Genomic DNA, 72089 nt, shown 5'->3' on the forward strand with positions numbered 1-72089 from the left:
GAGGGAATATTTATATGTTCCTTGTTTTTTAGACTTATTGTCAGGGGAGGAGGGTGCTGTAAGCGGAGAAGAGGAAGGGGCTGGAATGAATCGATGCGACAAGCACGAATAATGAGCGCACATTTAGGGATATGATTTCTTTCAGTGGAGTGTCGACTATGCGTGCCATCTCTATCAGTCCTCCCCGTAGGAAACTGGCTGAAGGCGCGAAGCTCTGCTACACGATAAGAAGGAGACAAAAGTGGCAAGAACAGCCAAGGAAAGCAGTTAATGGGAACAAAAATAAACTTAAGTTCGGCCGCAGTCAGAAAACTTGAGAAAAGGGAAAAAGTTGAGGTAGTAGCTGCACTCACAAAAGGAAAAACATGCTGTAGAAGCATACTTTAAATTTTTAGGGGCCAGGCATGGCGAACAGCCCTACATGTACAAACTGGGGATGCGACGAGTCTGTAGGCCACATTCTTTGTGAGTGCCCGATATACAGTGAGGAAAGGCAGTGTCTGTGCCGTTCGCTGGAGCATCTAGATGGACGCCCATTGACTGAAATTAAGATTTTAGGTCCCTGGCCACGGCATCATCTGCGGTGAAGGCCTCCCAGGCACTGCTCCGCTTTATGAGAAGCACAGGCCTAGTCGAAAGACTATGAGTTTGCTATTACATGACTGTAACGTGATGTGATGTGGCGTGTCTGTTATGTGACTGTATTAACTTCAACTATCCCTCTCTCACAACTTTTATATCCACTCATCCCCTTCCCCCAGTGCAGGGTATACCAAACCGGTTGCTTTTACTGGTTAACCTCCCTGCCTTTCCTCCTCATCTTCCTCCTCCGTTTCCGCGTCAGACCAGTTCGTCTTTCAATAATTATTGAAGAGCCTTGTTCATCCTGACCTCTCACCACAGCTGCTGGTCGTTTCTTTTATGCAATGAGTCAGTGAGAAGAGAAAGAAGAAAAAAGAAAGGTCGGCGATCTGCCAACGGCTACATTCGTGGAAAGTTGACTCGGTGTGAAACTCGATGCAACGGCAACAATCCTGGCTCAGCGGAAGCAGTAACGCTCTGCAAGTAGTTGCCGGCGATGGCGCGTGCTATGCATTCTTAGCCGCTGCAGCGGAAGCAACCTATAGAACATCGGACTAAGATAGAGATGAGAAATAGAACTACTATCGAAGGCGCGGGCCCTTGAACCTGCATGGCTCTGTACACCTTGTTTCCCTCCCTCCCTCCCTCCCTCCCTCCCTCTCTCTCTCTCTCTCTCTCTCTCTCTCTCTCTCTATTTCGTGATGTTAGTGAAAGAGTGCGGCTTCGTTACCAGAGATGAATGGCCGAAGCCACCCTGTATGGTGTCAGATGCTACGTGCCTGTCGTATATATACACTCTACAATAAAGAATCCAAAGCCTAAAAGAGCCAGGAAGAAAGAGACCTTGTCCAGATAAAAGCGAAGGCTTTCAAGTTCTTCCCGTGGCGTCCTTCTCGCACGGTGAACACCGCTTAGCTCTTTATTCCGCTCATGCTTTCTTATCGCACTACGCATAAAAAGCTCCATATATCGCTCACCGCTGATGAAGTCAGGGCGTTAGGCGGAGGGTACGACACGACGACGTCTAACGGACGTGAATCATACATGACGCTGTTCTGTTGAGTGACTTCACGTTCTTCAAAGCAATGAAAAAAGAAAAACAAGAAACGTGACAGGAATTCCAAATCTGCCTTGATGCGTGGCATTTGCTATGCACACACTAAGCTAGCGTACAGCAAATATTTAGTGCCTAAAGAGAGATGAGATCGTCCAAATAAACGCGTCTCTGCTCTACTCTAAAGTATTACGACCGGAAATAAATATTACGGACGGAAAGGAACCGAAACAGACAAGTGAGTGTAGAGTTGTTGACGTCATATTACACGTGCTCCAACACATAATGCTTACGTTCACGTGTACATGCATGTGTTGGCACACAGGCAAATCAAAACGCACGAGAAATTTAGCCGCGTGGAGTGTGACTCGAAGCGCATTGTATCATAGACACCGATCACGATCACACAGCCAAATAAATAATAAAAAAACTAATATCGACTTTGTTTAGATATAAAATAAAACGTAGGAACGCGTAGGCATTATTAAGACATGCCGATCGTTAGAGGACCTCACCGACACTCGCCCATGTGAAAACCTGGTGCCTTTCCTAGCCTTCAGTCGGATGCCTTTCATGTAAAGTACGGCTCTTGATGGCAACGCGCTCGATTATTAGATTTAAACTTACAGAGGAGAATATTTGAACACGGTACATGTCCATGGTTCCTATCTTGACAGCCTATGGTATTCATATGAAAGGAGCAAGCCATGGAATATACTTCAGGCCGGGAATCAGATTCGAGTTAAGTAATCCTCCTAGGGAATGGATCCCCTCAGTAAGCAAACTGTATGCAGCGTTTTGAATGAAAAACCCTCGTCGCGCTTCAGGTTATTATCATCATGACAGCTTATCTGTCTTTTAGCGCAATTAGTCTCAGCATTAAGTAAAGTTAGCCTACCCAACTAGAAAGTTAGGTTACTGAGTTAAAACCCCATCTACAGCCCAATTCGTTCAATAGACCGACGATACACGCGGGCTCTCTGGCTCACAGCCGACAGGAAGCATCCAGTCACGGTTCGCCGCAGGATACGTCTGGCCATCGGCCGCGCAGCAAAACGGCATAATTCGAAGTCGCGGAACGCCGCGTACGTGCCGTCGGAAATCGAGCAGATTTGAACGCTTGCCAGCGCCATCATCGAGTGCGTGCAGCTCGACATCGTACAGGCTCGACAGACGAGCGACGACGCTTCGGGAGCGCTGCCAAGAAACCCCCCTGCGACGACCGTTCATGCCCGCGTGCCTCCTCCTTGCGCGTATATAATACTAGCGCAGGCCTTGTATGATGACCTTTATTTATGTATACCTCTCCGACGCCGTACCGCGTTGCTGGTCGTATCCTCCGATAAAGATACGCGAGTTCGGGGCGTCGAGACTACGAAACTTCCGAACAATTACTCCTCTGTGACCAATTATGTTTCAATCGCTAATCGAAGCAGCCGAAAAGCAACAACACGCTTTCGTCTCGCTTGATCGGAGGGACCGTGCTTATAGCTTGGAGGAAGACGTGAGAGCCGGAGGAAAGACAATTATTGGAAGAATTTTCTCCCTAGCATGTCTCAATTTTAGCGAGTTCAGCCAACTTAAATGCTCAAGGAATCTTGGCAGGCCATGAAGGTTTATCCCCTGGTAGGAACCACGGCGGCGTGCTCCCCCTGCTGCACGAAACGCGGTTGTATGCTTATAATGTTTATAATGCGATAGTATTAGAAGCAAATTAGAAGCAAATTTCGCGTCGGTCACTTAAGGGCCTTTTTTCTTTAAACTTACACCAGCTACATTAGTAGCAAAACACTATCGGAGTTTTTCTACTCTAGTTTAGCTGATGTAGGTTACAAAAATCAGCCCTATAATTTCTAGTAGTGATAGTGACGTCACCGGACCGGAAATAAGCCTGTGGTCCGCATCGGACTGCAGACATGGAGGAAGATGCTGAGTGCTATGAAAGCCAACTTGACTTTTGCGCAAACTATGTGATCGAGGAAGTGAACATAAATGAGTCAGAATGAGTAATCTACCTCAACTATACGCTTTGGCGTGTCTTTATCGCCTAAGGGAACAATCTGACCACCAGATAGATGACTCGAAAATCATCTCTCTTCTCTCTGTTCTCCTGTATTCATCGAATTGCCGCCCCGTAACAATATGTCCGGTTCTGTACAGGCAGAGGTGCGTGTAGCATTCGCAAACGTAGCCATAACAGAACGACAGCAAAGTCGATGTAAAGGTTCCGAAGTTTTCATATTAACAACACATAATGTGACTTTGTGTCTCTGTGATTTTTTTCTCTGTTTCATTTGCGCTCGCGAGAGCGAACTATAGGGTGGAAAAGCTTGCACCGGGGCTAACATACACTCACGGCAACCTTGTTGCTCTTGATCAAGGTTTTCGCGCCTGACTGTGGTTTGTGATTATCCGGTGCATACAAAATAACCTCGCAGATTATCGGGATCGGCAAGCAGCCATGAGAATATGGAGATTCTACGCTTAAATATATGCGTGTTCTTCACTACACTTCACTGTGGCGAGCTTCACGTGCACGACAGTCTTGTTATTGGTTCACTTATATATTGCCCCCTTTTAAATAAAGTAAGTTCTGTAAACCAACAGAGGAGACCAATACAATGGTTGGTGTGCTCGCTCAAAGGCCTTGGAATGACGCTTCCCACTACTAGTACTCACTTTTGTGATTCCCTGGATCTTCAACGGGTCGCTTTCTCATTCCGGCGTTATTTGTGCTGGCGCTAAATTTTCTCGCCATTATTCGAATATACTAACTTTACTGACTTGGTACGGATTTGATATATGGTTTATGGAGGTTAAAGTCACCAAGCGACTAAGGCTATGAGGGACAACGTAGTAGAGAGCTCCGGATCACGTGGAATCCTTTAACGTGCATGTTTGACTGAAGCTTCTGAGCCAACAGACGTGGACAAAAGAATAGGTAGTAGAAAGGACGCGCGCAGATGTACAAACTAACCCAGCTTGCCACCCTACAAAAGTATCTTAAAGTGGAAGCTCTACTTCTTCCGTGCCAAACCTGAAGGTCCTGTCCTTCTGAGAAATGACCTCAGCTGCGGCGCGAAGAGCCGGCGCCGCTAGCTTCTCCTTCTACTTCGCACACCTACTTCTTCTTCACACGCCTGCAAAACTTTATTCGTACCAACATATCATCATCATCATCATCATCATCATCATCATCATCATCATCAGCCTGATTATACCCACTGCAGGGCGAAGGCCTCTCCCATATTTCTCCACTTAGCCCGGTTCTGTGCTAGCTGCATCCACTTGACCCCTGCGAACTTCTTAATCTCATCCGCCCACCTAACTTTCTGCCTCCCCCTGCTACGCTTTCCTTCCCTTGGAATCCAGTTTGTTACCCTAAGCGACCATCGGTTATCCTCTCTTCGCACTACATGTCCTGCCCATGTCCATTTCTTCTTCTTAATTTCCACTAGAATGTCGGTAACTTGAGTTATTTCTCTGACCCACTCTGCACGCTTTCTACCTCTTAATGTTACCCCTACCATTTTTCGTTCCATAGCCCTCTGGGTTGTCCTCAACTTAAGTAGAACTCTCTTGGTTAGCCTCCACGTTTCAGCCCCATAGGTGAGTACAGGCAAGATGCAACTGTTGTATACTTTCCTCTTGAACGATACCGGTAAGCTGCTAGTCATAATCTGCGAGTGCTTGCCAAATGCGCTCCATCCCAATCTTATTCTTCTTGATATTTCCTTTTCATGGTCCGGATCTGCGGTTACTATCTGTCCTAAGTAGACATATTCGCCTACTATTTCCAGTATTTCGCTACCTAATGTAAACTGATGTTCCTTCCCGAGGCTGTTGAACATTACCTTAGTCTTCTGCATATTGATTTTCAAGCCTACCTTTCTACTTTTTCTGTCTAGGTCATCAATCATTATTTGCAGTTCATCCGCCGAGTTGCTTAGCAAGGCAATGTCATCAGAAAATCGCAGGTTACTGAGGTATTCTCCATCTACCCTTATCCCTAACTGCTCCCATTCCAAGTCTCTGAATACTTCCTCTAAACAAGCTGTGAATAGTACTGGGGAGATTGTGTCTCCTTGCCTAACACCTTTCTTTAGGGGAATTTTGTTACTTTCTTTATGCAGAACTATGGTTGCTGTGCAGCCACTATATATATCTTCTAGCACTTTCACGTACGGCTCGTCTACCCCCTGAGTTCGCAATGCCTGCATCACCGCCGAGGTTTCAACTGAGTCAAATGCTTTTTCGTAATCTATGAATGCTATGTATAAGGGCTGGTTGTATTCCGAGCATTTTTCTATCACCTGATTGATGGTATGGATATGATCGATAGTAGAGTACCGTTTCCGAAACCCTGCTTGATCCTTTGCTTGATTGCAGTCTAAGGTTGTCCTGATTCTATTAGCGATTACCTTAGTAAATACCTTATACGTAACAGACAGTAAGCTGATTGGTCTGTAATTTTTAAGGTCCTTAGAGTCCCCTTTCTTGTGAATGAGGATAATGTTTGCATTCTTCCATGCTTCTGGTGCCGTCGGTGACACCAGGCACTGCGTATACAGGGTGGCCAGTTTTTCTAGCACGATATCCCCCCCGTCCTTCAGCAAATCTGTAGTTATCTGATCCTCTCCAGCTGATTTCCCCCTTTTCATAGTTTCTAGTGCTTTCTTGACCTCGTCCTTCGTTACTGGTGGAACGTCTGACTGTTTTTCTCTACCGTCAATCTCATTACGGTCCTGACTACTTTGGCTACTGTGGAGATCTGTATAGAACTCCTCGGCTACTTTGACTATCTTGTCCATATTAGTGATGATGTTGCCCGCCTTGTCCCTTATCGCATACATCTGGTTTTTGCCTATGCCCAATTTCTTCTTTACCGCTTTAAGGATTCCCCCGTTATTTACAGCATGCTCAATTTTCTCCATGTTATACTTCCTTATATCGGCCACCTTGCGCTTATTGATTAGCTTTGATATCTCGGCCAATTCGATCTGGTCTGTTGGATTGGAAGCTTTCATACTCTGCCGTTTCTTAATCAAATCTTTCGTCTCCTTAGACAGCTTACCGGTATCCTCTCTAACTATCCTACCGCCTACTTCTACCGCGCACTCAGTAATGATATCTGTGAAATTATTGTTCATTGCCTCTAGGGTAATGTAGCCATCCTCAGTTAGAGCTGAATACCTATTCTGTAGCGAGATCCTGAACTCTTCTGCCCTCCCCCTCACCGCTAATTCGTTGATGGGTTTCTTTCTTATTGCGTTCCTTCTTCAGATTTAGGCTAATTCGGGACCTCACCATCCTGTGGTCACTACATCGAACTTTCCCGATTACCTTTACATCCTGCACAATGGCGGGGGTTGAACACATAATGAAGTCGATTTCATTTTTAGTCTCTCCGTTAGGACTTTTCCATGTCCATTTCCGGTTCTTCCGTTTGCTGAAGAAGGTATTCATGATTCGTAAGTTATTGCGCTCTGCAAACTCAACTAGTAACTCCCCCCTGCTATTCCTAGAGCCAATGCCATAGTCACCTACTGCCTTGTCTCCTGCCTGTTTTTTCCCTACCTTGGCATTTAAGTCGCCCATTAGTACAGTATACTGCGTCTTTGCTTTTCGCATTGCCGATTCTACATCTTCATAGAAGCTTTCAACTGCCTGGTCATCATAACTACATGTAGGTGCATAGGCCTGTACAACCTTCAGTTTATACCGCTTATTAGGCCTAATTACGATGCCTGCAACCCTCTCATTAATACTATAGAATTCATGTATATTACCCGCTATATACTTATTGACAAGGAAACCTACCCCTAGTTGTCGCCTCTCAGGTAAACCTCGATAACACAGTCATGCCCATCCTTCAGTACAGTATATGCCTCATTCGGCCTCCTAGCCTCACTAAGCCCTATGACATCCCATTTCATGCCCTCTAGTTCCTCTAACAGCACTGCTAAACTAGCTTCACTGGGTTCTAGCATTAAACGTTGCCAGGGTCAGTTTCCAATGGCGGCCTGTCCAGCGGAGCCAGGCTTTCTTAGCACCCCCTGCTGCGTCGCAGGTCTGACCGCAGCCGCTGGTGACTGAGGGCCGGGGTTTTATGGAGCTTATCATAGGAGGTTGTGGCCAATTACTGCACCAGGGTGGCCAACTCCTGTTCTGGTAAGGGAGTGCGTTGCCGGAGGTGTTTACCGGCATCAGGTCGCACCCCAAACCTGTATATGCAATTCCATCGACACGCGTATTTTTTTGTTTTTTTTTGTCATCCGGTGGAGAATTGCGCGGCACCGGGATTTGAACCCCGGTCCTCTTGCATGCGAGGCGGATGTTCTACCGCTACGCCACCGCTGCATATATAACTCCCATATATAACACCACCATATATAACTCCACAAATATACAGCACTCCCTGACACAGTGCCACACAGCTTTCCAGTCCCCTGCCTACCCTTTCTCTCCACCGCCACCGCTGCTCATCTGGCTCTCCTCAGGACCTGCCCATTCAAAATGTCCTCGAACACATTCGTGCCATTTTGACCCGGCTGTGGTGTCCACGAGGTTCGTAGATAGCCGTGGAGGAGTCGCGCGCTAGATCCAGTGCTTCGACTGCGTTTCTTTGACGTTCGCAGAAAGCCACGGATGAGTTAAACCACAGCATATCGTGTTTGACCATGCATGCTTTATCGAGCTGCCGAACCAGGTTCAATACCCAGAGTTTTCTTCTCTAATGTTCACTTGCATCTCGCACAGCGCACGGATGCTTTGCATTTCGCCTACATCGAAAAGAGGCCGCAGATGCTGGGACAGAACCCAGACCGCCTCGTCACTTGTAGAGCACTTTAAGTACTAAAGGGGCTCTAATGCGGTGCTATGTACCCCTGCCAATACCAGCTGGCCCCATCGGGGCTGCAGCTATAGTTCATACAGAGAAAAGCCAATAATTTCACTTTCTTCAATGGTGTTGTGAGTCAAAAATCACGAGCTTATCGCTGACAGGCGGTAGTTGGCAGGAGATATGGCCATGCACTTATTGGTCAGCAGCTTGTGTGACGTCACAGATCACATGACACAGAGTTGGTGGGAACCGCCAACTCAGGCAACTCGTTTCAGATGGCTGGTATAGATGGCCGGGAATCAACACACCGGGACACTTGTATGTCGATTCATACCAGACACACTACTCCATGGCCACGCAGCTGCATGCTCGTATAGGACTTGGTTGTGGCTTTAAAGACATATGTCGGGTGCTCTTGCATGTATGTACGCATACGTGGCAGCTTACCAATGTATGCAGGTATCGTTGGCTATGCTCTTCACATCGAGTCAACTTTCTACAAATGCAGCCATTGGCAGATCGCCGATCATTCTTTTTTTATTGCGTAAACAATACTACTCCAGGTCTCAGCCCCTTCGCGTAGCCGCGGCCGGTAGCCACGGTAACCTTTAGAGCAGCTGCGGATAGGCTCCCAGCTAAAGCCGTCGGGTGGCCGCGGCCGGTAGCCTCGGTGCGCCTTAGAAGAAGCTGCGTCGGCTTTGCTTACGCAACCTACCGGGTTTAACTAAAGCTAAACCCCAGCTGAGTTTTTTTTTTCTTTCTCTTTCCACTTACTCATTTCATAAAAGAAACGGCCGGCAGCTCCACGTGTGGTGAGATATCCTGGCACGGTAGGCAACCGACATACGTCAGACTGGGCAAGGCACAAAACGTGACGACTTGGTGGTTGGTTGGTTCATAGGAAGGGAAAGGCGCAGTATCTGTCACACTTGCTCTGTGGACACCTGAACCGCGCCGTGAGGGAAGGGATGAAGGTGGGAGTGAAAGTGGATAGAGAGAAAGGGGGGCCGTAGTGGAGGGCTGCGGAGTAATTTCGACCACCTGGGGATCTTTAACGTGCGCTGACATCGCACAGCACACGGACGCCACTTCGTTTCGCCTCCATCGAAACGCAGCCGCCGAGGCCGGGATTCGATCCCGGGAGCTCCGGCACAGTAGTCGGGCGTCTTACCACTGCACCACCCCGGCGGGGCAAAGACGACTTGGTGGTCATTCATATCTAGGCATCACACAAAAATCACGGATAAGGGGCAGAAACGGATACAACAAAGCGACTGTATACTGTTTCCGGCTCTGCTTCTTGTGTCTGCTTTCTTTTTTACGCTGCACCAGCACGAATGTCTGATCAACAGTCCCCCTCACCCTCTTCCTGCCTCCTTCCCTTTCTCTCCCTCTCTATCCTTCGGCAGCAACAGCCTGTTAACAGGCGGCAACCGGAAATCGTGTCGTCTCAGCGAATCGGGACCAGCGTCACATTATTGGGTCCCTGCGTAGATTACGGTAAACCTGACACGGCTGAACCTGCTATCTGCGCAGTTAGATTCCTTCCAAGTCTGGGGCGGCATTCCGATGGCAACAACGGCTCGTTCTGCACGAGCAGCTGCGTCTCGTCGTCTCGCTCCCAACGAGGGCTGCATCGCGCTGTTGTCGACGCATCCCTGACGCATAACAGCACCGGTCGGTTTCCACGGCCAGCTCACGCGGTGCTGCGCAATACATTTCCCCTTGGAGCTGAACTTGACTCAAAGAAGAAGGCGTGCGCTGTCGTTGGAGATGCTGTGCAAGCAATTAGTCACGTCAGCTGACTGAACTCGGTGGTATCGGTTACAGAGGAGCAGCAAACATAGTACACAGAGCTGCTAAGCCATTACCACTGTGCTGCTCCAGTGGCGTTCGGCTATTGGCCGCGAGTAAGAGTTATGGCCCAAGTGGCCGCATTTCGATGGAGGCGAAATGTGGAAACGCCTAAATTGCTCAGATTTTGGCGTATGCCAAAGAAAACTACAAGTACAGTCGAAACCAGCGAGGAAGAGCTCGCAACTGTGCCATTCCTCTCAAACCCCGACGTACATAAGTTTCGCCCTTATAAGGGCCCGCGTGTGAAACAATTAAGAACGCGAGGTAGTATCCATGGGAGTATTATGCTTAAACCAACTCTGTATCAGCTCATTGTACTATGAATCAGTCATCTCGCCTCATCTTAATTATCTTCTTTTCTTAATGTCATGCTGTTACAGCCAAATGGCCTTTTCGGGGCCCTTCAATTTATCCTCTAGAAAGGTTGTCGATAGCACTGGAGATGGCCATGCCGTCCTGCCTAACATTCTTCCTTATTGAGGTTTTATTTCTTTCTTGTGTATACAGTGCGGCTCGGAAACAAGGCATCTTTCAGCGCTTTTCATATACATATAAATATTAACGCAGCGCGCCGAACGATTACTTATAATTCTGAGTCGTGCTAACACAGCTAGCGTGCTAAATTCGCCTAACTCATGAAGTAATTTAAAAATAACATTTAAATCTGTTGAAGTTTTTTTCACGCGCCGTGGCAGATCGAATACATTTATTTCGAGGCGTAATTTTAATTGCTGTTTTCTCCATATATAAATGCTTTTGCGAAAGTAATTTCAAAAGGCACCATAATTAAAAAGCTCGTAAGTGGGGCGCATATTACACAGAAATTTAACCTCGCCTATTTATTCCCATTACCAGCACGATCAGATTGTTGTGTATAGTTTCTTTTTTTTTATTTGTCTTGAGCACTCAACATCTTTCTCCGCGAACGCACACGGTTCGGCCCGAGCTTTCTTTCCCCGGAATCCTCCTGCTGATTTAGGCTCCCCCTCTCCATTAACAACATATTCAGAGATATTACAGCATTTGCGCCTGAAAGGGCAGACATTCCCGAAGCCCGCTAAGGGTATTAGTAAATCAGAAGAGTGCCACCTTCGAAGGTTACAAACCATGTCAATTAATAATCCAGCAACACTTCACGCCATTAAGCCCCAGTCCTTTTCAGCTCAGTGCAAATTTTGTGGCCAGAAGGCAAACTTATACCATATGGAATGAGCTTGTCAACAAAATACTAGTATTGACATAATAAATCAGCCAACGTGGGAAGGCTGGGAGGCGGCCCTGTCCAGCTCGGACCTCGAGGAACAACGAGCCCTCGTCGAAAGAGCACGGGCAAAGGCTTTTACCAACGGTGTCCCGGACTAGGCACCCGATCAGCCTTCCCTTAATCTAAGTCAATGTGGCTTTCAATAAACGTTTTCATCATCATCATCATCATCATCATCATCATCATCATCATCATCATCATCATCATCATCCGCGAACGCTATATGCTATTTAAGCTACCCGACGTTGGCATACGCTTTGCGCTTGAAGGCTGCCGATCTTTATCCACGATGCTCCAATAAGAATTTCTCGCTTCAAACAATCGCCTCGCTCTCTAACGTTTGCGCAAAACAGCAGAGGGCGTGTACGCCGACCGGGCTTGCGTAACAAAGTAAAGATTCTGGCCACGCGCTCATTATCGAGTTGGTTTTGCCTGTTGCGCAACACCTGACAGGTAAAACAAATGAAGCGTGCCTCTGGCAACCAGGTGCCGGTGGTGAGGGGTCATTGTTCGGGCCAGCTCGCGCAACGCCCAGAGGTTAAACTTTCGACGAAGCGTGTAGCCGCGCAAACAAGGTTGTGGGGAGCAGCCTCGGACAAAACTTTTCGCGAGTCTCTTTAACTACGCTGCGAAAACACCGCGCGTCGCTTATGTGATCGCAGTTAAACAAAAATTATGAATGCTCCATCAGATACGACTGATTCAGCGCCAGTTTGCTGCCTTCACTGGCATTCTGTTTGCACGTTTTTTTTTTTTTTTTTTATGTTGTTGCTGGCAGTAACCTCCATGGGTTGCTGTGAAGAACCCACCTTCCATTCATTTTTCTTTTTCTACTGAGAAATAATTATATAACACTGAACTTCCAGAAATCTCTAGACATTTTCGTAAAGCATAGAGATAAATGCTTTAGTCACATATGTACTTAATTATAAACCTAGGTCGTATACGTAAAGGACCAAACTGCATTTATTGCAAGATGAAAACAAAAAGTATTGTTAGCAACAAAGTCTTTGTACCCTCACATTCGGCGCAGGAACGATGGCAAAGTCTTTACACCTCCGAACCCTTGGCCTGGTGAGTATACGTGGCGTGAATGCATGCACTACCAAGATCCGTTCGCGCAGGAATGAACACACGAGAAGCTTTACCACTCGTAGCGCGAAGCGTGACCCGTGAGCACGTGCACCACATAAGGCGTATTGGTCGCACACCAGTGTTTAAATCTTGGCGCAATCCCACATTTTAGCTCTCCGTACAAAATACGCCCGGCAATGGGAGCGTGAACCCAGAAAAAGGTTCAGAATGAGCTCTTACCAACTGCCGATACTAAGCAGGCATGGCCGCTAGAAAAGTACAGAAGAAAGCAGCGATAATCAGAGAACAACTACACGGCTCGCCACGCATTAGTACACCGCGCCGCCCTCATTGGGCCACTATACAGCCCTGTGGGCGCGCCGGCAAGACAATCGAGAGTCCTAGTTGTCGTCGTGCGCCCGCCTCGGCGCCCCCTGTGCCGCTTATTTTCCTTTTTACGCGCGCATGGAGCGTGGTGGGGCCTGTAAGCGTAGCGGGCCGGCTCAGCAACAATCCTATCTCCCACCGCGGGCCCGCCATCTCGCTTTCAGCCTCGGCGGTGGCGGTGACCACAATGAACAATTTCTGGTCTAGCTCGCGGCCGCCAGCTTCCCGATAAGGCGGCGGGATGACCCCGAACAACACGGATCCTCTGGAGATTAGCTCGCGGCGTCTCAGCGAGAGCGTGCTCGCATACACTCACGTTCATTGACTCGCTGCGCCATTGCACTTGCCCAGAAAAACGGCAGGTGGCTCGGCCAGCCGCTCTGGGGTGCACTGGAACCCCTGCGTTATCGGGCGCGTGGTGCGCAGTTCATTTCTGGCTAGCTGCATGCTGACCCTCCAAATACCACTCGGCCCCTCTTTCTTTTGTTCTTTTCGTCTAGTTCTGGGCACAGATTGAATCGCGCTGTTATTAGGGCAGGCTCATGCATGCTCCGCTTGAGGATCTGGCGAGAGGTGGTGACAATTGGCCTGAAAAAAATTAAAGAAAAGAAATAAGCTGGCGGCGCGTGCGGATTCGAATCTACGCAAACTGCTGCTAGACGAGAGAGAGCGTGAAACGCTCGCACGCGGAGCCGTCCAAAGGCATCCAGCCTATATTTATGCCCAGCCTCCCGCGGGAGCTATACTTGAATATAGCCAGCCTGGGAAGAAGGGAATTTCCCGCCGTTTTATTGTTACGTGGTGCGCTGAACGTGCGAGAGAGTCCACGTGGCGCTGCGAGTGATAGTGAGTGTGAAGACCCGTTATCAACTCATGCCAGACCGAATTAATTCGGCACACGCCTGATAGCCACCCGGGATACTTGAATATTACGGGTTAGGTCTCACTTCTTATACCCCACACTATAAGTATACCTATACATGACTATCTATGAGCGCGAGCAGAATGCAAGGACACGGAGGTGAATGTCAGCACTGAGTCATATAGCTGTCATATGCATGGAAGAGACATGCGCCTTCCCTTCTTACACAATATTTGGCTCCTACTCGCATCTTTTGCGCTAGATGTATAACTAAAGGAAGAGGTCATTGAGTAAATATCGCCTTGTAATCCCTGAATCATCCTAGTACTTGACCTCTAGGCTACCTTAGACAATACCAGTCATGACCTCATACTTGCGAGCCTTCCACCAAGGCCGCACAACACTGACATAAATCGGCAAACTGCACTACCAAGCATTCCTCGGGCCGCACAGCACTGACTGGAATCGACATATTTTACTATGAAGCGTTTCCCGTGCTGAAACGTGGAACGCCACAAAAGTGCGTCCTCCCATCAGCTCTATTCCATTTTGCCATGCGGAAGCTTCCCACCTGGCTCGAATCGATCCCAGATGTCAGTCGTGCGCTGTATGCAGATGACATCACCACTTGGGCACGTCAGGCTTTGACGGCGTCGCGCCAGATGCCGTACAAACTGCAACCATTACTGTTCAAGGGGCCTCATCTGCATGCTTCGTAGGCAAGTCAGAGCTCCTTTTATTCCGTCCCAAAATACGAGGCCACATCCTCCTGGTACCGGATGTCCAACTAATCCTGGATATTATTCCGACCCAAAGATACCATCTATACTACACTACATCTTCTCAATCAGGGCATATCCCATATTATCCCTATGATGACGAGAGTGTCCAGCACACATCAGGAACCAAAAAAAAAAAAAAAAGCATCATCCGGCTGGTTCAAGTACTCGGTTGTCACCAGCCGTATCACGTACCCCACTCATCAAATCCTAAAGTCTAGACAGCTAGATCAGGTTGACAATCAAATTTGCAAAAACCTATAAATGCAAGCACTGAGTCCATTGTTATCCACATCCAGAGAAAAGCTCCTCACTCAGGTCTTCATAACATGGCGAGAGAAATAATGCAATTCCTTTATGAAAAACAAAACCGCAGAAAGAGACGGTACACTGGCAGGCGACACCACAGGACACTAATGCAAGCCCACTTTGCTTGCCGAATTAAGCACCTGACTATCAGCACCACCGGACGTCACCTACTGCAGCACCTCGGGTATACCTTACCCGCAGGCTATATACCCCCCACCAACCCTCTTTCGCAGTGCCATAACCACTCATCGAGGACCACCTATAAACTGGCCTATTCCGAGAAATATGCACCCCGTCTACCATACTGAACGAAGGAAAGCGCCAGCCAATGCACTGGGTCACTTTACAGCATATTACCAAAAGTCCGTTACACTGACGCAGGACACTGACCGATCTTCAAAGCTACCACATCAGCGTAATCCACCAAACACCAGACACGGCCGCGACAGCATCCATCACAATCGTCACCAGCCTGGAGGTAGAGAAAGCAGAAATGACGCTTGCCTTCTCCAGCAGTCTGATTACTTCCCCATTCGTCATCACAGGCAGCATGTCGAAACTACCGCAAGGGCCTATAATTCTCAGACCTTAGACCACCACCACATCCAAAGTCATACTAGTAAGCAACCTCGGTCATCAGGAACTGTATATCGTAAGTACTGGAACGAGCACCGAACAAGTACGCAAATCTGCTCCAGCATCAACGCATGGGCAGGCAGAGATATCCGTTACCACACAAAATACTGAGAGAGCAGGCCGTCGTCTGGCGACAGCTATGCAAATACACACCCATTTGAGCTTCCTGCATGAACTACATGCCGCGATCTACCACTATGCTCACATTGTAGCTGAAGACAAATAAGACGAATAAATAAGCTCCGTGACAGTGTAGCTGTTACCCGAGTACATATATACGCGGATGCTCCAGTATAACGTGCTGTTTGTCATATGGGCGGTTTAGTGCAAGCCTAGCCATATGTTTCTTCGTGTCAGCGAAGAATATTAGCTGAATAATTTCGTGATGTTGTGGGTCTCGACCCAGATGCCATTCACGTAGCTTCGTTAGACAGCCAAATTCGCACGCAAATGCTGTGTTTCACTGTTTAACTAATGTACGCTGTTGTTGCTTCGGAACACAGTGACAAATATTTCTCAAACGAGGCCTTTCAGCCAGTGGCGTGTACCGATTGTCATAATGTCACGGTTAATCCAGTTTCACGGGCACACTTGCCGTTCCCCTACGATTTCACGCTAAGGTATGAAAATCCACGTTATGAGAAGTAGTCAGCGCCATTGGCTGGACGGCGTCCTCCGATTCGAGAGGCATTCGCCACTATATATATATATATATATATATATATATATATATATATATATATATAGTGGCGAATGCCTCTCGAATTATGTTAATATATATATATATATATATATATATATATATATATATATATATATATATATATATATATATATATATATATATATATATATATATATATATATATTAACATAATCGTATTTGACGACAAAAATAATGTAGTTAATAAAGTGCGTTATACTGTTTCAGCGGCGCTCTCATATGGATCGAAGCCTATAGGTAAAGCCGACTTACAGCATTATTGCTGCTCTGAAGAGGTGTTTATAGTGATATCTGCTTTGCTGCTTTTGTGATGTTTTCACTTGTGCTGTCATGTATATATTTTTCTGTGTCCTGATGTGTGCATGTCTTTGTACGAGTGATACTCCCTAGCTTTTGTTCCGTGTACTCCTTTTCTTTGTTGAGTACTTCATCGAATATTTTATCGAGTAATTATGTTTCGCATATGCAACATATTGAACCAACTTTCTTTATTCGACCCGCCAGTAGCTTTGACTATGTGAGTCCAAGAAGATGTGTCGAACCTAATTTCTTACGCGAATAAAATATTTCAAAACTTCAAAAGCAGAAACGAATGTTAGAGTTCTGTTTACCGCATACTTCTTATCAATCACGCTTTCGAGGCGTGCGCTTCGATTATAACTATACAACAAATAGGATTCACACTTCCTAAGGCCGCGAACGACTTCCACAGCAACGATTCCACAGCCGGTTAGTCTGTTGCTCTTCGTCCTGTTATCACAATAAGTATACGCTCTTCGCTACGACGCTAGAAAACAAGCATGCAATTTGTGCCTTCCAGATTTTGTCGATACGCAAGTGAGTGTGCTTCTCACACAGCTGGTGTGGCGACCCGCTCGCAGACTTGTGTGTATACGTACAGCAAGCAGTGCATGTTCCGCAGAATGCGGTTGTGAGGCTCGGGTTCCGTATAGAGCTTGTGGGACGATCCAGCTACTGTTGCAGCTACACCACGTGATCACCGCCACGAACCAATCAGCGTGAGAAATGAAACGGCCTCATCGAGATGTGCCGGAATCATCAACTGCAGATCTACACGCTATGTGATACGCACGGAAAGGAAATAGCATATCGGATCACGGTTGACCGAACGCACGAGCAAGCTGCCGGAGCAAGACCGGAAACAAGTTAGCCTTATTTACGATACAGAAACGAAAGAAAAATCGGCCCAAGGTTCACCCTGCTCTGGCGTATATGCGTATAAACGACGGTGTATGCGGAAATGGCTGTGCCCGCCTGCGCATAAGGAGAGCTCTGCTGGAGTGCACTACCTCTGCGCCGCGCCCGATTACATAATTCGAAGTTCGCGAACCCGGCAAGTGCGTGAAGGTCAATGGTGGCATCCCTCGACGAAGGCGCGTGCCAGGTCTCCTGCCGTTCACCTCTCCTTCGTGTATCGATGCCCTCGTGATGCCAGTGAGCGCGCAAGACACCACGGCGGGTGTGCGTTTACGGCTTCCTTATCAACGCCGACACACGAACCCTAAAAGCCCGCCATTTAGTAGTCCGAGCGAGGCTCCGTTAGTTCGCCACGTGGCCCCCACAAATTTTGCTTTCGCAACCTGCCCCATAAAGATTTCTCTGGGGATCGCACGAACACAAAAAGAGCAAAATACACAGAAATGAAAGAGCGACGCTCTTGTGGCGCGCTGCTTTCCAGGAACATCGCGCGTTCATCATAAAACACCGCTGTCTGGTTACGACACTGCAAGGGTAGCTCCCCTCCGCGCCATTCGCCTCCCCCCACTCTCACACAGACACATCCAAGAAGCCACACACGTTCCCCCCTTTGTATATGTATCTTTCCTGCTCCTGCTCCTGCTCTTAAAGCCATGAATCAGAGCTTGTCTCCAGAAAAAGGAACGTAGTCATACAGTTCACCCCAGCAACGCCACCTCCTTCTCGTGCGCTCATTTAAGTGCTCGAGGTTAAAAAAAAAAATTAGGAAGATTAATGTAAAGCACTCCGTAGCAGGCCGCTGATCGAGTGAGACGGCCAGAAGCAGATGCGCCGCCGCCCTCCGCTGCATTGGTGGGTTACGGTGTGTAGAGGGGGGACGCTTTTTTCTTCCTCGTGGTTATCAAGCAACGCGCACACACTTACAGACTGGCAGAAAGACAAAGACATGCGCCCTGCGTGATACGTGTATATCGAAGACACGAAGACGCCACCCAACACAGTGTATATATTGTGAACCTTTCCCTGCAGGTCGATCGTATCCCCGCTCCCACACCTGCCGTATATACAGCACCGCCCTTGGCCCCGTTTTCGAACTCGGCGCGACGGCGGCAGTTAACGCGTCGCTAAGAAAAACAACGAAATAGAAAAAAAAAGAAGGGCCAACGTAGGGGAGTTCACCGTTCTCGGCTCGACCCCCGGCGTACGGTACAGCGGCACGCGACAACGCCCACGCGTCGACCTGCATTCGGCTCCGCAACGGGACGCATCGTCGTAGAACACCGTTGCAGGCAGCCGGTATACGTGCGCGATTTTCCTCGGCCCTTTGCAGCCCACGTGCGTAAGCATCAGGAGTGCGAAATAGCGTTGCAGAGAAATAAGCAGTTCATGTTCGTCGTTCGTACTCTATACCATTTCATATACAGTGTATACGTTTGAAATTTCCGTGGAAAATGCTATCTCTAGATAGCTAGCTCACCCAGACTGAACCGACGGAACTCACCATAGACAGGCCGGGGAGACGAAGACCGACACTTACGCTGTGTCCTGTCTTCTACCGTTGTTCCATCGTTTCTGCAAACGTCCCAAAGCTACACGTGGGTAGACGCCGTAGATGGCGGATTTTGGATTAATTTCGACTACTAGGGGTTCTTCAACTTGCGAGATATCTTTTCTTTCTTTTTTTTTTAGCATATGGCTGCTTTCTGTATTTAGCCTACATCAAACTGCAGCCACCGTAGCCGGGATTCGTTTCCGTGTCCTTCTCAAACAAGCGAATGCCATAAGCCGAGCCAACGAGGTGGCTGCTCACTTCTTCGTCAGCCTCAATTTAGAGCGCCTTGCGCGAGATCGGACCGGCCGTAGAGACCGGACACAGGCCTGTTGGACACAGGACACAGAAAGTTGATGCACTTCACGATGACGACCAGGAAGATTGCAATTGCGCGCTATGTGAGTTTGACTCCTATAGGCGATAACTAAACTCTCTTCTTGCGTTGCGTGAAGAAAGGATTGTTTTGATAAATTCGTACACGGCTAAATAACTGAGCAGAAGCAATAAGAGCCTTCGCTGATTAATGCACTAAGACGGCAACCTTAGTTCAACGTTTTGCCTATACAGCATTAAATCGGCTTTGCCTTTGTACAAATGAAGACATCTATGTCATATGCATATTCACCAAGTATGCTTTTCCAAAAGTATATATGCACGAAGTTAACTACGAGCTGTTTCCATGAACGTTGCAATAATGTTTTCGATAGGTAATGTTTATTTACAGTCTTTCTCGAAAATATGCAGCCCAAGAAGTTTACGGCTAAGCCCCGTAACGTAGCTCGATATATATCTCCAGGGTTAGCAATATTACAGGTGACGAGAAATCTCGTCTTCACCCTGCTTGAGTTTATGTATTCTGGGAGTACTTCAAGAAGTCCCGTTACGCAGCGTGAAAGCAAACCTCTTGGGCTTTATGTTTTTTAAGAAAGACTGTACCTGTGTACAGTACGGTCCGCTGTTAAAGGAAACATCCCGTAGTGCTCCGCGAAGCGCCCCCTTCGATTACCGGCGACAACTGGACACACCAGGCACATGCGCAGTCAGTGTGAATGGTGGAGTCAGTCTTGCGTCGTCTGCTATACGGTGCTTTTCCGGCGCTTGCCTCTCCGAGTTGGAATATCTAAAATAAGAAAGCTGAACTATATTATATGCTGCATTTTACTCGCTGATATGTAAAAGACAAGCATTTTTCAAAATATATTTTTGTCATTATAAATTGTTCCAACGAAGTTTTTTCGCTTTGCATCTACTTCTTGTCCACTTTCTGCTCCAAAGATGTTTCGTTCTACTGTTGCTGAAGTATTGCGATTGTAATGAGAAAAACAAAGCAACAGAGCGTTCTCCCGGCTTTGTGCTTTGCGGCGTCTCGGCCACATTCGTTTAGTACTTTTAATGCAGTAGCATTTAGTTCCTCATGCTTCGTGTGACCAGAAAACGACCTTCGTACTTGTTAAACACCCGCAGATCGATTATAACGACGTCAATAACTGATAAATTATTATGATATGTAGATTAAGCAGACAGTCTGTCACAGCAATAGTAATGTTTAGTCACAGTCATAATTTACCTATGACCATGACTAACCATTACTATGACTAACCATGCGGGATTGAATCCCGGCTGCGGCGGCCGCTTTCCAATTGAGGCGAAAAGCAAGGCGTCCGTGTGCTGTGCAAATCTGTCGGGGCACGTTTAAAAACCCCGGGTGGTCGGAATTCCCGGAGCCCTCAACTATTTCGTCTTCCAGAGCCTGAGTCGCTTTGGGACGTCAAATCTCATAAACAAAACCATAACTATGACTGTGATTATCCATGACTAAGTGTGACTAACCATTACTATGACTTATGATCAACATAAGTATGATTACAAGCCATGATTATGACTCTTTATGACTGTGACCAACTATGACTAGCCATAGTTTTCGCCCTTAGGATTGAAATATCAATATCATGTGCCAGCGGTCAGTATGTATACATATAAACAACACTAACACTAACACGATATAGTATTAAAAATGATGTGCAGCACAGTCCACAGTAGACTGCAGACAACAAGGGAAGAAAACCGGAGTGCTGCTTTTCCTTGGCACACTTGCTGCCGGAAGCAAGCATTCACACCTGCCTGTGTATGCTGCTGCGCGTGAAGTTCGCGCGCCCCTTCCTCTAGCCCATCGACTATAACCCTATACCCACATCGTCGGCAAATAGAACACAAGAAAAAAGTAAGTATCCAAGAAGGCACGCTCGATCGTGTTCGTTTTGACAGCTTTCGTGGCACAACTTGACGCTCGAGGAAGTGACGAGGTGAGCCAACTTCAAGTAGCAGTCGTCTCTTCGCACCTTCGCTGACCACCGTCAGCGCGGCGTGCCGCGGCCATATGACAGGCGTATTAACCCGCTTTAAAGAAGCGCCAACCGTCCCTACATCTTACCCCCTGGCCTGCCTCCCGTCTTCAAGCACATCCATACACCTCCTTTGGTTCATACACACACAGCTCCCGCTCCAACTCATAGCCGCAGCGCACAGCTCTCATGGCGCTGGCTACACGAGAGCGCGGCCAGATCGTGACCACGCATCGTGCATCATAGCGCAACCAGCGCCGCTCGTAGCTGTTGTTATCTTCGCTCTCGCGGCCGGGGCTAAGCGTCGTCCACTGCGGCCGAAACAGTGTCGGAGAAAACGAGGCAACTCGCGCTGCCAGGCCCGCTCGGCACTCGTACCGAGCACGCGCGTTCTCCTTCCGCTGCCGTTTCCTCGCCGAACGTGCAAGTATCGAGAGACCGCAACGAGGTCCAAGACTTGCGTGAAGCCAGAGTGAAGCCACCCCTTCACGCCCTACTCCCTCTCCTCCTTCTGTACGGCCGCTCCCCGTGAGGTTTGCAGCAACAGCACCATCTAACCACCATCGCCGCGGCCCCCTTGTTCGGGTGCAACACGTTTCCATATCGTTGTTTTTAAGCCGCGCGGTGAACGCCGGGTTGAAGGAGGCAGGGAGAGGAGGGAAGAGCGCACGCAGGGCCTGGCTGTCTCGCAGTGCGGTACTATTAGCCCAGTTCTCTCACGCAACGGCAGACCGCACTACAGCGGCACCGCTGAGGCGAGCCGCGCCGTATCGCTTGCTTGCGCTGCACGTGTGAAAGAGGGCCGCTTGCGAGAGGTCCGCGGGCTCGGGGCTGGTGGGAGTAGTTCCGACCGACGACGCCATGAAATCGCTCCCACGCCGCGTATCGTTTCGGTGGTTTCGGAAGTGGAGGCAAGCGAAACGCGTTGCGACTAGCAGTTAACGCTTCTCTCACGCTGCCAGCCGGCTGTCGACTAACCGTTTCGAAACAGTTATATCTTGTTTTCACTTTCACGTATTCGCGGAAGCTAACCTGCGGTTACGCGCACTTTGCATTCTTCCGAGATCGAAGAATCTGTACCCTCGATATACTGATACACTGTTTCCTTTAGTGAAAAAGTGAACGGCAGCACCAATGTTTCGTTTTTCAAGAACGATATATTCTTTTCCGATGACAGCTTCGCTGGTCCCATATATGTGTCCCGGGCGTGCATTCTATGCGGTCACGGATAATCCGTGCCGATTAATCAGAGTTGCTATCGCATCTCCCGCTGGAATACTGGGGCAGTCAGTGAACTGAAACAAGTTTTCGTAAGCGCAACTTGCTGTACCTGTCCTCATATCTCATTTCCTCCTCCCATATTTATAGCTAGACTTAGCATATCTTTACCTTAGCAAGAGAAACTGATGCTTTTACACCCCAACTTATTAATGCGACTAACGCTGATGAGTGGGTAGGATCTTGACGTGCGTGTCGCAGAAGCTCCCAGCTGGCTAAACCCTGCTTTCTATGCATAAAGCTTAATTTTACAAATCGTACTTTAATGGAGAAAAAAATTTGGAGGACGCTTAAGCTTCGCCTTCAAGAGTGGAACGCGATAGCGTTATTGCACCTCGTCGAGAAAACTTATTAAACGCAAGGGCAGCGTTCGGCGCGGCAACGAAACGTGCGCCTGAGCAAGCGGAACGAAGCAAAGAACTCGGTGTCTCGGAGGGAGAAAGCCGGGCAGCGACGCGCCATGAAGGCGGACGCGATCATGGGGCTGACGCCTTGATGGGATCGTCCTCTATCTCTCTCGGGAGCACCATGCAAAAGCATGATTCCTCGGAAGCAGCTCGGCACACATCGCAGGGGACGCTTTCCCAGCAGAAGCGCTACGGCGCAGCGATCACGTCAGAGGCGTCCGGCATCAGACGCTGCACCTAGCAATCGCGCTGTGAGCGGAAAGAGGAGCCGCGTCGCCTAAACACACTGTTCGAGTGACGCACGCTGGATGTTGGAAGGGGAGAGAGCGAGAAAACTTATTAAACGCAAGGGTATTAATGCATCCTCGCACCGGTACCCGCGCGGCCCGAAGGGGAGAAGCGGGTGAGTGAAGATAGTGATCTAAAGAAAGGAAAGACGCTTGATTTTACAACCCGTGAGGGTGCACGGCGAAACGTCAGGGGCGAGTGGCGCGCCACCGTTTATGAAGTGCATGCCAGGATTTATCGCTCACGGCCAACGCCGCCGACGACACCGGCTTTTCTGCGACACGAGCTCCTTAACGCTACCGCGTTAATATATGTGTCTGGGTACGTCTCGTGCATTCTCTTAAAATTTTCACCCTGTCCGCGCACTTTTAGGCAGCACTTTTTTCAGGCAGGAATTGAACCCACTGACATCCTTGGATCCCGAGCCGCGCTATAGGCCATGCGGGCGCGCCGGTCAAGCTTGGCTAAAGCGGGGCCTTAATATCTTTGTCGAGAATGTCTTTCACATGACGTAGAAGATTACGACCCCATGCTAATGATAATGAGTACATGCAACCCGAAGACGAAGTCGAAACCGAAGTACACCGAATTCGGAGGGCTACGGAGTAATTTCGACCACCTGGGGATCTTTAACGTGCGCTGACATCGCACAGCACACGGAAGCCTCTTCGTTTCGCCTCCATCGAAACGCAGCCGCCTGCGTTTCGATGGAGGCGAAACGAAGAGGCTTCCGTGTGCTGTGCGATGTCAGCGCACGTTAAAGATCCCCAGGTGGTCGAAATTACTCCGTAGCCCTCCACTACGGCTCCCCTTTCTCTCTTTCCACTTTCACTCCCACCTTCATCCCTTCCTTACGGCGCGGTTCAGGTGTCCACATAGCAAGTGTGACAGATACTGCGCCTTTCCCTTCCTGTGAACCAATTATTATTATTATTATTAAGTGCGCTGAACCGACCATCATTTTTTTTTCTGCTTCGTGTTCATCCGAAAAAAAAAAAAAAACAATCACACCACTGACTTCCCTTACCCTGTCTCATGTCTTGTGTCCATACAGTACGCAGCCATCTTAGCGTATGAGAGGGTACAGGTTGGAAATAGCTAGGATACAGAGATACGAGTGACGGACTTGACAAGAAAGCGCATCGTTTTTGCCTATATTTTTTTCTCATCGCAGGTGCCCGCCCCCCTCTGTGGCCTACATACACACCCACGAGGGTGACAACATATCTAAGACCCTTACCTTAATTCTTTTTTTTTTCTTTTTTTTTTCGGGGTACAAATTATTATTCACAAAAGACTTTCATGATTGTATTTTCCAAGTCATTTTTTTTTTCAACAAAAGCCAGTTTGCAATCATGCACCGTTTCTACCAATCATGCAATCGTCATGCATGCATGCAGTAATCATAAAGTTTGGGACATCAAATTTCATATTTTCACTGATAATATTTATAAATACTAAGGAAGTGACAGGTTGCACTAAAGGCGTAAACAAATCAACCTTTTCATTTTTACCCCTCTCGTTTACCACGAATATTTTGGCACAGCTCTGGTTTGTCGATTTCGTGAAAACGAATCAATACACCATTTCTTGCTGCTTTGTCGCCGTGATGAGAAGGTTTCTGAAGAAACCATTGCAACCCTTACCCTTAGTTTGAACAGCCCGATCTCATTAACACGATAGCGTTAAAGCCCTGTTCACCGAAAATCAGGCTGCGACGCAGGCGTCAGCGTTGTGCTCGAAAAATCACGATTATGGCGCAGATAGGCGGTAGCTGGTGGTGTTCTTGTATACACGAACACTAGCTAGCTGACAGCTGATACGGCCGCTCACTGACTGGACGTATAGGTTGCCTGACGATGCATTTCGCAGTAGCTACCAACTACGAGCTCTTTATTCAAATGGGAGGGTAATATCAGAATCAGTTTGCCAGGACATTTGAATTAACGTTGCCCTATATAGGCCAAGCAGGCACGTTCATATGGCTTGGTTAAAACGGCGCCCCACTCCTGGTACTCCCCTGATGAGGCTGGGATAGGTAGGTCACCGCCGCTTGCGGCGGGGGCTAGCCTGCCACCGAATTTTTCTGTTGTAGGCTGTCATTGCACCCGCCACTGCTACGGTGGTGGTGGACGACGGCTGTTGTTGCGGCGCGCGTCTTTCTCTCCCTCTTCCTTTTCTTTCTTCTCAATTTTCTCTTCTGTCTGCACGACCAACACGTCCCAGCGACATCTGTTCCTGGCCCTACGGGGCTGGGACTGGTAGGTCAATGCCGCTTGCGGCGGGGGCAGGCGGGGGCTAGCATGCAACCGAGTGTTTATCTGCTGTAGGCCGTCATTGCACCCGCCACCGCTAAGGTGGTGGACGACAGCTGTTGCGGCGATCGTCTTTCTCTCCTTCTTTTTTTCTTTCTTGTCCATTTTCTTTTCTGTCCCCACGAGGCAGCGGAGGTGGCTCAGCTACAGAGCAGTAAGTGGTGAAGGGTGGCTGTTCCTGGTTCTACGGGGCTGGGACTGGTAGAGCAACGCCGCTTGCGGCGGGGGCTAGCCTGCCACTGAATGTTTATCTTTTGTAGGCCGTTATTGCACCCGCCATCGCTTAGGTAGTGGACGGCGGCTGTTGCGGCGCGCGTCGTTCTCTCACTCTTCTTTTTCTTTCTTCTCTACTTTCTCTCCTTTGTCCGCACGACGCAGCGGAGCCCCGCCGGGGTGGTGCAGTGGTAAGACGCCCGACTACTGTGCCGGAGTACCCGGGTTCGAACCCGACCTCGGCGGCTGCGTTTCGATGGAGGCGAAACGAAGAGGCGTCCGTTTGCTGTGCAATGTCAGCGCACGTTAAAGATCCCCAGGTGGTCGAAATTACTCCGTAGCCATCCACTACGGCTCCTCTTTCTCTCATTCCACTTTCACTCCCATCTTCCTCCCTTCCCTTACAGCGCGGTTGCGGTGTCCACAGAAAAACAAGTGAGACAGTTACCGCGCCTTTCCCTTCCTATAAATAAATCAGACGCAGTGGAGGTGCAGTGCCCCGCCGGGGTGGTGCAGTGGTAGGACGCCCGATTACTGTGCCGGAGTACCCGGGTTCGAACCCGACCTCGGCGGCTGCGTTTCGATGGAGGCGAAACGAAGAGGCGTCCGTGTGCTGTGCGATGTCAGCGCACTTTAAAGATCCCCAGGTGATCGAAATTACTCCGTAGCCCTCCACTGCGGCTCCTCTTTCTCTCTTTCCTCTTTCACTCCCATCTTCCTCCCTTCCCTTACGGCGCGGTTGCGGTGTCCACAGCAAACAAGTGAGGCAGTTACCGCGCCTTTCCCTTCCTATAAAGAAATCAGCATTAACGCAGCGGAGGTGGCTCAGCTACAGAGCCATAGCAGGCCCGTGCATTTTCTTTTCTTTCTTCCTACAGCCACAACAACGCACAGCACACGAATGCCTCTGGCGCGTCTCAAAATTTGAGTCGCCGCATATGTTAACAACCGGCTTCTTCTGATTGAATCAGGAAAGTAACCCAAACAAAGTATTTGTTAAATATACTGTCGACCAAATGCCATTTCTGTGAAATGTGAGCTGTGAGGATTCAGCGGTTTAGCGGAGAGAAGCATTGTACAACGCGCACGTATTGAGTGTTCCTTTTGAGTATTTAATGCAGGCAGATAAGTGTGGACGTGCTGCACAGCCCGGAATGCATTTGAGCTCAGAAAATTAAAGCAGCGAGGTCAAGAATCAACGAAACAAATTCCTGATGGAATGAACAAATTAATGAGTAGCACTTGCCTCGCTTGCCTTTTGAAATCACCGAAATCGAAACTGATACATTTAGTAAATTGCAGTCAACATCAGTCAAGACAATCCAAAACTTAGCCAGTTTGAGTTTGTTCACGGAAGTCGGCAGTCCATGTGCTTCAATGTTTATTTGTGAACAGCACGGTGGTTTTCAGTGTTTTGATAACTGTGTAGAGTACATAAATTCCTCAGCTTCAGTGCGCCATGTAGCATTGTTATAAGGTTTATGCGTAGCGATCTGGCGGGAACCACGCTTCCGATGATCCGGGGTTTCGTCAGACGATTTAAACCATTTGGGAAGCAGTTACCTCAACCGCTGACATTTTTCTCAGCTTCCGTCACGATGGGCGACTTGCGATCAAACAATCCATTCGAGAAGTGTCCGGACGTAGAAAGCTTGCTGTTGGGAGAGCTGCAAGCTGCGGGAGTAAGTTGATTATTGATGTTTGAAGTAGAAGTGGTCACGTGTGAAAATTGAGTAGATTTTGGATGCGATCACGTAACCAACTCACTCAACGTGCTCACTGTTTGCTTGTGAACGTTCTCGTAAATTCGGCCACTATTAAAACATCTTCAACCGAGGCTGAATTATCTGTTTCACAGTTTCAGTTGCCTTTATACTTCGCCCTTTCTCGGCATGCTGCAGCCTTTCGGTGTAGGCTTTCACAAAGTGTACTTTTGAGCGAATAGAATTTCCTCTTAGTATCATAACACGAGTCTTATCAGACCACTGATGCAGAGAGCCGGTTGTCACATCTCAAATCGTGGCTGAGCCTGCCGCCACAATACACAACAGTGCGAGTCAACACACGTGACACCAGCGTGGAAGATGCCAAGATTTTACTGCAGCGCTATCTGACCGAGGTAAATTACATATTCGCATAGTAATTTTTATATCAAATTAAAGATGCGTTCATGGCCGACTTAATGCTTGCTCGCTTTGGCGCCCCTTCAGTGTACTCTTTCAAACCTAAAGATGTGAGGATAGTTCACTGGTGACCACCTTCTAGACTTTATGCATGTGCTTGCTAGCTGTGCCCATGTCGAAACAATTAAGTGCCTAAAACCTTACAGTAATATCTTTCGGGGAATCTTTGCTTTTTCTTGCGCTTTAGAGATATTCTTAGGACAAGCTTTAGAATGTACACAAGGAAGAACAAGGATTTGTTTGCAAAATTGTTAAAGGAAACTTTATAGTCAGTAAATGTCCCATCTATCTGTTATGGTCACTCTATTTGCGCTGTTTTTAAGTGTGGGCTTTTGTGGTCATAATCCACTAGGATCTAAAATTGTGTTGTGAGAAATTCCACCAAGTGGGGATGCATTAGCACAGATTTACAGAGCAATCATTCTGCAGCATTAAATCTGAGACGAAATCCCATGTTTACATTCTTAGAAGTCCTTTTGCTTGTGTGCGAGGGGTATCCGCAAGTAAGATGACAGCTTGCATGGATAAACATTTTCCTGTAGGTCCTTTAATGGTACATATTAGTATGCCACTATTACAGTTGAATATTTAACATAGCCGACATGCTTGTCTGAACAGTTGCTCTAGTGACATACCTAGGTATCAAAATCTGCATACCAAACCCAAATGTATTTCCCTGACATAACATTAGCATTGTATGCCTGCAAAAGCTTATGCAAATTTCTTGTGTCTTGCCTTTTAGATGCAAATAACACTGTGCATTTCCACATTTAACCATATTACAAGGGCAGCCATTTTGCATCTGATATTGTGAGGGCTTGACACAACATATTTACTATCAAAGAGCTGTACGGTAAGGCTGTGATGTACTGCTGCATCCCTGTAAAGAAATTTGAACAAGAGCTTGAATATTGCGCTGACCACAGCTCTCACTACCTTACTTGCTTTCTGAATCAGCCTTCTAATTTGAACATTTGCATTGATGAGGCACTATATTGTTGAAATTCATTTCTTCCTTTTGCTGACTGCTTTGTTCCCTACTCCCACAACGCTACATTGGTGCCTATTGAGGGTGCGAGAGCTGCGCCTCCTTCCCATTATTCATAACGTGCCAATTAGCTTCCCAGTTTAGGCGGCCACATTTCTATAGAACCAAAATGCAAGGCACTTGGGCACTGTGTGATGTCAATGTGTGTTAAGAACCCAACATGGTCGAAATTATCCGGAACCTACCACTACGGCATCCCTCTTAGCCGGAGTAGTTACGGGCTGTTAAATGCTATAAAATCAAACTTTATTACACCACCTCTAGCTATTCTTGATGCTCAATGCTGAAGCTGTTAAACGTGAGATACTGAAGAGCTTAATTGGTACGGGTGAAAATGTGTGCAACAGTGTGTCAGAGTAGGAATTAAGTTTTGGATGCATCAGATATGCACATTTGAAAAAAAAAACACTACAGACTTGTATGTGGTGATTGTCTCGCATGGAGAAAATATGTTTGTTACATCATGTGTGCACTTTTTGCGAGCTGAGCAAAGAAGACTTTTGCATTCTACTACATCATCTTTGTGTGTGTTACTGATTTCCTTTTTTGTTTGTGATGTGCTGTAGCATAATACCCTATCCAACCAGGTCAGACCACTGTATCTTACATTCCAGAGTCATGGTGACCTGGCACCTGAAGTCATTTGTCACCCCTCCATTCTGGACTTGCTCGTGCTGTCAGGGCGACAAAGCAGTGCCAACTTGCAGCCATCATTGCGAGAAGTGGTGGTGCGCAGGGACTGTGCTGAGGCTGTACTCAGGGGAGCCCACGTCTACATACCTGGTGTCATGGGTGCTCCAAAAGGTGTTCAATGCTTTATCCTGTGAAAAGAACTACTGAGGAGTCACATTAGAATTGGTGCTCAGGGGCTTTTCTTTTTCTGGAATGAAAATTGCTTCCTCATTTTGTCTAAAAACCTTCTGCAATGGCTTCTTTTACACTGTAATGTGACTAAATAAGACCCAGTTTGCTAGAAAGTGAGTAGGGGATGGTATTTTTGCCATAGCAAGGGTTTCTGAAATACAGCAAATGGTAAAATAATGTTATGCTTATAACAGTGTCATTAATGCTTGCTTTTATTAGGCAGGAACTGAAGTTGCCACACTGTTCTTGCTTGTAAATGGAAGGGTAGCCTGCTTTTTGCCACTTAATTCCTTCATCATCACAAACTTACTTTTCATGAGAAAGCACAAGTTAGACAACACAGTCACTATTAGCTGGGGAACAGCCTTTTGGTTATGAAAACCATGGTCATTTGAAGGTAGTGGTGTTATTCGTACAGATTATTGGCCAAGATGTAAGGCTACTTTTTTACTACAAAGCTTTTTCTACTGTGTATTGCATCGCCACATATGTGCAAATTTAATATGCTAGAACCACTTTTTTACCAGTAACATTTAGCCTGACCATTTTGGTGTGCGAGATATTTTCATGTCTGGCATAATTTAATCATGCATTCTGCTCAGTCATCAATCCTGCTAGATTTTTTTTGAACTCTGGATGAAAAAGTACATCCGGCCAATTCTTTGAAAGTACCACACGAGTCTCAACTGCCCGGCAATGCTGCACCAGAGGACTCATTTGCAACATATGAATGCTGATTTTTTGAGGGACTGTAAAGAGTAGTGTCATCTATGTTGGCTGGAAGCTTGCTTGCTGTGGATAGATATTAATGCAGAATGTCTTTGGCTGCATTTTATCTAAGCTGGAAGCAAGTTTTATTAAGAGGCTGATAGGAACATTTTGGGCTCAGAGGCAGTGCTCAGAGATTTGAGTTTGAGACCCTCACCATTTTTATTGTCTTCAATCTTGGACCCTTCTCACTTGAGTAATGAGAAACAAAATTATTAACTTCCTAGTAAGCTATATATTTCCCAACCTAAACCGCATACTCAACTGATTCTGTGTAGTTGAAGCATGTGAAATAAGTTCTAAAGTTCTAGAAAAAGTGTTTGAAAATTTTTGCATGTTGAACTTTTGTTTACCTAAAATATCTCTTGATGGTAGTCTTTATTCATACCCACAAGGTGGTACTTTGCAAGCAGTCATGCAGTACTGGTATGCACTGTAACAAAACTAGATTAGCATGGTCCTCATGCATGGAGAGCCGTTCTGTGAGTTTACAACTCTGAGATACCTTCAGTCAGGAGAGGTGTACATTATCTACTAGTAGATTTTGCATGCTGTAGATATTGTGCTGAAATAGGTACTGTCAAGGTGTCTTTTTTCATCATTTACCTGATCACTTATCCAATCATAATGCAGGACTGCAAGCTGGGCAACAAGTGGCGGTGTACGGCGACCTGGATGGACAGTGCCTAAAGGGCCGCATCCGGCCCTATCGTGGGCGCCGTGTCTTTGTGGGAAACGGAACTGCTGTCGTCTCCAGAGCAGACATCTTCGTCAAACAAGTGTCAGAGTCTGTGCTACTTTTCATACACATCCTCAAAAGCCATTTCTTTTTTTTAGTGGAGATTTTCTCACTGCATGTGCACCTTCTTCGGGCCTGCTCAGTTTTGAATTATTGCTTTGCTGCTGTTTTGGGCACCCAGTGACGCTGTTGTGTTTGTGAACGTGAAAAATTGTGCATTCTGTTAAATGCTGCGAGGTTGGGTTGTATCCTCTGGTGGGGCATTAAAATGCTTCATTCTACAAATTTTTGGATGCTTGTTTTAACGCGAAATTATACTAGTGTCTCATTACGAGATTTGTCGGTGGCATCATGCCCAAGAGATACTAGAAAATTGCTTCATCAGGATCTGCATAGCAAGAAAAACAGACTGCATCATCTAGCGGCCATATGACACTACAGTTCATCACTTTGGCGCATCTAGACCCATCTGTGATCGAAGCTATCACCACTTCAGACAACCATATACATGTTGTTTGCCTGTATGTACTCGTCACTGGCTGACTGCCACGTGGTGTCAGTTTTCTCTACATCCGTATCAAATTTGTTATGCTATAGTTTGTCATACAGCATTTCGGGTCATCTTATACGATTCTTATTGCTCATATAGCATACATATGTCAGTCAAGTTGCAGGTTAGCTGGCAACAACGAATCGACTCAACAGCATACGTGCCTCTAATACCATGCTTTCATTACGAGATTTCGATGAATATGGCTTCCAGATGTGGCGTGGAACATGGCAGTTTACATGAAATATGCAAACATACACATCAAATAGAATAACAACAGAAGGAACTATGTCGAAAACCTCATTCGGAAACATTTCACCCTCTTTCCTCATTCATATGCATATACCTTCTAAGTGCCTGTGTTGAATTTTTTTTCTTTGCAATGGTGTACAACAGCATACATGAGTCATGACAGCAAATTCACCTGCACCAGCCAAATAATTTTTAACTGAAATTTTTTTTGGGTAGTTTTGGTTTCACTTGTAACCACCGAATGACAGCTTTGATGTCACAGATGAGTTATGGTGAATCATAAAAAAAACAACTCGAAAAGCTGCGAATAAAGTTAACAAAGCGGTGGCCATACTGCATTCACACTACCTCAAATCGCCTGTTATGTACAGATCGCTCAGATAGGGATACCTTAACCAGACTAGCATGAGAGGAAAAATTTCATTCATACATTATTTTATTAGTTCTTCGTGTAATCATATACCTGTCCACATTTTCAAACGTGCTACACATCATTCCGAAAAAAACAACAACGCATAACTCAATATTTGGTGTCTTCTCCTGTAAGAGTGGATACGGCAGTTAAAACTAATTTCATTATTTACGCTTGAAATGTAAGAAGCTTTAAAATAATTATAGTTTTGACTTTTTATGCTGAATTTAGACCTGATTTTGTCTTGAGCTAGGTGGTATAGTTGTTGAGCACTAATTATCACCAACACAAAGTCATTCCTTATGTGTTAAATAGTAACGAATAAACTGCATTAGCTTTGGATGTTTGCTTGTAACACTCTGTTAGGTGCAATAAAGCTATTAACTTTCTCTAAAGTACCCATCCATTTTTAAAATAAACTATTGGGGAACTCTTTTTGGGAAAGGATATGATGTGGCAGTGTTCATAGCACCCTTCAACAGCTGTGTACACTCAACCCTCACCAACATCCGTTTTGCTGTTTGCTTTTTTATCACTAATCGCTTAATTTGTGCCGCTGGTACCTTACACATACTCATTAGCATGCAGCTGTAGGCCGCCACATTATGTGTGAGACCACTCATCACATACTCCGACATCAGTTTGTTTTCATGGTGGGGCTGTAACGCTAATGGATTGAAAAGAAATGTATTTGTCATCGTCACTGTTTGTATTTCATACAAACTGCAGTGACGTTAGGGTATGTTTTGAGCGGGGATCCCCAAGGTTATGCTTCTCTGCTTTTGACCTCCAAATGGGGAATACAGAGTCTGTCTTGCCCTTTTTTTGCAGACATACAAAACACAAACAGCAACATACCCACGACGTGCCATAGAAAAAACTTTTACTAAGAGCAAATACTAGATCGAGTTGTCCTTAGTGTTTTTAAAATTTGCCTGAACCTTATTTCTGAATGAGCACATCAGGTATATGGGGTGATCTTGAAAGTGTTTACTGCATTTACTGGAAAGCGCCTGTGTGAACTTCTTTGGAGAAATGTGGAGGCTTGTGTTCTTCAAGAGGCATTATTGTGTTGGACAACTGCTCATTGCCAAATTGATAAATCGATAATAAGTGAGTAATTATTCATTAGCATCAGCGTCAACTACAAAGTTTCCAAGGAAGTTGTATAGGTTTGCTTTGTAGACATATGACTCTGCTTAGATGGAATGGTTATGAGCTTAACTGCTCCCTTAATACAAATTTATTCCACCTGGGGGGATTCACCTAAATAAACATTGAACCAGGACCAAGTTATGTTGGCGTGTGCATCCTAAACCAATTTTCTTGTGCTACATCTGTTTTTTTTTCCTTTTTTCTTTTTTTTTTGTGCTGAGGCTAATTCCTGCAAAAGTGAAAAGTTGGCATTGTGGCAGCTTTTTTGTTTTAATTTGGTTCTTTTTTATTCCTGTGGCATCAGTTGCAGTGGTTAGATGGTGATTGTTGCATCCTCGACCTTTGTCGTTTGGCAACTGCAGAGGCTGCGCTGTGCGCATGACGGAGCCGGTCTCGGGCTGCCCTTCTCTTGGTGGACTGGAGCCCTCGCGGCTTTTCCTGCAGAACTTGCCATCTGCTCTGTGCGGTCACATATTGGACCCTAAACCTGGAGACGCCGTCCTGGACATGTGCGCAGCCCCCGGGGGCAAGACGACACACTTGGCCACGCTCATGAACGACACCGTATGTGCCTTCACTGCCTTGTTACTGTTTGCCATTGAGTGTGATGGTCCAGTACGGGGCTGCATATTTGCATGTACTGGTCATAGGCAGTGATGCTTGTTGTGGGCTATGTTTGAAATACCTTGGCAGTTTGATGCAACTGACCACTTGAGGAACGGAACAAATTGTTGTCTTCAGCATCAATCGTGTCTCCCATCATGGATCTTGCGCTCCGCCACGTTCGTTTGTATAGTGACAAATTTCTCCATCGAGGCCAAGCAAATGCAATCAGGTCTTCAGTGCCCGTGATGCCATCTCTCGGCAGTCTAAAAAATACTTTGGGCAAGCCCCATCCCGTCGTGGTGGTGCAGTGGTTAAGATGCCCGACTACTGTGCCGGAGGGCTCGGGTTCGATCCTGACCGCCAGTGGCTGCGTTTCAATGGAGACGAAACAGAGAGGCGTCCGTGTGCTGTGCGATGTCAGTCAGTGCACGTTAAAAGATCCCCAGATGGTAGAAATTACTCTGTAGCCGAGAGCTCCTCTTTCTTTCTTTCCACTTTCACTCCCACCTTCCTCCCTTCCCTTATGGCATGGGTCGGGTGTCTACAGAACAAGTGTGACAGATATTGCTCCTTTCCTTTCCTGTGAACCAGTTTATATTTAAGCCCTACTCATTCTAAACCGTGATCTGAGTTCCAGGAAGCACACAACAAGCTGGTGGCCTTTGATGAACCTGGCTCATCCAAGTCCACTAGGCAATTAATGATCTGCTTTTTGTGACAATGTTGACAGTTCTGTAATTACATAGACACTTGTGCTGGCTTTGTTTGTCTGAGTATGTGCCATGTGAAGTGCATGCAGTTAGTGCAAGTTATTAGTGTATTTTTAAGGTGATCTTTGCAACAAATTGTCCTCAGGGTCTGGTGGTTGCCTTGGACAGGTCTGAAAACCGTGTTGCCAGGGTTCGAAACAACTGTGAGCGCTGGAAGATTTCCTGTGTTCGGTCCTTTGCTCATGATGCCAACGAGTTTGACTCGCTTCCACAACAAGGTGAGAACTTAGAATCGAGATTGTGGCATTGCATCAGGTGATGATGTTATTCGGTGCGAAGTGAACGTGAACAAAGCAGTAGGAACTTGGAACAGAGGAATGAGATCTCATTGTAAGGGTACTGAATACTGGTTCAGTTCACTTTTAATTTATGGCACAGTGGCTGCTGTTTGGAACTACTATATTAACGAATCTCATCTATACTTCCTGCCAAACAGCTAGCGATTTTGTATTTCTATGCTACGATCTGATTTCATGCTCACGGTACATGTTACAGAGGTTGAAATAAGCACACACAAGCTCAGGAATCCGAACCATATCTGTTTCACAAAACAAAAGCTGTTAATGCCAAAATTGAAGGATGTGTGGTTTGCTCCACTTATTAACATATTTTATTTGAGTTACAAATCATGAATTTGTGTTCATACTCTACAGAGTTTCTGAATCTGTGCTGTAAACTATGAAGGCTGCATGCTGGGCTTGTTATTAGATTGTTAATCTACAATTGTTTAATTTATTTAAAGGTTAGTCGCTTGGAATCATTCTAGCCATATGAGCTTATCCTGTCATGTTAAAACATTGTGTGTATTCCTCTGAAATGACTTCTGTGTTCGAGTAACTTGCCTTATATTTTTATATGACATAGTTATTCTCTTTAGTGCTTGCTGCTTGCTTGCTGAGAACTGCTGATGAACTGATGAGGTCCATAGTCCTACGATGCTAGCAAAGTAAGCTAAGACACTGAATGTTTTGTAAGTGCTCGCTTATAAGCGTTTTTTTTTTTGGGGGGGGGGGGGGGGGGGGGGGGGGGACTACCCTTTGAGGTGCGAGGATAACACGGACAACTACACATTGGACTGTAATAAACAAAGCTGCAGTAATCTGGATATATTGTTGTTGCCTTGTTTTCTGCGCAGAGAAGTGTTCTTGAAATGGTGTTTTTGTCATCAGGTTCCATATTTATATGCCCTTTTGCATGCAAGTAATGATAACCAATTACCTAGTTTAGTGGCAAAATTAACGATAGCAATGTTAGGTGTTAGTTCCATAAATGTATGTCCTTCTTGTCCCATTTCTTCTAGTAAGCATTATAGATAATGAATTCAAGTGACCAGCACGATAAATTGTCATTAAACCCCAGCCCTGTCTAGAGGACGCTGATCCTGCATGAATCCAGTGCTAACAGGCAAGGATGAAAGATAGCTCAAGCATGTACTGAACTGGCTTATTATCTGTCCTCACCTCTAAGCACCGCTATCATGACTCATTATGTTTTACAAAACATATTTGCTCGGCTGTTGGCATCATACACAAAAGCTTGCCACGATGGCTGAGCGGTTAGCAAGATTTACTACTGACTTGGCGGACCCAGGTTTGATTTCAGCTGCATGGCTACGTTTCGATGGAGGGGAAACATAAAAGGCGCTTGCGTACTCTGTGATGTCAGTGCATGTTAAAGATGTCCAGGTGGTTGAGATTATCCCAGAGCCCTCCACTATGCTGGCCTCTATAGCCTGAGTCACTTTCAGGCATTAAACCCCACATATCATAACCCTTTAGAAGGTTTGACAACCTTGGGCGCACTCACAGACACAAAATGCACTGATTCCTCTTGTCACACCTACATTGTGAGCTCAGAGATACATAAATGAGGCACTGCAGCAAGCACATGTGTGTGCATTCATGCACACATGCACACACAAGGCAACATAGCTTGCTGGCTGAGTTCCTTCATGTGTTCCATGGCTGTTGCTGTATAGTGTTTCCCTTACTCACTGCTGTAGCCATGGAACACTCATGGATCAGTGCAGTAGGAATTGAGTTTCACAGTGGTTTTACGGGGAAATGTTTTACGTTTTGCTTGGCACAGCCAGATACATCTAGTTTGTGTTAAATGCTTGGCATCATATTGTTCAGCAGTAAGAGATTAACATACTAGTGCACGTGTGTGTGTGCGCAGGTATCGACCTTCCAAACTGCTTTGACCGCATTCTGCTGGATGCCCCCTGCAGCGCTCTTGGAGGCAGGCCTCGCCTGAGTTACGAGCAGTCGGCAAAAGCAGTTGACTCTTATCCTCCCCAGCAGAGGGCACTCCTGGAAACGGTTAGTGTTATTGCACAGATGTTGCGTTTCCTTCATCCTATTATCACTTTAAGTTGCCAAGGCACTTACATGCCTTTTTCATCTTTATGTAGCTGTGTTCAGGGCCTTGAATATGAGAAGCTGAATTGAGGCTTCTTCCCTATGCTCTAAAAGGCTGTGTGAGCAAGCTGGGATTTGTCACGTGCCGAGTTTGGCATTCTTGAGGAAGGAGCTGTACAAGCACATTTATAAAACAAATGTGGTTTTTTCACAAGTACATTGAGCAGCGCTGTGCACCAGCTATTCAGAGAGATATAGTTGTCATCTTTCATTCATTGTCATTCATGTCAATATTCATTGAAGCCCTTTTGTAACAGACCTTACTGTATTGCAAAAGTGCAGGCTTGCATGGTGTAGCAAGAGTTTTGCGTGCAATTTTAAAAGACATGAGTAGCTCACGCATCAGATTGATGCCGATCAATGTCCTCAGGATAATGTGGCGGGCCGTGAGGCCTAGTTTGAGTCAACCAATTAAAGGGGGTGTGTATTTAATTGCATTGTAGTGTAATTAACTTGCGCAAGTGTGGCAGTTCTTAGACGTACGACAAGTCGGATATGCCAGAATATCGTCTTCGGTGAGCGCTGACGAGGGGCAGCTTTTGGGAAGAGCCTGTGTTACCGCCACGCGTGGGTGCAGCAGCTGCGAATGGACAGAATTGCATGCTATGCAGCAAAATGTTTCGACTGAATAAGAGTCAGGCAATCTTGTAAAGTTTCTTATGAAAATCTTGGGCAGTGAGGCTTATGGTGAAAATGGCTGCTAACTGCGATTCACCATCTATATGGGCACAACTGCATGGAGAAGCTGTGTTTGCACTTTGCTATTCCTGATGGTTTTCACATTACAACCACGGCAATACCTACACCGGCTTTTCTGTTCATTTTAGTGGTGCAACATGGGGACCCCAGTGTTCTCCCATTTGTTTTGAAATTTGAATATTTGGCAGGGTTAGCGCAGACTTGTGCACACTCCAAGCAGAATTGCTGCAGCCAGCACAAGGACCTGATTAAGATCACCCTGGATTGGGGGCATAGAGGTGACAGAGTGTGATTAACAGCATGAGGGAAGCACAATTGGGCATAAATTATGACAGAAGTGGTCGGTGTATAAATGTAAAGCCTGGGAGGTTTCAGTTCGAAGAGATTTAATGAAGCTTAAGCTTAGTAAAATTTGTAAAATAAAGTGGAGAGCCAAACATCAACTCACTTTAACTCCTTTACTCTCGAGCACACATATGCAAAGTATGTGCTCTTCAGGTAAACATTGTAGGACATAGTCCCGGTTCTTCTTTTTTAGTTATAAAGCATAAAACTTATATTTGAAGTCCTGTCACATGCAATTCTGCAGCAGTAATGACAAACTTGTGGTGTAACACTCTGCATCATACACTAACTTTTCGAGCATTGTTTTCCATCCTAAGAGGTTTGGAAACTGAAATATAACATGCTCCAAAGTTCCACAATGCTTCTAAGTCAGTGTTTTATTACTCAAAAATTGTCCAGCCTCCAAATTTGAGTGCTCCTTACAAGGGTACAGCTTTCTTTGGCTATTGGCAACAGCTACAGACCCAAAATGCACCAGTTCACTCCAAGATGAATATAGCCTCTCCAGAAATTTTGCAGATCTTTGTCTGGAATGTTATACCATTAGGGAATTATTAAATGGCCCATGAAAAGCTATTTACTAGAATTTAAAATGTGCACAAGCTATAGTTCTGTCTCTGCAATGCAAAAATTAAGCTATCTACATTAGCACAGAACATATGGGCAAACTAAAATGATACTCCTCTCGTCCTCATCTCAATCCACGCCGGCATGCAAGAAAAAAGAAGAAAACAAGTCGCGATGGCACCCCACCCCTTCCCGCTCGCCTAACTTTGGGAGCCTCTAATGAGTGGGCACGCCCAGCAGCCCCATTTACGTCAGTGGGGAGGCTTGCGAGCGGCGATGGGTCACTCAAATTGGCTGCGAGCGGTCTCCAGGACCACTTTTAAAAATTTATCTGACTCGATTACTCACAGAGACTATTTTTGCATTAGAAGTTTACCCCAAGTAGCATTTCGGGGGCCCTTTAATGTTATTATTACATCAAAATTATACTGCAGTACTGCTAGCCCGTACAGCTTGAGTACGTACGTAGAATATCGTTGATACCTTCCTGGTTCATAAGATTTCTTGTTTCATACATTCAAAACTGCGGGCAGTAAAACATCTTCCACATAATTACACTATTTCTTTCCTGGCGGATATGTTCCCGGATAACACGATTGTCCAGTTGCTAAGTGCGAAATTTTGACGAACTGTGGTCATATAATACATTTTGTGATCAACTGGACATGTGCAGCAAGCGGTCGTGACATGAAAATCCTATCAGTGGCGCTCACCCGTTACAGTTGCTTTCCAGCAGTGCCAGGGTGCAAAGGGGCGAAGTACAGAACTCCTTTATAATAAAGTCACTGGGACCAGCAAAAATATTTACTATATCAGGGTCTTTACTATATCAGTTGTTGGTGATGACATGGTCCTGACGACACTGTCTGGTAATTAAATGGGCACTTACTGAACATGTCTTGTTGCTTATTAAGAAAAAAAAAAAACAAATACCTTCCATCCCACTTTTATCATCTCTTTGTGCAATTTTTTGTTATAAAAATGTTTTAAGTCTTGTGAAAGTACCTCTTAAGCATGAGGACAGTGTGCCTATGAATGCAACCAAGTTCGATTTTATGTGAAAACCAATGCCTTGCCTGAACATGATGTCGCTTTTTCTGTTTGTCTTTTAAAAGGCAATAAATGATAAATGCACGTGGCACTCAAGGACTGTAAGACCGCACTCACTGCACCTCCACTTTTTGCTTCTGTTGCCTCATGCTTCATACTGCACAGTGCTGTGAATGTTTGCCAGTTTCTTCTGTTTCCTATTTCTTGCTGCAATTTTACTCTCCTTTACTTTCTGAACGAACCATGTTTGCAGACAGCTTTACTTTTTTTTTCTACACACTGCGTGCTTTCCCTCACGGCTCTAAGGCCTCCGTAAAGTAGGCTTCTCCTGAACGCTGCTAAGCCTGGTGGTAAAGCCACTTAAGCGAACACTCAATGTTATTTTTTTGTTTTCAAATACAAAAATTGCTTCGCGATTCTACGTAGTGCGCGGGTGGCGATATGATATCATGGGAATCGTTGCCGCGGCCAGGCGCACTTTACTATAACCGATTTTTACCAAAAACGTCTTTACTATAAAGGGGGAAAAATGTACAGTTGTCTATGGGAGATGAACTGGGATGCCAGTTTCACTTTACTATATCAGAGTTTTTAATATAGTCGAATTTACTATCGCGGGGTTCTACTATCAAAGAAAGCCAACGAGCCAACATAGAAGGTGCCCACTCCCGCGGAAGCATGACTTCATGAGGAGCAATGCGGTGGCTTCTTTGTGGTTCCTTAGAGGCACAGGGTTGAACCATTTGATAGTTACGACTATTCGGTTGTATACGGACAGGCCGGGTCAGGAGGACGCAGCATTAGCAAAAACATGGTGACTGTAAGTCATTGCTATGGGTTCTCCACATATCATTGGTGTGAGGGGACGAAGCAGCCAGAAACAACCAAGGAAGCGATCCCGGCTCGTCATTGCCTTCTGTTAACTGGATTCATTATTGAGTCTCTTCTGCTCTTAGAACAACGTAAATACAGACTGAATTCTGTGAGAGCTAAGAAAGGAGCTGTTCACAGTTGATGTCCTTATGCTAATCTACACTTTATGCAGTGAAAGTATCAATTCTAAATGCCTTCGTACCTCATTGAGCAGCTAAAATTTTCAAAATCAGGCAGTTTTGATCGTACATTTTCCCACATAATATGCTTTTTTAAAAATGCATCAACGAGGTTTTACACTGACATGACGTACATATCCAGATGACTCTGCCACCCATCAGCAATCCCATGAAACGTAGGTGGGCCACGTCTGCTCCGTCTCTGTCCCAGTTCCTGTACACTTTCACAGCGCACTTGTTTTGACTATATACATCATTTCGACTATTGATTAGTCGTTAATTTACTTTCACATAAGCCTTCAGGGATGTAAAGGAAGCCATTTTGGTGCAGTCGGCAGCTCGAAAACTCTTATTTTACCATCAAGGCAGAACTAAAACCGAAGCCATAACTGAGGCCAGGTACGCCTAAACTTGGTACGCTGTAAGGAACGCTGTAAGGAAAGCACCGCTCCTGTAGCCTTAGCTGCATAGCTGCAGAAAGCTCTTCCCAAGTATAGATTGCTCCTAAATTGGTGATCCTCTACTTCAAATTGCTCCAAATTGAAAATTTCAGTGCTCTAAAAATTACTCCAAGTTGTGTTTGGCCAGTAGCATCACTGCTGTTAGGCTGGACTAAAATGCATGCAGAGTATAATGTGTATGGGCCAGAGAATGCACTCTGTTCTTTTGCACATGAGCAGTAGCCATGGTCTAACAGGGCTATACTTAAAGTATTTACACGATTCTAGGCACACCCTTTTTTAATGTTAGCATTGCTATGGCGAAACTGAGATGGGGTGCTTAGACTCGAGAAGTGTAAAATAGGCAAACATCTTCAGCAAACGCGATTAGTTTACTTAAAGTTCAAACTGTGGCAGCCCTCTTCAAACTCATTCCGACTTACTGCACAGCTACCAGACAGCCAACGCCAAACAAACCAGCATGGGCCCGCGATGCCTGCGAAACCCGTTGTGCTCTGCCGAATAGCCGCCATTTCCAGGTATATACAGCACGCTGATGGAGTTATTTGGGTTGCTTTAGACCGGTCTTTGGCGTTCTGTGCCACCAGCTGTCGTGTAGGGACAGAATCTAGGAGCACAAGGAGCTAAAGATCGTGCCGTGAAAGCCGCACCACCTCTTTACTCCAACGGCTCCAGCTTGAAAATCGAGCGAGCTAGCATGGTGACAGCCTTGTCTGTGCACTCTTTCCTGCAAAAAAAGAAGATGCTTAGATTCGCGTGTAAAAATGTTTTCCAATTTTTTTTTGGCGAAATTAGGGGGTGTGCTTATAGATTCAGGGAATGCTCACACTTGCGAAAATACAGTAGCTATTTGGTACCATTCCATACAAAACTAGTAGCCCAAGTTTACAGTAACACGAGACAAAATTTGTTTGCCTATCTTGTTAGTTATTTTTGCCTGTCAGTCTGCATTGCTTGCTGAAATGCACCATGATTTTCAACTCACCCATGGAGGTCATGCCTGTGGGAGTTGTTGTGCATTATTACAGTGTAATGAATGGTGCCCGAAACACTCAGGGTGTATTTGTGTGTCTAATTTCATTTCATGCATTCGTTGTTCCTGCAAGACGAAATGTGATGCAACACATTACATTTAAAAAGCATGTGAAGGTGGTGATGGCGGTGAAAATGTTTAGTTTGCATTATGGATTGATGTGACTGGGGTCTTTACTCTGGGACTTCATTGACTATTGCTTCTGTCCATGCTCTCTAGGAGGAGTTGCTCCTGGGTCCCCGGGTCGGAGCTAGACAGCACTGCCTATCTCCCCTCAGTTGTTGGCTGAGCTATTAAGTTGATCTCCACATTTTCTTGGTAGGCCTGCATTATATGATAGTCCATCTTTTCCCCACAGAACTGGCATTCTTTAATGAGATACTGGGCTCCTTCTCTCCACCTTTTTGTGAAGTGAAGCACTCCATGCAACAGCTGTGTCATACCAGGGGCAAGCTTCGTGCCGAATGCCACAGTCTCGCATACATATTTACACAGTTTTGTGCTAAAGTTCAGATGTGGACCTCTCAAGTCATAGGTGCGCTATTAAGTTCTACAAAATAGAATGGACCTTGGAGGACACTGCCTACAAGTTTTCAGTATAAACTTGCATCCTAACTGCCATGAGTAAAAAATTATTTTATGAGTTTTAATGAATTACTCACTTTACAATTACATTTTTTTCTTTGTATTTGTGTCCACCAGGACGCATAACCAATTTACACGAATGACTTTTTGTGTGCTGCTCTTCATCCTTTCTAAAATAATCAGAAAGTCTGATTTTGAATACCCTCTATATTTTGGAGTGTTACTGATGTAGACGGTCATCCACTTGTAGCTATAACACGATCACTGCTTTCAAAGTGCCATTGCGTCCAACATGGGCATGTCATAAAGCGAAGTGGCAGGACATGCGAAGAACCGCCTCCCTGTCTATGTTTGCTTGTATTGCCTTGCTTTGATATGCGCCTGCATCGAACACAATGTTGCTTTGAGAGCACTGACCGTGTTATAGCTATAAGGGATGACCCTGTACTCCTTTGAGGGGTCAATGGGAATAGAGTAGTGTGTAATCTTGCCTTTTTACTAATTTCTTTCTTTTTATTCTGTTTATACAACCTTCGCAGGCTGTGAGACTACTCAAGCCAGGTGGCCTGCTGCTATATAGCACGTGCAGCCTGTCAACCGCAGAAAATGAAGCCGTCGTGGCTTGGGCATTGCATCGATTTCCGCAAATCTGTCTCGTCAGACAGGTAAAGTTGAACAACTCTGTCACTTCTTCAGAGCTTTCAGCTATGCCAGTGACCGTTTGTGTAGCGTTGTTCACGACACTAGCACTTCCTTCACATAGATGTCAGAGGTATGTTAATGCTCATGCACCTATATGTACTGCATCCTTATGCTGGCAAATCTTACTATCATATATAAAAAGGGAAAGCTCTTGTTCAGAACATCCTGTACATTGTATTGGCCTTAGCTGGTTAACTCTAAGGGAAAAGTCCAAGCTGTGTCACAGTATGATGTGTTTGTTACCTCATAGAAACTAGGGAAAAGTTTTTAGCTTAAGTACCTTTAAGTATGCGTATGGGTGTGTAATAGAGGGTGCTCTGCCTGGGAAAGGTGTTCAGCCAACATTCAGTGCCACAACTTCGAAATCTCTTTCTTGATAGTATTAATGTCACTCTTATTTCATGGCTGTGTTTTTAATGTGATAGTGTTAAAGGCCTCAGGACAATCCTTCTTTGGCGACGTTGTTGGCGTTATACAGTAAATCCTCATTACAAGAGACACTCAAGGGACCCGAAAAAGATGTCTCTTGTAACCAAAAATTCTAAAAGCACTGTATTGATCAGTTTACTGCACATCAACATATAAATGCATGCACACGCATTAACAGGAAATCTTTCAGGAAAAGCTTAAAGGAGTTATCCATACTAGTATGCATTTTTGTGAGTGCAGAGTGTATTCCTTCTCAAATTCTGGAGGTAAAGCATTTCATTTTGCAAGCCTTTCTATTACTTTAATACCTTCGAAGCACTCTTACATGCTCGTCACCCTCAGGTGCTGACACTTTTCCTCTGAAATGTCCTCGTAGTCTTCATCTGTGGAACATGTGTCATTTACTTGTGCGAGAACTGCACAGTCTGTAAGCTCTTAGGGAGCACGCAAGATCCACATCTCCAGATACGAATTCCTCAAAAGACTCTGGTACCTCAGCAGTTTCTTGGATGCTTGCCCAAGCTTCATTTTCAATGAAGCTTTCCACAGTATCCATATATGAGCCCTCTTACATCATGTCACCACATTTAAAGCCTGCTTGTCTGAAACGGTTTTATACAGCTTCATTTCTCAGGCCATTCCAGACACCTGAAATCACCTGAACAGCAAACTTTGAATCAATTACTATTGTACAGTCTTGCTGCCTATAGAGCAACAGGCGTTCTATCAACCTTGTTTTGTACAGCAACTTGACAGAGTGCATAATGCCTATGTCTGTTGGTTGAAAGTAGGGTATGGAGATTGGAGGGAAAAATAACTTTGGTGGCTAACTTTGATGGCTTTGAGCACAAGAACTTTGGTGCTTTTGGTGCTGCTAGAATTGCATTGTTCACAAAGAGAAAGACATCAGGATTCTGAGCTTTCATCTTGTGATCAAATTTTAACAGTGAGGAGTTAAAAATGCTGAATGTCATTCATGCATTTTTATATGCTTCGTAGGTGACAGTAATGAGATGCCAGTGGCTGAAACAGCGCGGTTGTTTTGACTTTCCAATCATGGGGAAGCGCTCCGCAGTTCCTGACATATACAACAAAAAGGATGCTGAGGAACAGAATTTAGCTAAGGGAATGTGAAGTGCATTATGTACAAGTTGGTATGCTTCAGCTGCATCGCATGAGCACACCTGGGTTGTGTCTCTTCTAAATAGTGAAGAATCTACTCCAGGGACCTGAAAAAGTTGTCCTTAGTAACCGAGTGTCTCTTGTAACCATGTCTCTTGTATGGAATGTTGTTAACATGGCAGACATAGGAAAACCAATCAAACCATTTTCAAATGTCTCTTATAACCGAGTGTCTCTTGTAACAGTGTCTCTTGTAACGAGTAGTGAGAAATCACAAACATGGGGCTGGCGGGCGGTATATGCAGTTGGCATGGCCGCGCATTGATTGGACATTGGTTGCCTGATGTTACGTTTAGTAGGAGCTGCCAACTCAGACCTCCTCTTTCACATGGGAGGGTGATATCAGAATCAGCCTGCAAGGACCCTTGCATTCATGTTACCCCCAGGCCTCGCAGGCATGTTTTTACGGCTTGGTTAAAATGGTGCTTTATGTGTGGGCTGGTGGCCTACACTATCGCGTTGTATCCTTAAAGGCGGAGCTTAAGTGCCCCACATAATTTGTTTAGTGATGCTAGCTATCCTGGGGACTCTATAACACAGAAAACCAGAATAGAATGCTGTTGTGCTTTCTCTGTGGTGCGCCTTACAGGTATGCACTAAGCTGTACTGTGGGCTTACTGGCACTGATAAATTTGCACCTGCATGCCCGTTGAAGAGCAACTATGTTGTGCTGCTTACTCATGAATACAAGCACGCAAGACTTGCACTTCCTCGTGAAAAGGGAAGCCTAATATAGAATTACTGCTCACATTATTTAAACTAACCTTAAGTTCAAAACTTGACTGGCTCCTCCGGGGTGGCGAAGTGGTTACGGCGCTTGACTACTGTTCGCAAGGATGCTGGATTGAATCTCAACCTTGGCGGCTGCTTTTCGATGGAGGTGAAAAGTAATGCACGTGTGTGCTGTGCAATGTCAGTGCGCATTAAAGGATCCCAGGTGGTCGAAATTTCCGAAGTCCTCCACTACGGTGTCTCCCATAGCCTGAGTCACTTTTGGACGTTAAACCTCACGAAACGAACCAAATCCAACCAAAATTTGACTGCCAGGAATGGTGCAGTCTGACAAGTGTTGCTTCTTTTACCAGCACTTACGTGATCAGTTGTTGCACGTTGAGCCATGTTGTAAATGCTTCCAAGGGATACAAAGGGAACAGGGGGATGATTGAAGTTACTCTTCGTGTTGTCGTGCTTATTTTTCACACAACACCACTGTAATGCTAGGAAGAAAGCAGTCGGTGGACTGCTTGTCATGTGATGAAGCCAACCTAGCAGACAGAGGGTTAGTGGTGGCTCTAGTCTGGCAGGGTTCACTCCATTTGTTGCCTATGGCGTAGTCGAAACCAGCTCTGTCTAAATTTTATTGTGCAATTGTATTTCCGAGGTATCCTCTTCTGCATCAGTGTCACTGTGTTCATACCTGCTGTCATCGCCGCCGCTTTGGATTGCAGGTTGATGAAACAGAAGAATGTCAATAATCTTGCCATCAGAAAAATTTAATGATGTTTACATTTTGCTGTGAACATTCATGAGCGCGTCGAATGACACACTGCACACATTGACTTGCCTATGTAGTACCACTGACTCTGTCAGTCTTCGGTGTCCTCACTAGTCTCTCTGGCATCATGGGCATGATAAATAATGCTTCTGAGTAGTGGTTTCATGGCAACAGAACAGTGCTGGTGAGATAAAAGCTCTCTGTGATTTCAGTACACGCTAAAGCGTCCCAAGTCGTCAAAAGTAATCTGGAGCCCGCTGTTATCATGTGCCTCATAGCTCTCAATGTAACTTGGGTTCTGCTTTGTGATCGTGGGAACACAAAATTCCAATTTTTGTTACCAAAGCCATTCCACTAAAACTTGGCTTTATTGAAGAGGGGATTCATCGACAAATTCATCGACATGCTTGACTAGATTTTCTATGCTAGGGAGCTCTTGAGGCCTGTTTTGCATCTCAGAAAGCAACCTCCATTTGAATTGTACCTTGTATGGAGGAAACACTGGACAGTTTCCTCAAGAATCTCAAGAAGGGTGTGCATACGTAATCCCATGGCTGTGGTTCACAGCCATGTCTTCTTGACAGCTGAACGATGTTTTTTCTTAAGGGGAGATGTGGGGCTAAAGGCTGAACTGTTGCACCAGTTTCGGTAAAATTTTCAGATATAGCCTATCTTCTTTTTATTAAAATATATTGTAAGTTTCATCACCTTAGCACAAATAGAAAAAAGTTGTAGCTGTCATAATGAGTAATTAAGTAAAGAGCTTATTAGAGGATAATTAGGAATCCAAAACATGCCTTATCTTGTTCCCCAACAATTTTTGTCCAGAAACCACCTTGAAAGCAGTATTTGGTGAAAGAGTTTGGAAATAGTAGTTTTCCTTACAGTTGTACTCTTGCAAAAGGTGCAAACTGAGAAAAATGAGTTCAAAGATTTCAGATTATGCTAGTATTCAAATTTAGGGCCTAAATTAATGAATCAAAGTGGCCTGGTGCACACGTTTGGGATTCCTTTTCAACACAACACTGCTTTGTGAAGATTGCTTCGAGTTGTCTTTCTTTTTTTCAGCTTTATAACTGTCCAGTGCTCTTGTTTGCACTTGTGAAATGCTTTCTTTGGTTGCTTGCTGGACATGCCTCTTCGTCTAGGCTCCATATTTTATCTCCAGCTTGTTGAGCACTTTAGTTAGCCAGGCTCCCAGTGTTGCAAAAACAGTGTTCAAAGGCTACATGCTGCAGTTTAGTCAATCCAAGCTTCTATTTCGGTTTACCAGCCAATCCGCTCTTGCAGACGGCCCAAATTTTGCCTTGTCTTTGATTTTCCTTTTAGATGTGTGCTGTTTTCTCAATAGCAGGTCCTTTTTGGCTAGAGAGCGCAGAAAACAAGCATTCTAACCTGGAGATACACTCCGCGTTCAGTTTCGGCATGCCCACTATGTGGCTGCATCTTGGTATCAGCATTCAGGGGTCCTTTCAGTGGTGAGTGCACCCCATCTCACAAAAAAATAAATTTTAATTTTTCTACCCCGCAAATGACAATCAAACTTGGTGAGAGGTTTCTTTAACACATGCACAATTCGAAACAACAAAAATTTAGAAACACATTTTTTTGTGTGTGAAAATTGCAATTTTAGCTTCGCATCCTCCCTTAAGCAATGTGTAAAAACTTGCCTTCTTAATTGATGACTGACAGCACCTTCTTGAATCTCTGATCTCGGCTGAGAATACTGCTGCCAGGGCCCTTCTTGCCCACCACTTTTCCATGCAATTCATGGAACACTTTATGTTCCACATTGATGATGCCAGCTCATTTTTTACTCAATCGCTGTCCTGCATATCTAACACCAAGCTTCACAAGTTTTGACTTGAACACATGGTCGCACACTGTTGCTGCAGGATTGAACACTTGTGTCAAGCTTGCAGGGTATGAAACCCTGTTCGAAGAGGCACTTCTTTATCATCCGTTGATGTGTGGTGTGGCAAATTACAATCTTATCTGCAGAAGCAGCGACTAGATGGGCCTTGCTATATGCATGTGATGATGTTGGTAATAAGGCTGTCAAAGAAATGCTAGGCTTCCACTTCAACTGTGTGCACCCTGCCCATTCTGTTTGCTGTGCATTTATGCGTGCCATATAGACAGTTTTCATGGTGAGGACAGGAAAGAAATAGCCTCCAACTCGGAGCATGCAGCACCACTCCTTCGGTGCTAGAATGGCTAAATTGGGCTTGTTAAAGTTTCATTTCAATAGAGTGCCTTGTTGTCTGTCCTTCCTCACCCGTCGTCAGTGCACGCTGCTCTGTTGAAATTAACCACTCCTTCTCTGGTATGTGCGGATGCTGTGTGTCCAGTAGGGCGCCAAGGCATGCTGCCCAAAATGCGTATGCACTGCGTAGTCTTTCACACACAAAGAATTTGCAATGCAAGGTTTGTCTAGCTAGCTACAGCTGTGGTGTTCTCGATTGCGGTATCAGCTGTTGCAAGGGGAAGAAAATTGTCTCCAGAACCATTGCCCACCTGCAGTGTCAAGCTGCTCAGCTGCTACAACAGTACTGGATGGGCAGAGCCCAGTCTGCTGTCTTTACAGTTGCTTATAGTTTGTACACCCTTACCGCTTCCTTTACATTTTACTCTGTATCTCCTCCCTGTCCGTTTCATTTCTGCCGGCCGCTGCCCAGGTGACAGCATGTGTCTCGCGACTAGCAAAATCATTTTCTTTGTTTGTTGTTTGGATTATCTGAAGGAAGACAGAAGGTCGATAGAAAGTAAAAAGATCAGAAGTGATGGTTTGCATGTTGCTGTAAGCTGTTTCAGTTGCATCTCTGTCTATTGGACAAAGATAAGCGGCCCCTTTGAATTTCTAGCACCAAGTGAAAGTGTTTCGTCTCAGCAGCATTTCATGCGTGCTCAGAATGCTTTGTTGATAGAGACAGCAAAAGCTGAATACCTTTGGCAGCAAAAATTTATGAAGTGCCATGTGGAAAAAATAATACAATAATTATTTCGGCACAGATACCTGGAATTTATGAAGGTATGAAAGGACATGGATGTTTGGCCCGAGGAAAATGATGCCGAATTATATGGTTGTCAACTTATTAGTTAGCGCAACAGTGCACATTCATTCTTTTTTTTCTGAGAACACTCATCTCGCAAGTTCTTACTGCCATAATGAATGTAACTGTTGTCATGGGAGTAACAGCCATTAATCATAATGAGTGAATTCAGCCATCGCATATGTGCTATCAAATAATCATTCATAAAGGGGATTTTGCCCCGGTCGTTATGAGTTATTAATTTATTATTTCATAAGGATCATTTGTCCCCATTTCATCTGATGGCCTTATCAGAGGAAAGCAGTTAGTAGCCACTCACCGAAGTTCTGCTGTTGACCATAGCCACCATTTACCGCACAGACAGGCAAACCAGTGGCTGTGTAACGCAGCCAATGCTGAAGTTTGATCACCAAATATCCAATGCTACGGATGCTTAAAAACTGCTGCTGTGTTACGAAACAACAGTGATTGGTGCTAGAAGACTAAATGGATCCGAGATAAGTAATGTATTGTTATAGAATAGAGCCCCAGTAGAGTTGTGAGAACTTCTTTGCAGTGGCTGCTCAAACGGTAAACGGAATATACGCATAATCGGTGGGCCCAAGAAATGTAGTGTGATTGCTCCTAAATGTATCGTCATGAAATGCGTACATTGACTTGCTTCCACTGCTGAAATTCTTACAGTTGCCCATCTCTAGAAATAGTGCGGGATAAAACATAGATAGAAAGCTGCCTTGCATTGCTTGCTTCACCACCCTTGTGGCCAGTGGTACGCCACTGCTACTCTGTACTGCATAAAGGGTGCACACAACTTATAGTTAAGCTTTCAGTTCTCGACCCAATGGTGATAGTAAGTACATCAGACCCCACCAATCGCGCAAGTTCAAGTCATTTATGACTGAATGGTTTAACTTTTTCTAAAAAAAATATTTTTCTTTCAGTAAGGTACTTTCAAAATGCAAACATTTGAATGCGGAAGCTCCGAAATGCCGGTGTGCGCAACCTGCGTCCTGTTTCGCGATGCGACTGTACATACCAGCATGGCACTTGTTCTCAACTTAGCCGCTAATGGCATCGCCAATGATAAATGGTGCATAAGAATTATCACACTCTGTGTAATCGCTGATCTCTGCATTGAGTGTGCCTTGCAATAGGGTGGATGCATTTTGTGACTGAGAAGACGCCATTCGGAACGGCAGTGGGTTTTTCATTCTAGGCATGTGTGCAGCATCTAGCATTCTTTTCATTTTTTATTTTTTTTTTTATGCAGGGTAATTTGACATTCTTCACATAGCAAATAAAGGGGTCTTTTGTGCCCATATAGAAAATGCAGTCAATAATCCTGAGTGTGGTTTTTAGGCACAATACTGAGCTACATATTTTACTTGATAGCGATGGAATTTATATTATGTTTGTTATATATCCTGGCTGTTATGTAGATGTAGGGAGTTGAAAGAAAGAAAGAAAAAAGCTGCCTTCAGGAATATGATACTGTTTTGGAACATTACAGAGGCCCGGGCATAGTGAAGGCATGCTTATCTCATTGCAGAGCACACTGAGAAGCTTTTAGCTATTTGGACTAGCAAAAGGCTGTGTTGTGCTTGAGCCATATGTTACCTTTCAGAATTTATAGCATTATTAAAAGGTTATAAGGTTAGTTCAAGTTTCTTTTTCTATGGAAGCAAAGTGCCCTGTATGTTCTGTGATGAGATAAATTATTATAAACATAATTCAGTAATGACCCATAATTGTTTCTGTGTATTTTTCAGAAGCCCCACATCGGAGGGATCGGACGAGCAGGAGCTGGGTTAGACGACATTCAACGATCCCTTGTTCAAAGGTTCGAAGGAAGTCATCCAGTTCTAGAAGGCCGCGACTATGATGTAGATACCATAGGCTTTTTCATTGCATTGTTCAGAAAAGAGGGGTTGTGACCAGATATGAAGCTGTGGCACCTTTAATGTGTAAATAAATGGCACGTCTCACTAAACATCTTTGCCTAGCCTCACCTGTTCTGTCTTATTGTTATTCTCATTCTGTGAATCCGGTAATCTCTTGCTAGTATCTCTTTCATACTGGCTGTGCTAGTGCCTTCAAAGATCCCTGAAATTAGTGGGGTTGAAATATAAAAAAAATTATCTTCAGGGGCAATCTGTCTGCCTTGACTTACGTAAGTTACTTGAAGATAATGGTAATCAACTAATATTTACTATTAGTTACATTTAAGTGGCACAAACTGTCTGCCTTGACTTATGTAAGTTGCTTGAAGATATTATTTTTTTATTTTTTAGGTAATGATATTATAATGATAACTAATATTAACTAGTTACATTTAAGTGGCACTAACTGGTGCCTAGTGAGAATAATGAATTCGCAGCCATGAGCACTATGCAGCTTATGAAACAAAGAAAGAAAATGACACTGAAAGAGTGAATGAGGTGCACATAGAGTTGGCTGCAACCATAATATCTGTTGGTGACGTGGTGCAAAGCCCAAGGCACGGAAGTCAAAATTGCAATATTCATTCCTTTTTGCTTCATTGTTAGATTCAAGAAAAAGGGTAATGAACACCAATTGCAATGTCATTATTTATGAGAGCAACGAGGTAAGAGAATAATTGTACTGCGTTATAATAGCCCAGACAGTTCAACTTGGGCATTGTAGACATTGCAGTGCATCATGAATGGATGTGGTGTTTTCTGTGTTCTGTTTTATGTGCTGGGGGGGGAGGGGGGAAGAAGGCAGCAGATTTCCATGCTGGTCTGAAGACGCTACACACCCCTTCGACAAATCAGCCAAGTTTGTGACGGCAATGCTTACGGATGCCGTGTTTTTCTTCGATGGGGCTTCTGATGCTGTCACATTGAAACTCTTCACTGTTGCTACAGCACTTCTTTAGCCTAATTCTGAGGCCCAGCCCAAGCCTGGCCCAGGCCCGAGCACTCCAAATGATCCCTTTATTGAGCTCAGCTGAGCCTGCCAAGCTCGGAGTGAGGCCTGGACGTTGCTGCAGCAATGTAAGAAGGTGAATTGTGTGAGAGTAGACTCCTGCTACACATAAGTAAAGAAGTGGCGAGCAAATACGCTGAAAAAGAAAACACTTGAAGAAATTGGTTTGCTAAATGGAAGTGCAGATAACGCTGCTTTGCCTGCATGGATTTCTGAGCAGTGATCTCATCTTTGAATAGCTCTGAAGTTCGGAGCCCCAAGTGAAAGGCGTTACATGCAAGTGTAATTACTACATATTACCTATAGATGTTTAATAAGTCATATTTTACAACCAGCGATATTAAATGTTAGAAGTGAATATTTCTGTTATAATTAACGTGAGTTAGCTGGTCAAATTGATGATCATTCTGGTGCTTTATAATAGCAACAAAAAGCAACAACGTCTCTTTATTGCATAGTATAAAAAAGAGACCCGAAATTATCTAAACCAATATTCTATTCTAAAATGGCACTTCTTATAAATTAAACACTACAAATCAAGTGCCTGGATGTCTGCGTTTTTGAGAACACTTGTACGCAATCAAAGTTGACTTGAGAATTAATGGCTGCCCATTGAGCAATCAAATGAAGGTCTTCCAGCAGTTTCCCTTTTCTTTGTTTTGTTTCTGCTTTTGGTTTGTCCAGTCACGTGCGGTAGCGCAAAACCGAGAAGATAGGGAGCTGATATGTAAACAACGCCTTGAACATTATCGGTGGCAGCAATGGTCTCATCAACGCACTCATGCAAATGAGACTTTAATCAAGCTTTCAAGCTCGAATCCATACAGTACTGTGGTTGTTATCGTCAGCGTTTTCAATTGTTTTGCTTGTTTTCATTTTTATACTGTGGAGAGGTCACTTTGGCAAATGTCCACCTGTTTGGTTGCGCCGCACCTCCAAATATAGCCCAGTCATGTTTTAGTGCACTGTTTTCGGTTTCTTCACCTCGTTGTACATTTGCACTTTGAAGAAGGCGCAGCGGCTGTTGACGCAGCGCATTTCGTCCAGTGTCACGTGATGTCAGGTTCAGGCTGCTCGTATTATATGCTCACTGTTTGGCATTATTTTAGCACTTCACCTCATTGCAATAATAGTATGCGGAGAAGCCACTCTAGCTGATTGCCAACTTGTGTTAAGAGCGCCGCGTCTGCATGTGCCTGTTTCCCTTCCTCCTCTTTCTACTACTCCTGCTCCGCGTGCACTTGCGGCTGCTCGTGGCATGCGTTCCCGCATGAGCGAGCTGCGCAGACTCCATAGACAGCTGTGCGCCGCGCAGCTGCGGATGTGTAGTTCCTCTCCGCTCCGCTAGAAACCGAGTGCTGGCGTCGCGAAGCAAACTCCAGCTTGGGTTCCCTATGGCGTTTCATCTTTCACATGGGTGCATGTGCTGCTTCATCTTCATCCTTCTCTCTTGGAGATACCCATCGTCATTGCTGAGTGTGATTCGCTTCGGTGTGTGGCCCGGGCTTTAGGTCTCCAATAAACCTGGTCCTCCAAGCCTGCCCTTACATTATTATTATTATACTACACGACCTTTTTGAGCCAGATATTGCGCACTCCTATTTCACTCAAGCACGAACGTATCAAATATCTACAGCCCTCAAAGAAATTTCTCAGTTTAGTAGGTCATGACCCCTGCGTAATTGGGGGCAACTTCAACGCACCACACCGTTTATGGGGCTACCTGGAAGCAACATCAAAAGGCAGAAAATTGAAAGTAGGGACGCAAGAAGGCTTATCGATCCTCACCAATCCGTACCATATGAGGCTGGGAAACAGTGTAAGTAGGAATACAAGTCCGGACCTGACGTTCACCAAGAACATAAGCAGCGCCATTTCGAAGAATATCGCACAGCACCTGGGAAGTGATCACTTCATCCTCTCTCTGGAGATAAGGACAAATGCGTGCAAGTGCAGAATAGGTATCGCAAGAATAACAAACTGGGACAGATGAAGGGAGGCCCAGGCATCTACTGCAAACCCTGTTGCAAACCTAGAGGAATGGGTTAAGGATACCATGCCCTCTTCCGCTCACACCTTAACTACTGCACGCTAGTATGGGGGACGACCACCAAACAAAACATCAGTACACTTCTGCGTCTAGAAAAAAAAGCCATACGTTGCATAAACAAAGTACCATTTTTGCATCCTTCAGCTGAGCTATTCCGTCAGCATCATATAATCAATATTCAGTCTCTTTATAGTTACCATCTTCTCCACCACCTCCATTTTGCTAATGAAAAGTATAAAGAATTTCTAATTACGCTCTCGGGTGCAACATTACGCTGCAATATTTCTAAAACACGTGCACCTGAAAAATGGACAATTCCACACCACCGAACAAATTACCTTCTGCAGTCATTAAGTTATACAGTGCCAATGTTGCTAAATAAGTTCAATTTAACCACTCTTAGTAACGCTGTACTAACACGCAAAGTTTTACGATCAATGTTTATAGGCTGACCTGTGTTTTTGCTTGTTTCCAGTGTAAAATGGTACCGCGTGTAATATACATAGTAGATTGAGTTTTTGTGTCCGTCATGTTGTAATTATCGGTTTGTTGTAATATTTTGTGTATGTAAACGCTAGTCTTTATATAACACCCTGATATAACTTATATTTTCACTTCATTCGTCTCATTTGTATGTCTGTGATAAAATATCAGTTTTGTTTTTTTTTTTTTTCCCAAGTAGCAACTGATCTCTTGTACTCATTTTTTTTTTTTACTGCTGTCACTGACTGCTGTCACTGTTGCCTGCCGCCGGTCTCCAGGCCCCGTCAAGCTGTCCCTACAGCTTTTTGCCTGGAGACCGTCAACATTGTAAATGTTGAAAATAAAAGTGACTTGACTTGACTTGGATGAGGTGCAAACTTTGAAAGCCTTTACAAAAGAGGTCCACAAGACAAAGGATTGCCCAGCAGTCGATCTGCACCTTCTACATTTATGGAAAGCAAGACACTCATTGACAATGAGGTAGAGAAGACAGCGGCTTAATCGTAAACTCAAGAAAAAACTAAAGGGGATAAACAAAAAGGTAGAAACCTATGCTGTGTCCTTGACCAGGCAAAGCCGGAATTCACTCTGGGATGGTATTCAGGGGAAGCTAGGTGTGTCAAACTCTTGGAAACCCCTGCGTGTCCTAATCGACCCCACCAGCAGCAAGTCGGCCACTAAAGACAGGCTCATGAAGGTCGTACACACTACTCGAGCACGAACACAGAGCTGATGAAAAAGCTCAAGGCCAGGCACCTGTGCACGAACCAGGTAGTGGAACAGCTGGAGTATTCTGGGTTTCTGAATCCTAAGCTGGACATCCCACTTACGAAAGAAGAAATCAAAGCAGAGATCGCGGCCATGAAAAAGAATGCAGCCCCAGGTCCAGATCAAATAACAGCAAAGCTTTTATTTATTCTTAGTGATGACACCAACACCTCGTTGGTGTAGTGCTTCAACGAGCAGGATTGAGTGACAAGAACTTTGCCCATATCCTGGAAGACGGCCGAGGTGCGGCTCTTTCCGAAGCCGAACAACCCTTTTAAACTGGATAATCTAGGACCGATATAGCTCACCTCATGCTTGGAAAAGCTCATAGAGAGGGTCATGAACACGAAACTGAGTTGATACTTAGAAGACGACCTCCTACTTAACATTCAATTTGGATTCCGCCCTCACCTGACGACACAGCTAGACACCGTCTTGTCCCCGTACAAAGACTTCCTTGAGACACCTCCCAAGTCACAGACAAGGGCCATATCCTGGCACTTGATTTGAGAGGGGCTTTCGATAACGTTCCGCATAAAAATATCCTTCAATGCCTGGCCGATATCAACTGTGGTGCAAGAATACTATATATATATAGAATACTGTGGTGCAAGAATACTACTATATCAGAAACTTCTGATCAGCCAGGCAAGCCACTATAAACTTCGGTGTAATAAAATGGGATCCCACCACTCTAGGCCCGAGAAGAACTCCGCAAGGGGCGGTACTGCCACCCATCTTGTTCAATTTGGCTACGAAATACCTACCAGGCCTTCTATATAAAATCTCGGGCATCAAACGCACATTGTATACGAACGAAACCTGACGGGGGGTGAAGGGTGGCTGATCCTAGCCCTGATAGGGCTGGGACAGGTAGGTCAGCGCCGCTTGCGGCGGGTGCTAGCCTGCCCCCGAATTTTATCTGTTGTAGGCCGTCATTGCACCCGCCACCGCATAGGTGGTAGACGACGGCTGTTGCGGTGCGCGTCTTTCTCTCCCTCTTCTTTTTCTTCTCTACTTTCTTTTCTGTCCGCACGAGGCAGCGGAGGTGGCTCAGCTACAGAGCCAGCAGCAGGCCCGTGCATTTTCTTTTCCTTCTTCCTACAGCCACAGCAACACAACATGAATACAGCGGGCATGATAGGAAGATGGTGGACAGACACTAGCGCTTCTGCCCTTTTAAGGCAAAAGCCTTTAATGGCTTATGCTGTCGTGGACAAAATGTGGAGGTGGTGAAGAGTGGCTGTTCCTGGCCCTACGGGGCTGAAACGGTAGGTCAATGCCGCTTGCGGCGGGGGCTAGCCAGTCACCGAATTTTTATCTGTTGTAGGCCGTCATTGCACCCGCCACCGCTTCGGTGGTGGACGACGGCTGCTGTTGCGGCGCGCGTCTTTTTTTCCCTCTTTTCATTTTTCTCTATTTTCTCTCTGTCTGCACAAGGCAGCGGAGGTGGCTCAGCTACAGAGCCAGTAGCAGGCCCGTGCATTTTCTTTTCCTTCTTCCTACAGTCACAACAGGCCTGCACGATATGGCTCAGCGGAGGTGAGGGAGGTGGTGAAGGGCAGTTCCTGGCTCTACGGAGCTGGGACGGTAGGTCAACGCCGCTTGCGGCGGGGGCTAGCTCGCCGCCGAAGTCTGTGTGTTGTAGGCCGTCATTGCACCCGTCACTGCTTCGGTGGTGGACGACGGCTGCTGTTGCGGCGCGCGTCTTTTTTCCCTCTTTCTTTTCATTTTTCTCTATTTTCTCTCTGTCTGCACAAGGCAGCGGAGGTGGCTCAGCTACAGAGCCAGTAGCAGGCCCGTGCATTTTCTTTTCCTTCTTCCTACAGTCACAACAGGCCTGCACGATATGGCTCAGCGGAGGTGAGGGAGGTGGTGAAGGGCAGTTCCTGGCTCTACGGAGCTGGGACGGTAGGTCAACGCCGCTTGCGGCGGGAGCTAGCCGCCGAAGTCTGTGTGTTGTAGGCCGTCATTGCACCCGTCACTGCTTTGGTGGTGGACGACGGCTGTTTCTGCGGCGCGCTTCTTTCTCTCCCTCTTCTTTTTCTTTTCTTTATTTTCTCTTCTGTCCGCACGAGGCAGCGGAGGTGGCTCAGCTAAAGAGCCAGTAACAGGCCCGTGCATTTTCTTTTCCTTCTTCCTACAGCCACAACAAGGTGGCTCTGCTACAGAGCCAGTAGCAGGCCCGTGCATTTTCTTTACCTTCTTCCTACAGCCACAACAAAATGTGCCCCGCTTTTGCGGCGGCCCTGATTGGCCGGGGCGGGATGACGTCATAGAGGTCTCGACCATTCACAAAGCACTACCACAGTATGCGCGAATGCGTGGCTTATATGGCCATATGACAATCAATGATCAGTTACTAATAACTGATTAAATAATTAATCAATATGTTAATTGGTACCTAATTAAGTATTTCAGTGATTAAATAAATGTGATTGATTACTAAATCATTAATTAGTTACCTACTGAAGACAAATAATTGATCGATAATTGTTACTAATTAGTGCCAGTTGCGTAGCAGAATGCGGCACTCAGGCTTTCGCCTTTCACAACTCGTCGCTAAAGTCCCTCGTAATTTTTCGATTCCCATGGCACGCTGCGCTCACGGAAATATCTCGTAGCTGGCCAGGCGTATAGCGCGGCGCGCGAGCACCCAGGATCGAGGGGAATCCGCAGCGACCGCTTTCGTCATGCTTAATTTTCGTCACTGACAGTTTCTTCAGGCCAATTCGGAAAAGGAAAAGCGGGTGTGTATCCAACAGCATAAACGTTGTCCAACAGATCGCAGCCCGCGCTCTCGTGGTATAGTTTCTTTTGCGCTCGTTCGGTCCTATTCGGTGTTATGAGCTAGCGTCACTGCACAGATGGGATTGAATCCGCACGTAAGTGTGCGGAGCATCGTTTGGAAATTTCCTGAGAGTTTCTGAAACAACACTGACCAGTCTTACTGTGAAAACACGCTTTAATTGGTTTACAGGAAAGGAAAGGCGCAGTTTCCGTCACACTTTTTTCTATAATAATTATTAATATATAATAATTGGTTCACAGGAAGGGAAAGGCGCAGTATCTGTCACACTTGTTCTGTGTGCCGTATGGTGCGCCGCGTCTCTAACAAAAAAGGGGGGCTTACGGAGCAAAGATGCCTTACGACTGGCACATGCTTTCGTCATCAGTAGAATACTCTACTCGGTACCTGTACTACCTTTACCTTCGCAAACACGAAAACGACAACATAGAGGTCATCATACGAAAACTGATAAAGAGAGCACTAGACCTCCCAATAACTACATCGAACACTCGCCTTATGGCACTAAGGGTAACAGCACCTATCAGGAACTTAAAGCTCACCTCACAAAACAGTACACATGATTAGCCCAAACACGCTCTGGTCAGACACTGCTTGACAGGCACACATACAGGAGAGAGTGCGGGTACCCGAACTGTGACTTCGCTCCACACTAGTCCACCATCTCCTCACGAAAATGGATAGAAAAGAACATCAGGGCCGAAGGACGGCGCGGACGCGTGCCCTCGATAGCCATTACGACGGTGCGTTGCGAAACGAGAAATATGTTGTGGTAAGTTGTGTTTACATGTGTTTCTATGGGTCGCCCTCCCAACTAGCACCCCCCCCCCCCCCCCTACATTTCGCGGTGTTTTAAAAATATTTCGCCTCGATAACGAGATTTCGTACTTTCACAACCTGTTCTAGGATGTTCATGGTTGCTCTGTACCGAATAAAATCGTCATAGGTGTCCCTTGAAATTAGAAAACTGCTTTGAAATCTTTCAGTTCCATGTATTCCTATGGCCGCTAAGCCTACTTTTCACCCCCAGTCTGCCCAGTCTGGCGTTGCGTCTTGCCAAATATGCTCACTTCGTATACATCCATAACAATCGAAGAAAGATAAATAACAGTGGGGGCTTTAGTATCAAGGGTACGATTCTTACATTTTGTGCAGAATTTCCTCGTATAATGTTTTCTTTTTTCACTCTGAAGGCTTTAAGAGCACTTTTAAGGAGAAGCTTATAGGGTTGATTGCTTTATGTTGTTTTGCAGCAATAATAGCAAAAATCAGAACATGCTGGCTCTGTTAGGTAAACTTGTACTGCAACCCCCCTTTAAAAAAAAAGAAGAATTGCTCTGAAACAATTGTTTCTGCAGAGTTCCGCTACAAATTGAAATTTCTTCCCGCAGCAAAAGCTTCCACAAGAGGCGTGCTGTCAGTTCCACCTCTGAACTTGGCAAGCGACCGTGGCAAAAATGTCGGCACGTGTGTTGCGAGAAACCACAGCTTATTTATAATTTAAACTGTACGAACTGCGCGTTGAACTTCTGACTTAATTAGCTTCTCAGGGAACAAATGTGGACTCGTATACTACGGCCATGGAGGGCCGATGGCTACACCACATTTAGGTGCGATACCGTCAATTCCACAGTTGCACGGTATGTTACTCTTCTTAGCTTTTATTAAGAAAGATTGTAACTTGTACATATAATATATAATTTCCCAGGCGTGCATACTGCCGTGCACGTTCATAGGTCTTGAATTGGGAGACTTCAAGCTGGGGTGGTTTTGGTTGCGGAAATAACCCTGTATTAGCCCTGTTTACATGAATCCGACAGCGGGGGCCGAGTTGAAGAATTGAGTGCACTCGACCCTACCAGGCTTATATGAACGCGACCCGACGAGCGGCGATTACGGTGGCGCCTCGCCTCGAGACGAAGAACTAGCAGATAGCGCCAGATTCCTTTTTTTTTTTTTTTTTACTCCGCGTATCTCTAGCGTTTTCCGTACTGTTCTCTCCCATTATGCCCCGACTCAATAACTCGGCTGTGTTTACATGCTTTCTGGCAGAGGGGTCAAGCCGAGTCAGCCCACCCCCTGCGCCGGAGTCGACTCGACTCGACCCTCCGACTTCTCGACCCGATCCGGCAACGTTTACACGAATCCTGTAATCGGTTTTCGACCTGATTAACTGAGCTCAACCCGCCCTTTTCGGGTGCATGCGAACGCCGCGCTTTAGAAGACCGTGGCGACGACGGCCTGAGACTCCTGCTCCAGGAGTACAGTTTCTGCACGGCAAATACTCGGCGGACACGTATGACACATTCGGTGGAAGAGAAAGGAGTTGAAGCGTGAGCTCTTTCACGTGGACCGCGCGAATTTTCACAAGGAAGAAGTAGGACGGTTGCTGCTAAGTTGGCTGTCTTTTCTCATACCGCCCTCCGAAATAATGGACTTGGAGCAGTACCAGGTGAGACGAGTTAAGCGACCTTCTCCCTCGATGCCCAAATGGACAGCTTACGCGTGCATATTAGCAAGGGCGATAACTGCGGGGTCAGGATAGCGTGCATGGTTCACGGGGCGAAATGCGAAGGCTTTTCGTCCATACGAAAATACGAAGCGTTTCTGCGTACTTCCCTGCGGTTTTCTGTAGCGCTTCGTTTTGGCAATTTATAGAGCTCTCGGAATTGACAGTGAAGCGCATAAAATGCTCCCACACTCCTCACTTCCTTCCGGGACGAGGTAGAGGCCCGAAAGAAAGCCGTCACTCGACCTCTCCACCTTTCCGTTCATTTAACTATACGAGTTTCGCCGGCCCCTTGTGTGGACACTGAGGACTAGTTGAGGTTGGCCTATATGAATGACAGCGCATTATGATGGCAGAGCGAACTACTGCTGCTACAACTACTACCATCACCACCACCACTACTAATACTACTACTATACTGCTTTGACTATACCATCACCTAGTGCTGCGGATGCTACTATATTTGCAATGGCTCCCGCCATGGAGCTTGGCAAAGGAGTTCGGTCAGCGATCGTTGTTGACGTCGTTGGCAGGCCGTTCTCATTTTCCCAAAGGGCTTCGGGATTTTATTTTTCTGCAGTTAACGGAATGCCCACATCGGATAGATCGACTGTCCAATAGCTTAAAGGTTTCTCCTTGCCTTTATCGCTCTTGCCTAACAGGCGCCACCGTCTGTACAGTCGGCTTTTATTTATGTATTTTTGTATTTATATATTAACGCGGTAGCGTTAAGGAGCTCGTGTCGCAGAAAAGCCGGTGTCGTCGGCGGCGTTAGCCGTGAGTGATAAATCCCAGCATGCACTTCATAAATAAAAAGCAACTTCCAAGATGGGCTGGGTGGGAATCGAACCAGGGTCTCCGGAGTGTGAGACGGAGACGCTACCACTCAGCCACGAATTCGATGCTTGAAAGCGGTACAAAAGCGCTTCTAGTGAATGCGGTGTTGCCTTAGAAACGTGCCGTAGAACGTTATACTGCGGTGTATATCGGTAATTATGAGCATGTTACAGAAGTCGCAGTTACACGAGTAGCGAAGTACGTTTCCGCTACATTTCTTCTGCGCTCTGCGCACATGCAGAGCCATCTTGCGGCAAACACAGAAGAACCCCTCCTCGCAATGTGCGGCGCTGTCCCGACACGTGGCGCGCCACTCGCCCCTGACGTTTCGCCGTGCACCCTCACGGGTTGTAGAATCAAGCGTCTTTCCTTTCTTTAGATCACTATCTTCGCTCACCCGCTTCTCCCCTTCGGGCCGCGCGGGTACCGGTGCGAGGATGCCCCAATACCCTTGCGTTTAATAAGTTTTCTCGCTCTCTCCCCTTCCAACATCCAGCGTGCGTCACTCGAACAGTGGTGTTTAGGCGACGCGGCTCCTCTTTCCGCTCACAGCGCGATTGCTAGGTGCAGCGTCTGATGCCGGACGCCTCTGACGTGATCGCTGCGCCGTAGCGCTTCTGCTGGGAAAGCGTCCCCTGCGACGTGTGACTGACCGACATACTCAGTTCGTGTGAAAGCTAAAGGAACACGGGAGCAAGAAACGTTGTAGTGTGCACAACACAGTGCGATAATGCAGATTGTGAGAAGCCCTTGTTTGAACAAATAATTAGAAAGAAGTTGTACAGTGCACTTAGAAGTGTTGAGTATGAAAACTATGTCTTTGTGTGACTCAAGAGCATACCGAGCGAATGAGTGGGCGGTGCGAACGAGGTGCAATAACGCTATCGCGTTCCACTCTTGAAGGCGAAGCTTAAGCGTCCTTTAAATTTTTATTTACATAATACTTATAGCCTTGTAAAATACCGTAAGGGTCGATTTTCCGCTCAACACTCATTGACTGCGTATGCAACTTTCTGCAATCACAGCCAGCAGATGCCGCCGCTAGCTTAGATGTCTTGATCTGCTTCTATGCGGCCCTTGTCGAACAGCGCAGCGGTTTAAATGGCCTGCACAGATTGGGGTGAGGGGGGGGGGGGGGTGTTGGATTGCACAAACCAAAATTGATTGATTGATTAAAACTTTAATTTCCACCGATTTAGGAGGCCCCCTACTCCCCGCTCCTGGCACGCAGGCCTGAGGAACGGGGGCTGGAACCTCCGCGACTAAGGACTGGCGAATATACATTGGTTATTCGCGGCCTCAGCCGCCAGGCGGACGGCTTTCTGCTGGTCAGCGGGGACGTCGCTTCGCAGCAGGGTTACCCAGGCTTCTCTACTTTTAATGTTGTCCCTAGCGCCCGGAGACTTGGGGCATTCCCAAATTATATGGTCGAGGGTCCCCCTCGCTTCGCAGGCTTTACATTTATCGTTTTTTCTCTCCTCTATCTGGGTTTGAAACAACCAGACAGGGTTCGGGAAATTTCCGGCTTGTAATCGCCGCCAGGCTATGGCCTCTTTATTATTTAAGCTAGGATCCGGTGGCGGCATCAGACGTCTTCCTAATCTATAATTTTCGATTATTTCTTTATAGGTTTGCAAACGTTCGTCCATCGCCTGGCAGTCGGGCGGCTCCGCGTTTGCCCGGAAGTAGAGATCTCGGGCTAAATCATGGGCCGCCTCGTTGCCGGGGACGGACGTGTGTGCTGGGACACAAATTAGGGTGATTTTGCGATCAATTTTAGTTGCAGCTTTTAGAATTCGGGCGGCTTCTTGTGAGACCCTGCCTTTTCCGATATTCCAGAGAGCAGTTTTACTGTCGCTAAAGATCAATCTAGCCTTCGTTCCGACGCAAGCGAGCGCTATTGCGACCTCTTCAGCCGTGTCTATGTTTCTACTTCGGATGGTGGCGGAGACGACTGGTGCGCCGCTACCATCGACTACCGCGGCGACTGCCGCCCCTGATAGGCCGCTTGCAGCGTCTACGTAGGCAACTTCTTTTACTCTGAATTCTTTTGCACTTTTAACCAGTGCTTCTGCTCTCTTCTCCCGTCTCTCCTTGTGGTATTCTGGGTGCATGTTGCGGGGGAGAGGACGGACAATGATGTTCTCGCGACATTGTGGAGGTAGGAAAACCTTGTCGGCTGTGCCCCTATCTATTTTTCGACCCACCCATTCTAAGATGGTTCGACCCGTGCTCGACCTACTTAATCTTTCATGTTGGGCGATTCTTACCGCTTCAGCAAGTTCCGTCCAGCTATTATGCACTCCCATTTCTATCAGGCGTTCCGTAGAAGAGGAGATGGGTAGACCCAGCGCCCTCTTGACGCAACGCCTGATGAGTGCGTCTATCTTTTCTTTTTCATTGGTCCTGATGTTGAGGAACGGTGTGGCATAGCATATTCGACTTATTATGTACGCCTGCATCAGTCTCAAGAGGCTTCTCTCTTTGAGGCCTCTGCCTTTGAATGCAATCCTCCTAAATATTCCTGTTACCTGCGTCGCGTAGGTAGTGAGTTTTTTTATCGTTCCGTCATTATACCCGTCCTCTTGAATAAAAAGTCCGAGGATTCTGATTTGCTGGACTCTTGGTACGGTTTTGCCGTCGACCTTTATTTCTACGTTAAAGTCGCCCTTGCACCTCATTGATTTTGGATTATATATGAAAAGTTCGGATTTTTGCGGAGAGCACGAAAGACCCCTTTCGGCCGCGTAGGACACAATGGTGTCCGCCGCCGCCTGTAGGCGTTCCTCTATGCTGCCATCGCTGCCGTTGTTCATCCAGAGATTAACGTCGTCCGCGTAAATGCTGAACTTCAGGTCTTTTATGACTTTAAGGGCAGCAGGAAGGCCTCTCATCACCACGTTAAAAAGGAAGGGGGAGAGCACCGAGCCTTGCGGAGTTCCTTTACTTCCCGAATTCAGGAACAATCTAAACAAACAAACGCGGCTCTTGCTGCTATGGCAGAAATGCACAAACCAAAATGTAAGGTTCCGAACGTAATAGCATGAGCAGCTATGATTAGCCGTATAGTACACAAGCATTAAATCGTCACATATCCTGAGCAACACAATGCATCCGGGTCCTCGAGTAAGAAGACAAGAGTTCCTTCCCGCGGAAGCTGTTTGTGGCACTTTCTTCAGAGTTAACAGAGTCAACGTCGGCGCCGTGTGATACGTTCTAGCCACGAACGTCCACGTTTACTAGCTAGCCAATGTCAGTATTGCCAGATAGGAATACGTGACCTCGGAGCGTGTGTGACAGAAGTAATCTGGAACGCTTGAAAGAAATGAAAATAAAGAAAGAAGAAATGACATACTTATGTATATATGATTTCAATCGTTCTGCGCATGCGCAGCAAATGCTGAGCCCCGTGGAGTTTCAGGAGCAACTGCAGCCCGCGCTGCAGCGTATTCTCGAGCAAGAGGAGCGGAAGGAGCGCTCGTGGCGCACTACCTTCATCGTGGGCGTGCCCGTCGTGCTGCTGACGCTGCCACTGTCTATGCGCACCAAGGTAATAAGATGCGGAGCGAGGCTGCTGCCTACGTTGCTTCTCTAGCGCATGCGCAGAAAATGTGCACGGGCTGTCGGAATTGATGCGGAACGAACGGAATCTCGAGAGATCCGTCGGCTCAGGACGCTCTGGGCTGCATGTTCCTTCGCTGCTAGCCCTGTACCAGAGGGAACGTTGCGGCGTATATCTCTGACACTAAATCTCAGCAGCTAAGTTATGGTGGCTAGCTGAGTCATCAGTATTCGACGCATTGAGGCCCCCACACTGTGAGAGCAGCACGCAAAGTGGCCCACTTGGACCTCACCTCCATCCGTTCGACCTAAGCGTGTTATATGAGATATGGACTGAAGGGCGAGGAGGTATAAAATGTATCGGTAAAACAGCGTAGTGTCTTATTTAGGCGATATAGTTCACCGAATTAGGCTCATAGAATGGCACACGAAAAGAGCTGTATAAGGCTATCTACGTCGCTGATGACAGAGAAGAAGAAAAATAACGAGCCGCAAATGAATGACGCTTCAACTAACGGCCCCAAGGTTCGGAGGAAATTGCTTTTGTGGCCAGCCTGTGAGAAATGACTGAGCTGCGAGTGCAGGTTATTTATAGCGGTCATTCGTACTGGAAGATGGATTTGTTGCTGTATATTTTCCGATACTCTAGTTAGACTGTAGCTTTTTACAGGCGCAAGTTTCATTGCGGGGCCATCAGTGCTTCATACAGCGCCCTCCGACACGCGCAATAAAGCCGGCGACTTATTCAATGAAGACTACGAAGAACATATGTAAATAAAATTTAGAAATCGAAATTGAAAGCTCTATGAGAACTGAAGGCAGATCAATAAAGACGGAAAATGTAGTCAACAGAACTAATATCAGACGTTAGTCGCAGAAGTCGAGGTATGTACCTGTAGTCCTCTGAACGCAGTGGCAGGGGAAGCGCACACCTAGACGAAGACGAAGGAAGTACAGTGGACACACAGGTGCTAGGTGTTCGCTAAGCTTTTCGGATTATGTATCACCAGCAAGCCCAAACCTCCACGTTAGGGGCATGCGATTTTTGGGGACGTTGATGGTGGACCTCTCTCTCTAACGAGAGAGTGATAGTACCACCATATATAAAAAAAATAAAAAATAAAATTTGTTCGGCGTTGGCGTTGATTTTTTGAAGCCTCTCAGCTTCGAAAAATTACACGAATATGCCTCTAGCAGGGGGTAGTTGCCAGATGACGAACACTCGGACGGCTGGGCACTCAGTCGTGGGAGGTGCAATGGCGCGCCGGCGCTCATTTCTCTCTCGCTCATGGAAGTCGGCGCACGTGTGATTGGTTGGCGGTAGTCATGGGCAGTATCGAAGATACATGTATCTTTGATATTATCTCTAGATACATTTTGCGTATCGGTATTAGGTATCTTGTGCTGAAAATTAAAGTATCGTAGTATCGGTATCGAGAATACATTTTTAAAGTATCGTGTATTTAAAAGATACTCGATTCTAAAAAAAAAAACTTCAAACATTGAAACCGCTGTTAGAGTTTGGGTTGACGGCGCTCGCTCAGACGGTAGTACTGGCCCTGAGACAGCTCTGCTTGTAGTTCTGCGTGAGTTCCCTACAAATGTCCCGGCCCCTCAGCGTCAACCTAATTTCCATATTCCCTTTCTTTAAATCTGAAGGAGGCAATTGAAAGTAGGCGCTCACGAGGTGCTGTACTTTTAAACAGCGAGTGCGTACCACGAAGTTGCTAATGCGTAACAGACACACAGAGAGATATGAACAAAGCGGAAACGCAAGGCGAACACGCAGTAGGGATCACGCACACGTCTGTACCCCTAACCGCTCTTCCCATCCTTTTTTCAGGGTATCGAGTATCGGTATCGAAGATACTTATTTGAAGTATCTTGCCCAGCCCTGGTTGGCGGGTTGTGTGACGTCACGAGGTGACATGGGAATCGAACACAAGGGACCCTTGCATTTCCCTAATTTGAAGTCGCGCCGACCCTCCCGCCCCCAAATAGTGAGCCTGTCTCTGCGAGGATGGGATGACAGTGTCCACTTGACTGACCACAAGGCCATGATGATCGCATGAGCTCAAAACTTTCACCTCGAATGAACAGTAAAGACTGCACGTGCCCACGTGGTCAAAGGCGGCTAAAAGGAAATTGCCACCTCGAAATAAACGATTGAGGAACGAGAGAATTAATGCCTCTGTCATGTCTTTACATAGGCAATAACATATATCATGTAGCACCCTATAGAAAAGTATATGGTCTGGCCTAAATGACGCATGAAACTCATCGATCTTATGATTATTTTTTTGCTTTTTTGAGACTGAGAGGGGAACTGCATATGGAGCTGAAGAAATGATAGAGGCGCGCCGCACTATCTTTATACATGTTCATGCAGGCCGGCTGGTGCGTCTACTGCATGCTGTGGATGTCCATGTACTGGGTCACCGAGATCATTCCTTTGCCCGCGACTGCGTTGCTGCCGCTCGCCCTGTTCCCTCTGATGGGCATCCTCGGAACCAATGAGGTCACCTCCATGTACTTCAACGTAAGCATCCGCCGCACGTCCATCGCTTTACGCGGTGACGCTAAGCCGTTGAGCAACTGGGAGGTTTAATTACAATGTTTGCCACACTACGCTATACATACTGCTCTTACCAACATTGCTCCTATAGAACAGAACTAGCTGGTAAAACGATTGTTGTCCATCGGGCGAGCTCCGCAGAGGTTTCACTTGTGACATTGACGGTTGAGTCGCCGTTGTTTCAATGCGCTCCATTCACGTGTCGTCAGAATGTGCCCTGGATAACTCCCTGCACATTCTCGCGTTGTTATCTCGTCAGTGCATGTAAGTGCGCGAGTTCAGTGAGGACGTTTCTTGTGCAGACCATCGGCTTCATCATCCTGAGTTCACTGACGTTGGCCGCTGCCGTGGAGTGCACTAACCTGCACAAGCGCGTGGCCCTCAAGTCCCTGCTTGTGTTCGGCATGAGCAAGCGCAGGTGAAGCTCATGCAGGCGTTGGGCCGGCCTGCTTTCTATTGCTCTCTTGTCTACCCCTCGTTTGGGTAAAAAAGCGATCGAGGAATGTATAGCGGGCAGTGTTGTTCACGAAATCTAGAAATGTCAAATTGCAGAAAACTACACATTCATGCGGGGGCACACATACCACGTCAGTCAAACGGAGGTGCGGAGGTATAGCGTAACTAGGTAAGACGATGACTCTTCTGGATGGTTGGAAAAGGTATACATGGAACGTGCGACGTGGCCATGGTTTGTTTCATAGTTGGGTACGTTGTGCGATATATGCTGCAGCGAGGCGGTGTATTGAACGCAATCCGCGAACTGCATCTGCTCTATTGACTTCGCGAACAGGGTACAGTAATCGAATAGAATAATTAATCATTAGTAACCGCCAGAGCGTAGCCATACGGCTACAGCTTCACTTTCTCGCTGCATGGTTTCACTTCAGTGGATGGTAATGATTAAACACACCCTGCTTTCAAATCAGCGCCACCTTAGGGAGTATAGGTTCTGCAAAATCGGTTATTTGTCTAGCTTTGCGTGGCGATAGTTGGCTCTCAGGTTTGAGCGGTGCAGGAATTCCTGGAGCTGTTCACACGCGGAGTCATTTACAAAAGTTCTCAGGTCACGTGATTGTGCTGGTTTCTGAGCTAAGCAGGGCTATTCTTTCATTTCCTGCGGCGAGGTCGACCTTTTATAAGGATTGAAAAAAAAAAAAATTGTGCGTACATTCATATCTCTCAAGTGCCTGCGCCGCCATACGACACAGTATCAAGCCAGTGGCATGAGAAGTTTTGAAGCACACTGTTTGCGAGTTTGCCAAGGTATTTGCATCGGGGGACCCCCGTGCACTATATAACGGCATTGCAGGATCGTGTTCGTCATTATGATGGTGAGCATGTTCCTGTCCCTGTGGATCCCCAACACGGCCTCCGCCTCCGTCATGGGCCGCATCACGCTGGCCATCGCGGATCAGATGCAGAAGACTGCTCACAAGTTCGGCAGAGGTGCGAAGTCAGTTCTACTTGTGTTTCAGAACAGTGCGCAATATTCTTTTGTTCCGAAAGCACACACACGCAGAAGCAGGGGCCTGGAGAGACATAGTTATTAAACATTCACTACGCACCTTACTTCCTTGGTAAACTTCCTGAAGACGGTTAAATGAAGGAACATTGACGGTAACTATCCAATTCAGAGAGAAATTTTCATAGATATGCAAGCAATATAGACGTAAGAAATCTTGCCGCCAGTTAAATCAAACGCATGACGCCCGCACCGCGTGGGATAGATTCTCGCCTCTTTGAAGTGTATGTTGGTGCAGCGCGCAGCCCGTGTGGCCCACAAAATATCAATGCCGACTTACGAATTTCCCGTATCTTGTTTGTAATGAGTAAGCACTGTATGGCTATGTCGGCAGTTTCGTGTCACCAGAATTTGACATTACGATTACGTTCGAACTAAACGAGTTAAAAAAAGAATGGTTGCATGAGATAGAGGGTGAAAAAATGTCGCTGCGAAAAATTTTGCTGCATGCGGGTTAGTTAGGTAATTAATTAGAGCCAATTAAGTCAAGTCAGACTTCGAAGTAACCGAAGAGGGTAAAGGCGACGTCCAAATTGGGTCGCGTGGTACTCGACTTCTAGTGACGTAGGCTTAACTTCCGGTGGCGGGAAATTTGAAATGTTTCAACGTGAGCGAGCGGGAAAGGGCGTGATTAGCGTGCACAGTGCGAATGGTTAGAAATGGTGTAGAGAGAGGTAATAAACCAACTGCAGTCTGAAAATTTTCAAGAGCGCTATGCAGAATCTGCGTAAGCCTGAGCGTTGATGTATTGTCCGCGAGATGTGTTAGCGGGATTCCGCGAGTGACAGGTACTGCGCATTTCCTTTTCTGTAAACAAATTATAGAATACCGGTGAACTTTGATGCGTTCAACGGAACACTGGTTGTGTTCGGCAGGGGGCGCGCAATGTACTGCGTGCAGCAGCAACGCTCAGGCTTTCGCATTTCTCCACTGCAGATCTTCCAGCGTTCTCGGAATTTTTTTTCTTTTCTTTTCAGCTTATAAAAGCTAGCGTTTTCGACGCGAATAATTTCTTGATTAGAAAGCGGTATCTAGTGTTGCTGTCTCTTTAGATGTTGGCGCCTGTTTCTCTTCATCTGGCTCTGTTCACAGTTCATAGCCGAGACTTGCAAACTTTTATGTGGCCTCATAGATGATCGCCCGGCTGATGGCTGTGTAAAATTCAGTGCCGTATGCGCTCTCTGCAGGATTTCAACTGCGAAAGGAAATCGCCAGCGCTGTGGACAAGGAACAGGTGTAAGTCCCGTCTGTTCATTGGTTCTCACAGGTCGTACGTCCTTTGAAGGAATGCCGCATGACAGAAGTTTTTGTCTACTTCATTTTTTTCAGCTTTTTGCCGACCTACTATGCTAAATCAGTGATTCCATCGAACTGCGCATGTTTCAGCGCTCCAGGAAATTACGCGAGCACTAATGAACGCGCCAACACCTTGCCAGATGCCCAAACGATGGCAATCGCTGTGTAAAATTGCAACGCTCTGACGCATCAGATCTATACGTCAACATTTCAGAAAATAAATACTGTTACAGAAGCATACGCACCAATAGCGTGCAGACGACATGCATGCCATGAAGATGTTTTGTTCCATATCCTCTTCTCACTTCTCTTATTCCCTCGCTGT

General features: G+C 46.1%; 2 protein-coding genes across 3 annotated transcripts in view; both read left to right on the forward strand.

Annotated features, from left to right (window-relative positions):
- Window positions 1-27332: 27332 nt before the first annotated feature.
- On the forward strand, window positions 27333-52404 carry LOC146197230 (tRNA (cytosine(72)-C(5))-methyltransferase NSUN6). Of its 2 annotated transcripts, XM_084599023.1 has the most exons (9): window positions 27333-27667; window positions 27967-28104; window positions 29831-30020; window positions 31482-31635; window positions 34319-34520; window positions 35418-35550; window positions 37511-37653; window positions 44084-44209; window positions 52175-52404. In XM_084599023.1, the coding sequence occupies exons 1-9, from the start codon at window positions 27467-27469 to the stop codon at window positions 52337-52339; spliced, it is 1452 nt and encodes a 483-aa protein (XP_084455149.1). In that variant the 5' UTR covers window positions 27333-27466; the 3' UTR covers window positions 52340-52404. The 2 variants fall into 2 exon arrangements, with proteins under 2 accessions (XP_084455149.1, XP_084455150.1); XM_084599024.1 differs by lacking the exon at window positions 27967-28104.
- Window positions 52405-61895: 9491 nt separating this feature from the next.
- The window catches only part of LOC146197231 (Na(+)/dicarboxylate cotransporter 3-like), a 24611-nt gene continuing 14417 nt past the window's right edge, over window positions 61896-72089 (forward strand). Inside the window, exons 1-6 of the mRNA XM_084597146.1 lie at window positions 61896-61916; window positions 66205-66360; window positions 68761-68910; window positions 69249-69364; window positions 70256-70392; window positions 71656-71704. Coding sequence (XP_084453272.1) covers window positions 61896-61916; window positions 66205-66360; window positions 68761-68910; window positions 69249-69364; window positions 70256-70392; window positions 71656-71704 — 629 coding nt within the window. The remainder of the gene's footprint in view (window positions 61917-66204; window positions 66361-68760; window positions 68911-69248; window positions 69365-70255; window positions 70393-71655; window positions 71705-72089) is intronic.

The sequence above is a fragment of the Amblyomma maculatum genome, chromosome 3 (assembly GCF_055883805.1).
Source record: "Amblyomma maculatum isolate TAMU_Amacu chromosome 3, ASM5588380v1, whole genome shotgun sequence".
In the NCBI taxonomy this organism is placed as follows: Eukaryota; Metazoa; Arthropoda; class Arachnida; order Ixodida; family Ixodidae; genus Amblyomma; species Amblyomma maculatum.

Coding starts and splice junctions, on each gene's coding strand:
- LOC146197230 (XM_084599023.1), top strand. CDS start 27,467: ATGCGTAGCGATCTGGCGGGAACCACGCTTCCGATGATCCGGGGTTTC. Junction 37,654..44,083: donor AGAGGGCACTCCTGGAAACG/GTTAGTGTTATT, acceptor CAACCTTCGCAG/GCTGTGAGACTACTCAAGCC. Junction 44,210..52,174: donor AAATCTGTCTCGTCAGACAG/GTAAAGTTGAAC, acceptor TGTATTTTTCAG/AAGCCCCACATCGGAGGGAT.